This window comes from Eupeodes corollae, chromosome 2 (genome assembly GCF_945859685.1).
Source record: "Eupeodes corollae chromosome 2, idEupCoro1.1, whole genome shotgun sequence".
Taxonomy (NCBI): Eukaryota; Metazoa; Arthropoda; class Insecta; order Diptera; family Syrphidae; genus Eupeodes; species Eupeodes corollae.
Window position 1 is genome coordinate 95,029,630 of NC_079148.1, and position 72,089 is coordinate 95,101,718.

At 35.8% G+C, this 72,089-nt stretch overlaps 4 protein-coding genes across 6 annotated transcripts; 1 reads left to right on the plus strand and 3 right to left on the minus strand.

Annotated features, from left to right (window-relative positions):
* The first annotated feature begins 9,293 nt into the window (after nt 1-9,293).
* Nucleotides 9,294-11,465, plus strand: LOC129946755 (probable asparagine synthetase [glutamine-hydrolyzing]). The gene is made up of 2 exons (XM_056057070.1): nt 9,294-10,449; nt 10,506-11,465. Exons 1-2 carry the CDS (start codon nt 9,522-9,524, stop codon nt 11,261-11,263), a joined length of 1,686 nt encoding a protein of 561 aa, XP_055913045.1. The 5' UTR covers nt 9,294-9,521; the 3' UTR covers nt 11,264-11,465.
* An 8,052-nt stretch (nt 11,466-19,517) lies between these two features.
* Nucleotides 19,518-29,140, minus strand: LOC129947637 (hsp90 co-chaperone Cdc37). Of its 2 annotated transcripts, none has more exons than XM_056058272.1 (5): nt 29,078-29,140; nt 28,938-29,019; nt 20,820-21,020; nt 20,100-20,759; nt 19,518-20,041 (listed from the first exon to the last, which is right to left on the minus strand). In XM_056058272.1, exons 2-5 carry the CDS (start codon nt 28,968-28,970, stop codon nt 19,790-19,792), a joined length of 1,146 nt encoding a protein of 381 aa, XP_055914247.1. In that variant the 5' UTR covers nt 28,971-29,019; nt 29,078-29,140; the 3' UTR covers nt 19,518-19,789. The 2 variants fall into 2 exon arrangements, with proteins under 2 accessions (XP_055914247.1, XP_055914248.1); XM_056058273.1 differs by having other exon boundaries at nt 28,938-29,013; nt 29,077-29,120.
* A 6,085-nt stretch (nt 29,141-35,225) lies between these two features.
* LOC129946577 (uncharacterized) lies at nt 35,226-42,297 on the minus strand. Of its 2 annotated transcripts, XM_056056818.1 has the most exons (7): nt 41,978-42,297; nt 41,785-41,912; nt 40,688-40,811; nt 35,943-36,028; nt 35,698-35,856; nt 35,578-35,637; nt 35,226-35,524 (listed from the first exon to the last, which is right to left on the minus strand). In XM_056056818.1, exons 2-7 carry the CDS (start codon nt 41,857-41,859, stop codon nt 35,348-35,350), a joined length of 681 nt encoding a protein of 226 aa, XP_055912793.1. In that variant the 5' UTR covers nt 41,860-41,912; nt 41,978-42,297; the 3' UTR covers nt 35,226-35,347. The 2 variants fall into 2 exon arrangements, with proteins under 2 accessions (XP_055912793.1, XP_055912792.1); XM_056056817.1 differs by having other exon boundaries at nt 41,785-42,297.
* Nucleotides 42,298-46,292: 3,995 nt separating this feature from the next.
* Nucleotides 46,293-67,996, minus strand: LOC129945815 (N-acetylgalactosamine kinase). Its single transcript, XM_056055746.1, has 5 exons — nt 67,016-67,996; nt 66,784-66,954; nt 46,997-47,733; nt 46,715-46,910; nt 46,293-46,635 (listed from the first exon to the last, which is right to left on the minus strand). Exons 1-5 carry the CDS (start codon nt 67,156-67,158, stop codon nt 46,434-46,436), a joined length of 1,449 nt encoding a protein of 482 aa, XP_055911721.1. The 5' UTR covers nt 67,159-67,996; the 3' UTR covers nt 46,293-46,433.
* Nucleotides 67,997-72,089: the final 4,093 nt, after the last annotated feature.

The window sequence follows — 72,089 nt, forward strand, 5'->3', positions numbered from 1 at the left end:
CGCTATATTTCAAAAGCAAACATTTCAAAACGCTAGAACTATGCGAATGCATACGTTTCGAAACCAGACGATTTTTTAAAGAATGTGTTATTCCTTGACGAGAGCAAGTTTAATGTCTTTGGGTCGGACGGTCGCAGATTTGTGTGGAGAAAACCAAACACAGCATTAGATGTGAAGATCAACGGTGAAACATGGAGGCGGAAATGTTATGGTCTGAGGAGCTATGGGGTCCAATGGTGTGGGAAATTTATTTTTTATAGAAACAACAATGGGAAAACAAATATTTACAAATTTTAAAAGAAAAAAAGCGCTTTTAAAATTGGCCTTAAAGACGACTTTTTAATTGTGCAAGACAACGATCCTAAACATTCATCGGGGATAGTAAAGGAGTAGCTTCTCTATAATGTTAATGTTAATGTTGCAATAGCCTCATCCTCCCCAATCCTCAGACCTTAATCCCATTAAGCATCTTTGGGATTAATTAGGAAGAAAGTTCCAAGAATCAAAAATATTTTATAAAAAACAGCTAAAAGTCGTTACATTGGAAGAATGGAACAGCATTTCGCCGGAAATCACTTCAAAACTAGTTCTCTCTATAAAGAACCGCCTTCAGGATGTTATAAATGCGAAAGGTTATCACACCCGCTGCTAAAACTATCATATATATAATTAAGTTTTTTATCACTGTACGTGCAATTTTTTGACCTTTGATGTCCTACTTTGCCTAGTTTGTTGCATTTTTTTTTCTCCATGAAGTTTGTACTAATTTATTTTGTTCTGTTTTTAATTCTCATATAATAAACAATACCAAAATTGAAAAAAGAATGGTTGAAAATGAGTTTTTTTTTTTAAATACCTTAGCTATTATTTTGAAGAATCACCTGTACGAAAAATAGTTTGATATAGTGTATGAGAACTTAATAAGTATTATTGAACCAGTATCTCTGATTGTTCCCAATTTATATTATTTGGAACATTCCCTCTTAGATTGATTAAAAGTTAATATGCCCGTTTGTTTATAAACTAACTAACATACATATATTTAGGCCTTTTGGGTAATAATCCAACCCTTCTTCTTTAAAATAGTTTCATAAAAAAATTGATAAAGTATTTATTATCATTGAAATACAACTTGGCTTTCATTAAAATCGAAATCAAATTTGAGAATAGTTTAAAACTTGACAACTCTTGTTAACATATGTATGTATATTGCTGCTTCCCCCTCCTGCTAATATGATTTCGAGTAGGTGCGAGGTTGGTTCTATGGGTGGGCTGAAACTGTTGGAAATTAGTCTTATTTAACTTTTGTAAAGCTTTAATCGTCCAAACTCAATGGTAGATTGATATTTTTTAGTTGCACCAAAGTGACATTATTAAAAGAAAATCGATTTTTTGGTGGTCCAAGGAATTAAAAAAAAAAAAAAAACTTGAAGTTCAACTTCATCTATTTCATTATTCTTTACTACAGATGCCAGCAACTCCTTTTTATAATGGGATTCAGTTCATGGACAGAAGAAGAAATAAAGTTTAACTTAGTAAGTGACGTGTTCTTGGCTACAAACTGTCAAAATAAGGAAAGCGACATTTATAATACTCAATTAATAAAGCAAGTTGGCTCCTGTTAAACAAGGGTATCCTGGATAGATGAATGCTTAAATACCTAATTGAACGAGTTGGAAAGCTAAATAGAGATAGCTGACAAAAAACAAAAAGCAGTCAAACATTTGATTTTGAAGTCCAAAATTATTGTAAAATAAAATATTCAATGGAAAATTTTAAAAATTTACCGAATTTTCACAAAAAAAAACAATGCAAATTTAAAATCAATTTTTGGGTTCCTTAAAATTCAACCTTATGTTGAATCAGCTGTTCTATTTCTTTAGATTTTTTTTTTGAAACAATCCATATACATATCTGAGATGGAACTTAACGAATCTTTTAGTGACATACTAATGTATTTCTTTGCTTTAAAATTAATATGAACTTAAATACTACACTATGAATTTTTTTTTAAATTAATTTTGTCTACATGTCCACATTCTTGTTTTGTTTTGAGTATTGATTCATATTTAAATTCACGAACAAGAAGGTAAACTTTTATTTTTTAATTATTTGGCATTCTTGAATTAAGCTTCAGATTTGACAGGTTATTAAACGGTTTTGTTTTTTATCACAATTTGCATTTGAACAGTTGCTTTTAAACATTACCTTATTGTAAATAGAATAAAAATGTTCAAAGGGATATTGAGAGCCATATAGTCAAAAAGAGTATGAGGGCCAATAAAAACGACAATCCCTTTTACATAATTTTAGATTATTATCGACCACATAAGGGTACACTTATTTGTTACAAAAACTGTATGCATAATATTTTGTCACAAAAACAAAAATAACCCTAAACAACTTTTAGGACATAGCTTCTATTCTACTATTCATATAGGGATGACCCTTTCGAATCGCGACCCATAATCTAAGTCAAAGACGGTCTCACCAACATGACCGCCCGTCCGAAAAACAATTGAAACTCAATTGAGGATGAAACCGAAATTGCTCTTGCCTTGACCGCATCTTATCTTTATGGCATCAACATTCAAACGACCAAAAGCATTTAGAAGCTCATTCATATTGATCCACATATTATAAGGACTAACCTAAAGCGACCCAACCGACCGACCGGGCGAATTGCGATTATAGAAAAATTATGCGAGAATATCCTGTCTTATTAAATCCTTGAGAGTCATTTCAAACTCTATTCATGGAGTATGGGACACAAATTCTTAAATGGTTGGTTACTGTCGCCTCCACCCACCGCTTTGCGGCGGAGATGTAAACGAGATGTTGTTTTGTTTATAAAAAAGGGTGTCTTCTTCATCAGGACCAGGACCAGGGCCAGATGAAATTTGTTCCGGTTGAAATTCGATCAGGACTATTTGATTTTATGACTTTGGTTTATTATTGGAAGCCTGGTGGTGGTTAAGAGCCTCATGAAACGAGAAACTATAGTCTTTATCGTAATGAATGCAGATTGGTATTTTATTTTGACGACTGCTTTGAAGGTGTCGCTGGGGATTTACGCGAATGGAGGCGTCTTATGTGTTTTATTTTAATTGAGAATATATTTAGAGATGCTCAATAAGATTGAGATGAGGAAGATAAACTTTGCTATGAGTCTCTTATTCTAAGATGTCTCAATATGTACATATGTACGCACTAACCACCATGCCACGGGTATGAAAATTAAATTGTTTAAATATTACTAAACCTTATAATTAACAACTAATGTTGAAAAAGGTGATACTGGCACATTTCAGAAATTTCTTAAAATAATTCAAATGAAGGCCAAAATTTTGTTTTTTTTAGAAGTGAAACCATATTTTAATTTAGGGCAAACACTTTTGAATAGAAAGTTATTATAATAGGTCCGATCTGTCGAATTGCAAATTTTGACATTTCTCGGAGTTTTAAAGTTCATAGAATCTAAATCCAAGATTTTAAAGAAGAGTTCTGTGAGTTTGTGTGTACGATACGAGTACGTTTGAAATACCATGTTTCGTCCTGCGTATCTTAAGAACCAGCAAATATATCGACTTCAAATAAATTGTGTTTTGCAGATAAGATTAGATTAGAATAGACTTTATTAATATAATAAGTCAGGTTTTCAATTATAATATTTACAATTCTTTTAAGACCTGATTTTAAAACCGTGGACAGTGGGGCAAGATTGGTAGTTTTGTGATATTATTTCTATTATTATTATTTTCACTAGTAAATTGATGATTGCTTTATAAGTTTTTATGGTTTTATAATTGAAACGATATGTTATCTTCAGTTTGGGTGAATATGGTAAAGAAAAACGAACACGAAAAAGTGAGAATTTTCAAAAAAGTTTATAAAGTTTGGAAAATATACTGTAAAATTGTTGTTCTATATAGCTTGAAAATAAAAAATTGTTTTGGAGGAGTGGTCTAGCTCACTTCGTTTAGTTGAGGGGGTGTTTTTTCGAAAAACTTACTTACTATTAAAAAAAAATAACAATAAAAATTAACGAAACGTAATTCAATTTAATCGGAATCATAACAAACAATATTTTCTATTTCAAACATTTGAATTGCTTCATTATGAAAACTTTTTTTGTTTACATTTATTTTTTGACTTCTTAAACTCGATAGCTCAGGATCCGAAGAAATCATCATTCTATTGAAAATATCAGTCACAGTATCTTTTCTGGAACATTCTCGGCTGTAGGGCTCTCTAAAAACCTTAAAATCTTTGTTTCGAGATTCTAAAGCTTCCTCGCTAAGTTGACCAATAGGAAGTATACAGTTGGTGGCAATATGATGGCCATGAATAAAAAATTTTATGCACTGTAGTGCTCATATAATTACAAGGGTATAATGATACAAAATATCTTGCAGGTTCCTCACAAAACAGTTGAAATTTGTGTGAGCTGATCCTAAAACCACTTGACAGACATTGTAAAATGATATAAAACTTTACAATTAAAGCTTCATTGATACCCGTTATCGAAGCAGATACGCTGCTATTTTCGAAAAACCTTCTTGCCACATTGCCTGTATTTGTGTTACCGTAACCAGGCTTAAGTTTATCGACTAAAAAGCCTGTTCTCTCTTTGAATTCTCTCTGAATTCGTAGTTTATTCTGTTGTACTATAAATTCGGTTTTCTCATTGGTTCGCCATTCTTTAACCGTAAGCTTATATGCAACGTGCAGAAGGCATTCAAATAAACGAATCCACGCGTGCAAAGTTGACAATCCAAATGATAAATTTTACTCGTTTATTGATAATTGAATCATTTTGTCGATGTCATTGAACTCCTTCGAAGTTGCATGGCATAAGTAGCACCTCATCGATGATTTGGTGTCAGTCAAACTATTGCAAATTTTGCTATCTATCATTGACAAGATCATCTTTTGATGTACGGTGTAATCAATATTTTTAATCCTGATATTCGAACGATGAAAATTTAGAATTTGTGATTCTGTTACTTGTTTTTCTCTTTTTACAAGTTCGTCAGATTCTTTTTCGAAAATTATTTTCACAGGACGACAAAAACACGCTGACGAAGGACAAAGATTTTGCCAAATAACTTTTTTGTCTGTCTGTGCTATTAATTGCAAAGGAACGAGACATTTTATAAACACGAATTTATCGGTTGCAACATGGCTTTCCAAAAATGTTTGATGGTACTGGCTGTGCCCCGAACTGCCATCAAAGCCCCATTTTGATATGAGGGTGAATTCATTTTTTCTGAGCTGATGGATTCCAGTACATTTGCTTTATTATTCAATTTTTTTTCACTCGTGTGATCAAGAAGGATTTGCAAAGGAATCTCTGCAAAAGTTTCTTGAACTTGAACATTTTGTGGATAACAAATCTTTTTTTGCATAGCTTCTAATAATGTTGTACTTATGCCGTGATAATTTTGTTTCCATCATCATTGATAATGCATTTCGAGATGAAATCATTTGATTGCTGTCTGTATTTGTCGAGTTTTGAAGAAAATTTGGGGAAGATGTAACAGCTTTTATCAAATCAGCTTCCTGTTTCTTACCCGTTTCTCGTAAGCTCATTTGGGCTGCAAAAACAAGCTCACTAAAAGAGACTGTGCTTCTAAGGCTTGCAGTACGTTTCCGTTTTGTTTGCTCACTGCTTTCTTAAAAATTTACCAAAGGATGTCCAACAGACTGACGATACATTTTAAAAGAAATATTTTCATCGATCCATTTTGCTTCGGTTGCTAAAAACCACTTTTTAGTTCGGTTTGACCGTTGCCATTTAACTTTGAACTGGTGTTTAAAATCTTTAAGCTTTAGTTTTAAGTGGCTTGTTTGTTAAGAGCATAAAGTTTTAGTTTTTAAGAAATTTTCGACGACCTCAAATTTTTTTTTCTTACTATCAAAATACAGTTCAACAAGTTTTCGTCTCGAACACTGAAATCCTTGACCACCTATTAATTTCCATATTTGAATTAACACGATTTATTGATTTATATATTGAAAAACTGTTTTTTTTTAACATCTGATGTCACAAATAAAAAACAAACCAAGAAAAAAGAATTTTAGTTACCATAAAAATCAGTATTTTCAACTTAAAAAATTCGCAAACAATATTTTTGGCATTTTTCAAGAGGTTTCCGTTTTTGACTTATATTTACCAAATTTGTTTATCTGGCCACATTTACACATCTGCTTGAAAAATGCCGAAACAGAAGATATTGCCCTATTATTGATATAAAATCATGAAAAAAGTATTTTTTTTTTAAATTTAATTTATTTAAATCAAAACCAGTTTTTCAATTTTTTCATCTTAAAACATAAACTTCGACCGTCGTCGGAAAGATTGACAGGTAATTGAAAAAAATTGTATTTAATTTAAGCCCAACATGCCATTTAAAATCTCTATTAGGTACTTCTTCAACATCCAATCGATTTCTGCCAAAAACGTCGCGTCGAATTTTTTGGAAAATTGGACATGATCCTAGAAAATGAGCAATATTTTCTCTTTCGTGGGTGTTGCAAAGACCATATTCAAGAGGTAAGTCTGGCCTATGAGGAATAAAGTTCAGAGTCAGGATTTCCCCTCTCTCGTAAAATCGTAGATATCATATCCGTGGAGTGCTTGTCGTGAAAATAATTTGATTCACCTAGGACTAAGTTAAGTCTTCTGCAGTATTCTCTATAATGTGAATCCTTGGCCTGGTTAGTGAAGTTATCCCAATATTTTGTGTCGAGTTTCGATAAAAGACAGTAAAACTGTCGTTTTAAACGTGTTATATCTCGCAAATCAAAATCAAGCACAGAATCCGACAAGCTTATCCATGATTGTACGAAATTCAGCTTATTTGGAACTAAATACATCAAAACTTTGTTTACTAGCCTTGACGCATCCAGTTGAAGTATTTTTACAACATAATCAAAATGGGTCCTAACGTCCTAAGTGTGCCGATAAACATCGGTGAAATTCCAGTTTCAATATGTAGCATGTAGTTCGGCGTAGTTGAAGGAAGAGCAAAAATTCGTTTTAAAAAGAACCGTAATAGTTTTTCGACATCCTCATACTCTTTATGGCCCCACATTTGCCCGCAGTACATCATAATAGACTTTGATACGGCTTGAAATAATTTATATTTGTCAGAGTGGTGAATATGGCTGCCTTTGGCTCCTGGAGTTTTGCTTTCACTTGTTTTTTATACACAGGTTACTCGATATTATCATCCCTAAATACTTGATTTCCTTCACGACACTAACTTCTTTTCCTTTGTATTTCCACTCCTCGTTACTATCTCCCCCTACCTTTTCTAAAAATCATAATTTTTGATCTGCTAAGTTCCAAGTATTACAGTATTCTTCCAATCTAGAGATTATTTCTTGTAGTTGATCAGAAGACTCGGATAATATGAAGATTTCATCCGCATACAGTAAAACTGGAATGCTTTCCTCAGCAAATTTAACGCCTCGGGAGTTCACAATATCATCTATAAAAAGTGTGAATAGAAGGGTACTCAACGAACATCCTTGCTTTAGACCCATTGAAAACCTGAATTCTTCAGATAGGGTTTCACTGTTAAACACAGAAATAGCATCTTTTTTCATACAACGCCTTCAAAATAAAAATAATTTTGGAAGAGAAACCATAATTGGCAAGTTTTAGACACAAAGCTTCTCTGTCGATGCTGTCGAAGGCTGCTTAAGTCCACGAAAATATCTCAAGAACCAATAGCACACGCAATTTCAATTAAATTTTATATTGTATAATGTGATTTAATACCAAACAAGTTTATTTTCAATAAAAATATTCAACGAACAGAAAAATATTTTACCTCCAACAAAGAATGAACATGTGTGACATCTGGAATATTTCTGAGAGAAAATGAATACAAATTTTAACTTAAAAAAATACGTTAGAAAAAATGATTTTCGACTCCGAAATCCTGGCAAAAATTAAGTATATTGGCTTTAACCTAATTTCATCTCATAATTCAACATTCAGTATAGAATTTTTATAGAAATTCAACTGTCATTTTTTTCATATAAATTCAAATCTACAAGAAATACTACTCAAAATGTATGTTAGATTCCTAATATCTCATAAATTGGAAAATCCAATGTGTGTTTTTTTATATAACAAATAAAAACTTTTAAAAAATGTTTAACTAAAATTGGTAGGTTAAAATTGATTTTAGACTAAAGATCTCGTTAACAAAAACAGATATCGAAATAAAACTTAATTTTTTAGAAAATGTCATTCCACAACTTTTTTGTACAAAACAAGAAAACAACGATAAACTGATAAGAAATGGTAGTTAAGGATATCCCTGAAGGGGAATCCAAAAAAAAAACGCGAACGCCGGCCCATCGGGACTGGCCCACTGTTCGACTTACAAATACGACGATAACTATGATTATAATAATTCTTTATACGCATAGATTGAGAAGATATAACGACGAACTATACGCGCTGTACAGCGACACTGACCTAGTTAGCAGAATTAAAGTCCAACGGCTTGATGGCTAGGTCATGTAGAGCGGATGGACATCAACGCTCCAGCCCGGAAGGTCTTCGAATCCAATCCCGAGGGACGGCGCAGTTGAGGAAGACCGCTACTCAGGTGGCGCACCCAGGTGGGAGAGGACCTCAACCAGCTTGGCGTGAGAAACTGGAGACAGCTAGATAGGGACCGAGCTGGCTGGAGACGCATGTTGGTTGAGGCCCAGGTCCGCCCGGACTGTAGCGCCACCTTAAGTAAGTAAGTAAGAAAGAAAACTATTGGAATCTTGGAATGCTTACATAGGTATTTAGGGAGTTATCCCAATTAAAAAGTTAGACTATACCTTGCTAGACAACAGTGTTCTAAAATAAAAAGTTAGACTATACCTTGCTAGACAACAGTGTTCTAAAATCTATAACTAAAGTTAAGTGTGTGACTATTGATTAAAATTGTGGATCCCTCCAGTCAGACACGTCTACGGTTGCAAATTATACTAAATCATTTTTAAAATATAATGCCCTTCTCTTTCAAATAACGTTAAAAATTATATGCGTTTTATTTCTTCTTTTGTAAATCCCTCGTCTAAAACCCCTTTATTTTTAGTTATTTATTTTTCCTACATCTCCCCTGCGGTAATTGCTGACTACGTGCGCGTATCAAAAACGGATTGCCTTACTTCAAGACCGCAGAAGTCTAAACACGCCTAATAAAAATACATCCATCTGTCATCACTTCTTTCCATATATATCATTGAGCTTTGTGAAATGGCAATAGTAAACAAACGAAAAACAATGACGACAAAATTAAGAACTTTGCTGAATACTGAACTGATACTGATGTAATTAGTGCAAATTATTTCCAATTGCAGCGTGGCACCGCGTATAAAGTACTTGTCAATAGTAAAATAACGTTTATTCACGTATAGCGTACGTCGCGAGCGGACCAAAACCGGAAAACAACTCAAAAGTTTTGATCGAATTCTGAAAACACAGACTAACGAATAATTGAACCATGTGTGGAATATTTGCTATTTTCTCAAAAGACGGTCAGCCTATTTTGCCGAGAAAATTCAACACTCGTCCTGAAAGCCTGCGGCAGGTTGCCACTCGGCAGAGCCAAAAACAACGCCATCGTGGACCCGATTTCACGGGAGTAGAAATCATTGAAAACCATGGCGTGGCTATGGTGCACGAGAGAGTTTGCATAGTCGGTGTGCATACCGGCCATCAGCCCTTCAAGTCGCAGGATGGAACCATCTTCATGATTGCCAATGGTGAAATCTACAACTATCTGGAGCAGTCGGCAGAAATCGCCAAGAAAAGAGGCGCCTATCAGCCGAAGAGTGACTGCAATGTGATCATCGAGTTGTACGAGGAATACGGGGAGAATCTCTTCGAGTATATCACTGGGATGTTTGCCATTGCTCTGTATGACACGAAGACAAAAACCATCCTCCTGGCTCGCGATCCATTCGGAATTATCTCGATGTACTATGGCGAGGATGAGTATGGCAACATTTGGGTGTCGAGTGAGATGAAGTGTTTGGTGGGCGTGTGTCGCAAGGTAGAAAACTTTCCCCCTGGTGTTATGCGAATAGGCAAGGCTGGTGCTCTGAAGGAGAAAAGGTTCTTCCAACAAAATTGGCAGAGCAGAATTCCCCGGGATCCCACTGATTTGTCAGTTCTACGGCAGACATTCATCTCAGCGGTAAGGAGCCATCTTCATTGTGATTGTCTTTACGGGGCTCTTCTGTCCGGAGGTGTTGATTCAAGCCTCGTGGCATCCATTGCAACAAAGATCATCCGCGAAACTGATCCCAGTTTTCGATTGAAGACATTCTCTGTGGGTCTGGAGGGCGCTCCTGATTTCAAGTACAGCAAAATGGTGGCAGACTACATTGACAGTGATCACACTGAAGTTTACTTCACAGTAGAACAAGGTAACCACTTAAATCGATTAAAGACTCAGATTAATGTAATTTTTAACTCCTCCCAGGTATTGATTGCATCCGAGACATTATCCACCATCTAGAAACCTACGATGTGACCACAGTGCGGTGCAGTATTCCAATGCTTCTGCTGACGCGCTACATCAAGAGTACTGGCATCAAGATGATCCTCTCGGGTGAAGGAGCAGACGAGATTTTCGGTGGATACTTGTATTTCTTCAATGCCCCCGATCCAGAGCAGTTCCATGAAGAACTCGTCACCCGAGTGGGCAACCTCTACCTGTCGGATTGTTTGAGGGCCAACAAAGTGTCCCTTGCCAAAGGTGTTGAGCTGCGAGTTCCATTTTTGGACACAGCCTTCGTCAACTACGCCATGTCCATTAGGCCCGAGGACAAGATCCCTGGGAAGCTGAACTGTTTCGAAGGCATCCAGACGCACCGAATCGAAAAGCACATTCTTCGGAAAGCCTTCGGCGAAGGCTACTTGCCTGATGAGGTGCTTTGGCGCCAGAAAGAGCAATTTTCCGATGGAGTTGGCTACAACTGGATCGACACCATTCGTGAACACGCCTCTTCCCAAATAAACGATGAAGAATTTGCCAGGGCAGCTGAAATCTATCCCATCAACACGCCCACAACCAAAGAGGCGTTTTACTATCGTGAAATATTCGCGGAGCTATTTCCCGGTGATGATGCTGCTCGCACCGTGAAGCGGTGGGTGCCACGTCAGGACTGGGGATGCCCTGAAGATCCCTCTGGCAGAGCTCAGAAAATGCACGAAAACAAGACTGAAGGCAAGAAATAGAATCTGAAATCCTGTTCCTTATTTATTCTCTCATACTAAAGTACAAATACTTTTTAAAAATCTTGTTTTCCCTAAAACGCTTTATTTTTCGATTGAAAAAATAAATAAATATTTATAAGTCTCAAAAAGATAAAAGTAAAACTCAAGCATAGCTTCCACTGCGTAGAAAATAAAATAAAGAAACATAAATATTAAAAACAAACATACATTTGTTTAATTTCTGACTCGAATTGAATTTGTTTGTTTATCAACATCAGTCGTTGGCTTGGCACATGTTTCGGTTTATCAATTAAAAAGATAGGCCGATGGCAAAAGACAACTTTTAAAAGCTAAAACATGGAAACTGTTTGCATCTCTTAATTTATTTTATCATTTGTCTAGTCTAGTCACTTCACTTTGCGTTGACCTTGATAAAGAAAAAGCTTCAAGTGTTTTATTTTATGAAAAGTAGCTTTTCGTCGAAAGACGATTCATTGAACTTAAGTGAATAATTATAAATTGTAATCACCACCTTGGCAATGATAATGAATTAAGCAGACTTTGACGTGAACTTACTCTGATTATGCATTTAGAAGTGTTCCGTAGCGATTTTGAAGTTGTTAAATTTAAACGTCTTGTCTAAAAATATTTGTAGCTTTAATAGCAAAAGTTATTTTAGTCATAGGCTGCCACAGAAGATTGTATACGATAGGGTTATCATGAACGTCTAATTCAGATCACAAAATGGTTAATGAATATTCTATTTGTGGTCTGAAAGAAGTCAAGGCATTATAAAAGACGCTAAATTAGGTTTAAGGAGCTTATTACTTTTCAAATTTGTAAGGCAATTAAAAGAACTAAAGTGCGGTAAATAATAAATTAGATCCTATTCTGGCCTTAGAACGCTTATTGATTAATGTTAATTTTTAGATAACGAGCAAGCTCATTGCGTTTAAGATTGAAATTGATGTCAAATTAACTATGGATCTTTTTAAATTTATACTTTAAATAAAATCTACATATTTTGGCTTGGTAGTTGTTCATCTATCTAGCTTCTCGATAATGATTTTTTAGGCTTCTAAGTTTTCATTTCAGGTAAATATAGCCCAACAAGTTGAGAAGGTTGAGAGCCTGCAATTTTAAGTAGATATTCTTCTTACCGAAAGTGAATTGAACAAGACATGTCCAGTCGTATCGAGAAAGCAAAGACAAGGTTTGGCAGTAGCTTAAACAAAAACCATTGCAGAAATTTTCGACTAGTGTTTTTTTACGGAAGTAGCAAGTTTTCGCAGAAAACTATAAAACTTCATTAATAAATGTCTACGAAACATTTGAAGTCTTTTTTAGACCAAACACAGAACTTTACAGAAAAATGGGCTGTTATTGCCCAAGAATTTCTTATCTTTCCAAAGAAGAGTTCAAGACAATCCTCGTTGAGGCGTCTAGTTAAAATTGATTTGAAGTCTAATTGTTTTAGATGCTGCCATAAGGGAGAAAATGAAAATATATTTAATAGCCAGCTGTAAATCAAACTGAACTTATTTGTCATGTCTATACCTTTTTTAGCTTTTAATTTGGATTGTTTAAAAAAAAAAGTTACGTTTTCAAAAAGAACTCTTCTTACTACTGCCTTTGTTGAAACCCTTTCTTCATATTTTGAGGCTGTCTTACTTCCGATGTGTTGATTAAGTCAAAACAATTTATCAAACATTAAGACGAACTCGGCTGTAGTGGTTACTGTTTTGCATTCAGTTCCAGATTTGGAATCAGAAGCTGTTTTCGACTTTTCAAAATTCGAGCCTTCATTATTAACAAAGTGAACTATAACCAGACAACTTTCTCGCAGCGCATATATATATTGAATGCCACTTTTGCAAGAAGACTTTCCAAAGTAATATGCGGTCTCATGAGTCCAAAGAACTGCAACTTCTTGAACATTGATTCCGACTACGTTTGTTGGGGAGTATTGAGAACGAAGTTCCAATTCACCGTAATTTTCAAGACCAATTATTGTATCGTTTGGTCTATTATAGTGTAGATGGGCTTTAAATGCCACTTCATCAATGGCAATTGAGCAAAATTTATACATTTTAGGATATTGGCTAACTTTGAGCTAAAGGCTTTTAACGTTGAATTAAACGTTACTTACAGCCTTCAGCCAATGAGGAATGAATTTGTTTAGAGTGGAAATGTAAGAAAGAGATAAGATCGGGCAAAAAAAATACAAAATATATAGAAAGAGCAGCTTTGTCATACAAAGCAAAAGTACCTTCTTTCTTTAAATTTTATAAACTTATTCAAACAATTCTTTGGACTTGATTATTTGGCATTGTAGGATTTCGATCTAACTTTTTAGCAGTTTTGAAGTCGTTTTATTTCAGCTCTCAACTCTAAAATTTCGGACACGAATTGCTTTTTCGTGTTCTTTTTGCATTAGTTTAATTTTATCCTCAAAAGCGTTTAAATGTCTATAAGTTTAATTTTGTTTGGGGTTTTATTCCTTAGATACTCACATGCTTGAGTTTGAGTGCTGCTGAACGAAATTTGATTTTCTTCAATTAGACTTGAATTTTCAAAGTTTTTTCTCCACAAAAAGCTTCAGACGGTTAAACTGAGGCTTCTGTTGAATAGACTACTAAGAAATCATCGAACTCATGTCTTACAAAGGAATCGATTTCTTCAACGCTCAGGTTAGGCCTAAAACATATTTTTATCCTATTTCTATGCGTCATGCCTGAAAGTGTGTTTCGTAAACTTTCGTTTTTAAGTAGTTTTTGGAGGCCTAAATTCAATCACCAAATTTCTCTACTGATGATTAAAAAAATAATGTTAATACCTAATAACCAGAAAAAAAACCTTGAAGCAGCACCTTCAATTTTTCAATATCCTTTTTTAAACATGAACAGTGTTATTTTATCCTTGTTTTTAAAGGTTCTTAAACAAATTTAATAGAAACTATTGAAAATTTGCACGATTTGTTTCTTGATTCTTTAAAGAAAATTTGTGCTGCGTTGTTGTAAAAATATTAGCAGACTAACGAATCACAGGATTGAATCAATTATTTGCTATAAAATAGATTATTTATTATAAAATAGATTATAATGTAGAGTTATTGTTTTTTTTTTCAATCCTAATATACCAATCCTAATATGCCTCAGCGCCATAAATGAGAACCGGGATGATGAGTGTCTTATAGATGGTAATTTTACATGCTCGAGAGAGAACTTTACTTCTCAATTGCCTTCTAAGTCCAAAGAAGCAGCGATTTGCAAGAGTTATTCTTCGTTTGATTTCAGGGCTGGTGTCGTTGTCTGTATTAATAGCGGTGCCTAGGTAGACAAAGGCCTTAACTACCTCAAAATTATAGCTGTCCATGGTGACGTTTTGTCCAAGACGTCGTCGTTCAGTGCCCTCATTGACCACTAAACCCATCTTCTTCGCTTCCATCGCAATGCTCAAAAACGCTCCACTGACATCACGCTTTGATCTTCCAATTATGTCAATATTATCTGCGTATCCGAGTAATTGTATGGACCTTTGGAAGATTGTGCCTCTAGTGTTGACGGTTGAGTTTTGCACAATTCTTTCCAGAACGATGTTGAAGAAGTCCCATGACAGTGCATCGCCTTGTCTAAAACAAACCTTTTTTGACATCAAATGCATCGGTGAGATCTTTTCCGACCTTGATAGAGCAGCGTGCATTCTCCATCGTCATTCTGCACAAACGGATAAGTTTGACAGGGATGCCAAAACTAGACATTGCTCGGTAGAGCTCTTCCCTATAGATGATGTCATACGCGGCTTTAAAATCGATAAAGAGATGGTGGGTATCGATTTGAAGCTCCAAGATCTGTCGTAGTGTGAATATTTGGTCGATAGTGGACTTTCCTGGTCTGAAGCCACACTGATAAGGACCAATCAGGTTGTTGACGAATGGCTTCAGACGTTCACATAATACGGCAGAGAGGATCTTATACGCAATTTTAAGGAGACTGATGCCTCTGTAGTTGGCGCAGTTTAGAGGGTTTTTTTTACCTTTTGGTAAAATTTACGAACCTCATTCCTGTTGTGACATCCCTCTATCTCCTCGATCGCGCGCTTCTCATGCTCTCTTTTTTTCCGTCTAAGAAGCCGGTGTTCCTTTCTCCTCTTCTGCTCGTAGAGCTTGCGAGCAGCTCTAGTCTTTTTGTGCAGCGCCGTTTTGTATGCCTCTTGTTTCGCTGCGTGCGCTTGCCGGCATTCGTCGTCAAACCAGGGGTTTGACGACGAATGCTGCAAGGCAATGTTGCCACTGGTTTTCAATGCTTAATGCAGGAAGCATAGGACTCCTTAAGAGGTTATTAGAGACTCGATCGGAAAAGGACATGGCAGTCTCTGGCGATTGTAGCCGTCTAACGTCGAATCTTCTCACAGTACTTCCTTGTTTTGGCTTGGATCGGAATATCCGTAGCCGTACCTTGGCTACAACGAGGTAGTGGTCCGAGTCAATGATCGCCTCTCGGAATGTTCGGATATCCTGGATACTGGAGAAGTGTCGTGCGTCGATCGCAATGTAGTCAATCTGGTTGACGGTTGATTGATCAGGAGATTTCCATGTCCCCTTGTGGATATTAAGATGCGTGAACTGCGTACTAGCTACCAGAACGTCTCGCCCCGCAGCGAAATCGACCAGCCTGAATCCGTTGTCGGAGGTGGTGTCGTGCAGTCTGTATCTCCCGATTATGCCACCAAAGATGTCTTCTCTTCCTAGCTTGGCATTAAAATCTCCTAAGACAATTTTAATGTCATAGCCAGGGCACTGCTCATATGTCTTGTCCAAGAGCTCGAAGAACATATCTTTGGTGTCTTCATCTTTCTCCTCTGTTGGGGCATGCGCGGATATTAAGCTTATGTTGGCGAATTTAGCCTTGATGCGGATTGTCGTGATGCGCTCGCTCACACTGTTGAAACTCAAGACTTTTGGCCTGAGCCTGGATCCAACAACAAATCCACACCCAAATAGACGCTGTCTTTGTTCTCGGTAGCAGTCGCCGTAGTAGATATCGCAGTCTTTTAGTTTACGTTTGCCCGGTCCATCCCATCGCACTTCTTGGATGGCTGTAATATCTGCCTTGCAGCAGTTTAGGGCTTCCGCTAATTGTTCGGCTGCACGTGGTCTGTTAAGGGACCTAACATTCCACGTATATATCCGAAGTTCGTTGTCCTTATTTCGTTTGCGTGGGTTGTCAACAGTGAATCCGTCCGTATCCGAGGCTTGTTGGTGCTTCGAAACTATGATGTTTTTATGTGGCCAGGAAGTCACCCGACGGCACAACCCCCAACCTGGAGGGCCAGATCCTTAGTATAACTCCAAGGAAGGGGAGCCGGATAAACCGCTCCTTACAGGCCTGGGCTCCAAATATGTCGAAGAAGCCCTATAAGGTCTTCACTAAGTAGTTCAACCTTACTGGAACTGTAGACGCCACCGTTGATTCTATCTCGAGAATTCGTCCGCTGCCGCCTGGATAAGGAGAGGTGCCTTAGTGGAATCACCTCTCCCCCCTCTCTCGTTTGCTGCCCCCAACAACTTTCCACTGGGGTTGGAACCCAATCTCCAGTTGAGGTACTAGGCACCCGATGTTCACCGCGGCGAGGTGAGAGTAAGAGTTGATAGACAGAGGTGGGTTTTGAGAAAAACCTGTGGACGCTTGTGTCCTCTTGAATGCACATGTCTACCATTTGAACATCGACAGTTTTCTTACAAGAAATTAAAAAAAAAAAACCTACAAAAAAAAAATCGAAAATCAATTTTGAACCTACTTTTGTTAATTATTTTTATAGGGTTTTTTTTTTAGTTTTCTTACAAGAAATTGAAAACCTAAAAAATAATTAACAAAAGTAGGTAAAAATTGATTTTCGACTTAAATATCTCTTCCAAACTTTGAGATTTTGGCTTGAATATAATTTTATCTTATGATAAATATTGTTTTGAACATTCGATAAAATTTTTTTAAAAATCGAATTGAAAGTTTCGTAACAAAGAATAAAAACCATAGGCGTTTTTAAAAGTTCGCAAACATTGATTTTCGACTCAAATGTCTTTTCAAAAATAAAAAATATTGGTTTCAAAGTTATTTTATCTTCCTTAAATCCAAAAGTTCGTTTTTTCATAAAACATAAAATCTACAAAAAACAGTACGAACATTTGGTAAAAATGATGTTCGGTTCTCGATATCTCAAATATATACCAATGAAGGCATTGACTTCAAATTAATATCATTCATCCAATTTCTATTTGTTTATATTAGAAATAAAAACTTTTAAGATATGCTACTAAAATTGGTTAATCACTAAAAAATCTCGTTGACAAAAATAGATTTTGAAATCAAACTATTTCATCGTATACAAAATATTGTTATTAGTTTTAATTTTTTTTAGAATAACACAATTCACAAATTTTTTAACAAAACACGAAAACCTAGAAAGCTTTTAAGCAAGACAAATTGACGGACAGGATCGGAAGTTATGTGTACTTAATCTAAATGTACTAAATATTCTTCTACTTGAACGTCTTACTTGTCCAGTTGTAGAATCTCGAAAATTTTCTCCAGATTAGTCCTGAAACTAAAGGACGTTCTTATCCCTCAACCTATCCAAAATCCCACATAAACAAGGCACACAAGCCAACGCTTATGTCCCTAACTACTCCCACCCCACCTCCCACGTTGTAATGGCGAAAAAGCTAGACAGTGTTTCTCTCTCCGGTGCTCCTTCCCACCTTAGGTAACCTAACTTATTTGATGTTTACCGATCCTAATCATTTCCTTCATATCAGAAGGATGTTCTTAACATCAACTGACTCTTTACCCTATCTCTTCCTTTCCAACCACCTCTTATTATTGGGCTGGATCTAAGGTGTTAAACGACCCGTGCTGATGATCAGACTGGCTATGGGCCCAATTCAAAAATAGCTCAGTCTCTAACGGAGTATCCGGATACCTGGCGACCTCCAGATTAACTAGCCTTATCTGCATAATGCGAATCTCTGAAATACGAACAACAAAAAAAGAAAAAATAATGAGACCGGTGTCTCTTCAAGTCCGGGTTGTAATTTGGCGTGAAAGCCTGTTGCCGTATCTCCTGCTGCCAGCACAGAGAAGGGAGTAATAGCAATGCCTGGACCCTCTTCTGCTGTTGGTAGCAACGAGAGTAGGAAGGCAGCGATACCTCATTCTAGTAGTGGGAGAGTTGTGAATAATGGTCCTACCACTACTACTGAGAGTACATCCAGAAATGGAAAGGAAAACTCTCGAAAAGCCTATACAAACAAAGGCGGCAAGCTGCAAGAATCCTAAAGGGCTCTGGTGAATCATTGGAGGCTGGAAGAACACCGCAGCAAACCGCTCGTGTTGAATGGGAAAACAGTGTTCTTGCTGCAGGACCGGGAAAGACTTTACGTCTAAAAGAGAAAGGTCTTTTGAGGGGGCCGTACCGAAAAACGTCCTCGTGTGCACAACACCAGCACTCCCCATAAAAAAACAAGCCAGTTTCAGTGAAGTCACGAAGCGCAGAGTTATTGTTGCGGTCATTGACAGGATCGATGATGATGGCACAATATCGGCTGATCGTTGGCAGCTGGTCAAGGTTAAGCTCTGGGTGGCTTTTTAAGAATTTTAAAAGGGCTTCCAAGACACTAGAGTTAAAGCGATCAAGGTGCTTTCTATCTTTAAGCAGATCGCATATAAACTCGATAATAGGTATCATAACCGGACACTGTCTAATAGCAAAGCACGCCATGCGGCTAGGCGTATTCTCAAATGACTTTTGCAGAAGCTGTATAGAAGAGGAGGAAACAGTCTTGCACCTTCTCTGTACATGCCCTGCTCATATTGGCATAATACGCCTCTCACGTTTCGTAAGGGACTCAAATGGTTCAATTGAGCTTAGGAGGAAACCTCAAGATTCATGTGGTATCACAATGGGCTAATAAACTGGCCTAAGTGTCCGATCCATTACGGAAAGCCACTCAAACCTAACCTGCTTAATATTGAAAAAAATATGAAATTCTATTTAAAAATTAATATAAATATTAAATATGTTAGAAGTCGTCTATTTAACAAAATACCTTGACATAAAAACAAGGTGCCCTGGCTCTCAGGGTAGGAAAAGTGCGCTCCAAATATGAGTAGGGTTCTGTGGTTAACAAGTTTGTTGCTTTGATAATCTGTTTCAATAAATTCAATTTGGAAACAAAAAATGACATCACCAAAAAGAGAAAACGAAACAAAAACTACTCTTTTCTTTTTGAAAATATTGCCAAGCGAATGGACAATAAGGATTTTTATTTTTCTTGTTTTGAATCCTTTCAAGAGAAGCTTTTCTTATTACTATTTACATTCAAAAGAAAAAAAAATAAATTGAAGAACATTCCAAAATAATTTTAGTGAAAGGTTTTTGCATGATTTTTTGTTTGTTTTGTTTGAGTAGCTGTAGCTGGGATGGATGAACAGGAGTTGTTCTTAAAATATGGAGAAAGTGTTTTTCGTTTTATGAAGAGCGTGCAGTTCATCAGTCCAAGTCGTCAGTACTTACTCCTGCATATGTCGGTTCTTCTGCGGCGGCGGATTCTTTCTTATCTTTGGCATCTGCGAATTTTGCCTCTGTCTCTTCGGTTTCGCCATCTTTTGCGCCACCCTCTGGCAGCCACAGGCCCGAATCGACACATCTCTTTATGTGATGTCGGGCTTCATCTTCGGGCATTTTCGCAATTGTTGCCTGTAGTAAGGCGATATCTCGTGATTCAAAGCAAACTTTCAGTTCCTAAAATGAGAATTTCATGAAAAACTAGAATCATGAAAAGTTGATCATATAAACTTACATCAGGTAGCGATTCAAAAACTTCAACCGGATCCAATCCACCTGGGCCAAGACGAGCCTTTCGATCTTCTTCCTCCTGTTCGGCTACCGCTTCAGCAATTTTCTCCAGTGCCCGCTTGCGAACACGCTCCTTGAATCCCTCGATCTCACTCTCAAATTGCTGACGATACTCGGGTATGCAGTCCTGGATTTTCGAGAAGAACGAGCCAACGCATGCGCGAGGATCAACGTCCAGCTGTTTGGACAACTCCAGAATGTATTGCATGCAAATGCATTGATGTGCCACATGTGACATCAACTCATGCTTCTCTTCCATTTCCAAATTAATCGACCAAATGACCAAATAATTTCCGGTTTCTTCGCAAACCAGTTGATGGTGTTCCTGGAGGAATCTCTTGGAATCATCGTATTTGCGAAGCATTCCAAATTGTTTTAAGAGTTTCTCATTTTCTTTGACGAAATTCTTCATTCTGTTTTCGCGTTCTTCTTCTGAGAGACCATCTAATTCGGCTTTAGTTGGTTTCTTATTGATGACGGTTTTTTGGAAGCCCGGTTTGCTAATGGTGTCCACATTCCACGGTGTTTTTTTCTCCTTCTTTCTTAAGTCGTCTTCTATTCTCGCGATTTCTCTTCCTTCTTCTTCGATTTTTTCAAGTTCTTTCTGAAAGTTTTAAATATTTAAATTGTATATTTTTGTAAATATCAATTGGTTGTTGTTTACCTTAAGATCATCCAATTCACCTTTTTCTTTGATTTTTTGTTTAACTTCTAACAACCGTGATTTTTGAGAGTTTTTACGCTTTTCGAATTCACTCTTTTCGCGATCCATTTCTTCCATACGTTCTATGCGGGCCTGATGACGCCATCTGAATAGCGATGGTGTGTCGATGTTTGGATGTGTTTCATCTTCATCATCGGAAATCTAGAAAATTAAAATGAAAAACCATTGAATTAGCACTTTTTTCTGAGATGAGTTCCGCCCGACGATGCAAGGCAAACCCTTTGGTTGTCCCTTGTACCCACAACTTAGAATTCAGCAGAATTATGTGTTAATGCTTGAGAAGCAGAAATGACGTAATACGAGCTAGTAGGGATGTGTTTTGCAACACATTTACTTTAGTAGATTATGCGTATCCTTAGAGACGCCGCACTGTACAGTGCGCATAGAAGACACTGTTATTGTTGGAAAGCAAAATCCCGAAAAAGTCACGAATAAATCCATCCGCCGGATCTTGCTTTGTGGGATTACAAAATCGAATGATCCATTTTTAGAAGAAAATTTTTGTTAAGGGATGATGTTTGATTTTTCGTATTTGGAGTAAGTGTTTTATGAGAAAATGGAATCATTGGTACATAGTTCTTTTGAAATGAACATCCCAATATTATTACAGTCAATCGGGAAAGCTACAGTGCCGTGCATTCAATTAGAAACGCTTTTCAGGTCAAACTTCAACTTCCGATTATTATTGTGTTATTTAAATAAATGCGGCCATCTTTTTTTTCTTTTACTTTGAAATCTAGCCAACTTCACTATAAAATCATAATAGTAACATAGGGCACCGTTATTTTTTCATTTAAGAAAGCAAAAAGCACAAAACCACAAAATCGATCGTGCACATAATTAGAAACGAACATTATTTTGAGACTTTCAAGATTAAAAACTTATATTTGGGCATTGTAAGTTTCACGTTTGTATCTAGTTTTTTTGGAAAATTGAATTTTAATTGTTTATTTAGGTCATCAAAATGGGGACTCGACGTCAAATTTTGAGCCATCATAAAGAAGGAAAACCTTATAGGAAGGTGGTATTTAATGCTGTTCAATATTTCAAAGAAAAATTCCACGAAAGCCGAGACTAAAGTCAACTTCTCATAGAGAAGATGCAATAATTGTTCGTGAAAGCAAAAAAAAAAAATACTTTTGCAACTGCAAGGGAAATTAGGAGGGCAGTGTTTGGTGAAGCAGATAGTGGACCGTCTGTAGACACTGTCAAAAGAAGGTTGCACCAAGCTGGACTCTTGGGGCGCATAGCAAGGAAAAGCCATTACCGACTGAACGTCACAGAAAGGCCCGCTTGGCTTTTGCTAAAAAATATAAGCACTGGACGGTCGATCAGTGGAAACATGTGCTTTTTTTGGATGAAACAAAAATTAATAGGATTAATTCTGATGGAAAATCTTGTGTTCGCCGTCCGAGATCCCAAAGTACACTCGCCCCATTGTCAAGCATGGTAATGGCAGTATTATAATCTGGGGAGCAATGACAATCAAAAAAATTGAGGGTCATATGGACAGGATTCAATATTGCAGAACTCTTGAGATTGTTATGGAGCCGTACGCGGAAGGAAACCTACCGATAGTATGGAAACTTCAACAAGACAACGAAGCACACGGCCAGTTTTTGGACTGGGAAAGCTCTACGCCCAGAAGATTGCAGTGCATAGTTTTTTAAACGTGGTTATTTGAAGAAATATTAAACAATATTTAGTAAAAAATAGTAAAATTCAGGAAAGAGTTAAAAAAAGCTACAGCGGCTCTTTTCCTTTGCAAGAAAGCCATAGGAAGCAAATGAGGTTTTCAACCTAGCATAACCTACTGGCTATACACATCGGTCATCCGACCAATACTTATGTACTGGGTTGCAGTATGGAGGACTGCACTAGAGAAAGTTACATACTACGACAAACTCAGCAGAGTCCAACGCACTGCATTTCCCTGTATAAGCAGGGCATTGAGAACCACACCCCCAGCAGCGTTAGACACTCTCCTCATCTGACACCCCTCGACATCTTCAGCAAACAAGTGGCGTGATGTCAATGGGGCTTTGGTGAGTATTGAGGCAAAACGAAGAATAACTCTTGCTAACTGCTGTTTCTTTGGAATAAGAAAGCAATTGAGTAGCAAAGCCCGCTCTCGAGGGTCCAGTGTCGCTATATAAGACCCTTATTATCCCTATCCTACTATATGGTGCAGAAAAGTGGATGAAAGCACCTTGGGTCGTTTCGAGAGAAAAGTTCTTCGTGTGATCTACGGTCCCTTATGCATAAAAGGGGAGTTGAGAAGAAGGGCTGTACAGCGACGTAGACTTAGCCAGAAGGGTAAAGGTCCAACGACTAATATGGCTGAGTCACGTAGAGCGTAATGCTTCGCCTCGAAAAGTCTTCAAATCCACACCCACAGGACAGCGCAATAGAGGAAGACCGGAAAGTGACCTCACCTCACTTGGAGCGCGAAACTGTAGACATCTAGCCTGGGACCGAGCTAAATGGTGAAATTTGTTGGTGAGGCCCAAGTTCACATAGATTGTAGCGCCACCTTTATTAAGTAAGTAAGTAACTACGCCATTAAGAATTTGCTGCATGCTAGTTTTTTTTTATAATTCACAAGCACTCAAGGGGTTATTAGTACCCTTTATATGTTTATATTTAAACACAGTGCGAGCGTTAGGAAAATAGGGAAGGATTTAAAAGGAGATAACGGTGCACATCTACCTTAAAGTTGAGAACATCAAAATGAGGGAAAAAACAGAGTTGGCCAAAGCATTTCACATTCTCGAAGAATCTCTATACTATACTAGACAGTACGCCCGAAATTGAGCTCAAGGGTAAACTGATGAGCATTCCGAGAAGTGCGAGTATTACGGCTGAATAGTTTAAGGGTGGAGGATGCAACTGGCTAATTCGACAGAACATTGTTTGTAAAAATATCGATAAAACAACGAAAGCGATGTAAATGTTTCCATTATAGTTCTGTCGCCTATCATTTTTAAAGCCATTTTTTGAATTCCATCCAAGAGATTTAAACTTGTTTTAAGGGCACCTGCCTAGATATGCGAATTATATTTAAGCTTTGGACGGATGAAAGCTTTGAAGATTATAGCCAGATCAGAAGGGCTGACAAGTTTCTTGCATCGTCGGAGAAATCCTATCGAATATGTGATCATTCCATAAGAGGTGATCTGTAATACACATCGAGTACTGATAGTTGATTGGTTTCCTGGATGCAAGTGCCACTCATAGATAGTGGCATCGGAGGTGCGTTACTCTTTATAGACAGGTGACAGCATTGAGTTTTCGAAGCATTAAATTCTACACGGTTTTTGATTCCCCATTGGACAATGCAGTCAAGATCAGAACTTAATGAGCTTATCATACGCTGCCGTTGAAGTTCGACATCCGAAGGACAAGGATGTGAATCTAGAAACGAATATGAAAAGATGAGTTCACTGTCGTCGGCGAAACAGTTTAATGGATTAGAATTGACAGACAAAAGATCGTTTATGAATATAAGAGGGAATCAATACGGAGTCGTGGGGGACACCAGCATTTATTTTATGAATTTTAGACTTGAAACCATCTAATACAACTTATATTGAACGGTTAGAAAGGTAATTTCTAATCCAACGAAGAACAGATTCATCAATACCAAAAGCACGCATTTTCGATAAGAGAGCTTGGTGCCAAAATCTATCAAATGCTTTTGAAATATCAAGTGTAATAATCTTATCTTCTCTAAAACGATGTAAAGATTTGTACCACTATTCGGTGAGATGAACCATGAGATCACCAGTGGACCTATTGCTACGAAAGCCATACTGTCGGTCATTAAGAAGCTTTCGATCTTCCAGATATTTCTTGAGCTGATAATTAATCAGCGTTTCCATGACCTTGGAAAGAAGGGACGTAAGTGAATTTGGACAATAGTTTGGAGAGGAGGAGGATTCGTCTTTTTTAGGGACAGGATGGACAAATGCAGTTTTCCATCTACTCGGGAAGAGATCTGTAGAATAGGCCAGATGAAAAGGCTTACGCAGTTGTTTTGCCAGCGTTGAACAACACCTCTTCAGAACGAAAGATAGGATATACCATCTGGACCAGAGTATTTGTGTATGTCAAGGTCTTTCAGTATTCTTGCAACTGTGCTGCAAGAAAATTGGCTTAATCTATCGAGCTTACATAGGGAATGTCATTGTGGACAAGCGATAGAACCGAGGATGACGTGGTGTTTCGTACGTCTTTACAAATGACCAGCAATTTTTACTACCTTTGGGATATTGTAGTATTTTTTGCCTTAATTTCTGATCATTCAAAAATTTGGTTCGTCGAATATGACCATTACAGGTCTTTCTAGCTTGTTTCAACTTATTTCGATTTTCCTCAGTCGGGTTGGCTTTATAACAACGGAAACTTACATTTCTGAACCTAATAAGATAAAATTTCTCATTCCACAAAGAATTAAATTTGTTACCATATCTGCGCTGGAATCCACGTCACTATCGAGGAAGCATAGCGACCAGTTAAAGTTCATGAAGAATTCATTAAGACCGCCCCAGTTGGTTTCCTCATATTGCCAAACGATTCTCATAGTAGTTTTTTCTTTAAATGAGAATTTTGCAGATATACAGCCTGATGTGCCTAGAGGCGGTAATTCACTGATTGTGTATTTATTAGGGTCAGAAGTAAGAAACAAGTCTAGGTGTTAGCGGATTGACCTGCAACGTCAGGGATTCTAGTTGGATCATCGCAGCAAAGATCTCAACCTTCCGGTGTTGAGTGGCAAGAATGGTGTACATTGAAATCGCCCGCAATGACGATTTCAATGTGAGGATAATGGGCAATAATTCTTTGAATGGAGTCAGACAGAGCATCAAATTCGTTAAAAGTTGAATTTCTGTCCAGATTTAAACTTTTATATAAAAAAACATGCGTGGATGATGTGCTTATTTACCGTACATTTTAACCACATGAAATTAAAGTTTGTGTTAGAGCACAAACCATATTGTGGATGAAATTGGTACGCAACATCATTTCTTATATACATGGCTAATTCATGATGACACTAAGTTATACCTATTTGGATTAACTTCAGAACGATCGGAATCTTCACTTATTTGAGTGTCACGTCACTCAATGGTAAAACAGCTGGCCTGTTTGATGCAGTGTGGACATATGTACAAAATGCCATGATCCTGGCTATATTAATGCTTGGCCTACATGAGATTGCCTTCTTAGATATAGAAGGTACATTTAACAATGTCGACACATCTGCAATTCAACGTGTATTGACATCTCTGAAGGTAGATAAGTCGATCAGCGAATTGATTAATCAGATGCTGATAAGCAGGATTATCAATTCAAAACTGGGCGATTTTACTGCACAAAGAGGTGTCAGCAGAGGAACGCCACAAGGTGGTTTCCTATCCCCTCTCCTTTGGAACTTGATAAATGAATTACTAATTACTCTAGAAAGAGAGGGATACAGAGTGTTTGCTTATGCGGACGATGTTGCTATTGCAGTAACGGGTAAACATCCCAATATACTAAAAGAACTCTTACAAAACGCTTTAACTAAGCTCATCAGATCGGCAAATCGGTGTTAATCCACAAAAAACCGACCTTGTCCTCTTCACAAGGAAATACAAAGTCCCACTCATTGAATCTCCCCTTATAAACGGCGTACCACTTAAATTCTCTGAACAAGCAAAATACTTGGGTCTCATTTTGGACAAGAAACTAAGTTGGAAACCTAATATTCAAGAGAGAATAAACAAGGCCACAGTAACCCTGTTCTCCTGTGACTATACCTCACAGGTCTTCTTGGGAGATTACATCATTTTTGAACGATGATCCTATAAACTTTTATACAGACGGATCAAAAACGGAGGATGGGGTTGGTGGAGGCGTATACTCAGATAGACTAAACTTAAGTCTCTCCTTTCGTCTACCCGATCATTGTAGCGTCTTCCAAGCTGAAATCCTGGCTCTAAAAGAAGTCCTATCATGGCTTAGAGAAAACGTTATATCAACTAATGATATAGGCATCTACTCGGATAGCCAAGCTGCGTTAAAGTCCCTAGACTCTGTCTCCATTAACTCACTAACAGCCCTAAATTGTCGATTATCTCTTACGGAGATGGCTACGCAGTTCAACATTCTTCTTTTCTGGGTGCCGGGCCATAGAGACATTCCAGGAAATTGCAAAGCTGACAAACTTGCAAAAAGCGGAACAACTTTACCTCTACTTAGCTACATGTAAACTCATGCTAGAGCAAGATACCATAGAGAAAACAAACTGCAGGTGGAATAACACCAATACCTGTTTAGCGACTAAACTAATTTGGCCTAATCTTAGAGCCAGGCGCTCAAAACAATCAATCTCTTTGAGTAGATTGCACATTAGTTATTGGTGTCCTGACTTGACACTGCTGGAGCCCCTGCAAATGATTTTTGTAGGAGTTGCATAGACGAGGAGGACACAATCTCTCATCTTCTGTGCACATGCCCTGCCTTATCACAAAGACGTAGAATCCACCTTAGAGACTACTACTTCAACGATACCAGCGATCTAAAAAATTCTGACATTATTTGTCTCCTACGCTTCATTCGGAGCTCCAATTTGTTCGACGAGTTAAGCTGATCAACTGATCCCTGTGGTATCACAACGGACCATACTTTGGTCTAAGTGGGTTGGACTTCCCAACCAACAGCCACTTTAACCTAACCTACATAAATAGTGAGAAAGATACAACTTTCTTTTTAAAAATGCATGCAAATTAATATACAATTTAAATTAAAGTCGTTTAATTGGCTGCCGAGGCTCTGTTTGCGCCATTCTGTCATCTAAAACTTCGAAACCTTTTTGGTGGTTTGGACTGCAGCTCAAGCTTGTCTTGGATTACATTGGCCTTAATTGCTTGAATTTTACCTAAAAACGATCGCATGTTAGTGAAGGACTATTGAAATTACCAAGTCGGCTCTGGTAGAGTGCCCCATCTTGCACGCACCAAATGGCGTCTACGTGTTTAATTTTTAAAATTGGTAAACATGTTTCTGATGCTCACTGTTATTTCTATCCTCATTTTCGAGGAAAAATGGCTTAAAAAAAGTCAACTCAACTAATCCAAGCTATCACTCTCTGTGGTTCTCAACAATAAGGTTTTGATTTGTGGCCCTCAACAACTTTATTTGAATACAATACAGCATCTTTAAAACCTAAAATACAAGGCGATAGCTAAACGGCTAGACCTTGTTTACGAATAAGACGAGTAATCTGACATCTATGTGCAGATCTCTCCCCATACTATTGCGAGATATGTTGAGCACTCTCGGCTCTGGTAGCCATATTCTCGTTTGTGTTTTCCTTACGCCAATAAGGAACATAACAGTCTCACGAATTTTTAACGCACGTGGTCGGTACTTCACTTCAAGCAAAACGTATTGTTTTGGGCCACACAGCGTTAAGAGATTCATAACAAAAGTGTGCCCCTTGTCATGATTTCGATCTGGGAAAGAACTGATCACTTAAAAACAAACCAATCGATATCCTAACCTGCTTAAGTTTATTAGAATAGGTTTATTTTAGTCAGTAAGACTATTCTAGCTTAGGTTGGATTCAATAAGAAACATCAACACTTTCTGGAGTAAGCCCTGAGGGACTAATGTTTGTGAGGCAATTTATCAGCCTTGTTCTTTTTTGTTTGGATTGACCAAGCTATTCTCTGATTTCGGATTTGAAGAAATTAAGGTTGCTTCTAACCTGACCTACATGCATACGTGACCCATTAACAAAATCTTTTTATATATAGAATGTTTTAATTATGAATATTAATGTCAAACGCAGGACTCTTGTATTTTCTTTTAATCGACATTTTGATTTTGCATTTGCCGGAAAATTGTTTTGGGTCTTGGTTGGTGACGCACTACAAATCATTCAAAGGCTTTAACCATCAAGCTTATGTTTTTTTTTATTTCAATAGAAATTATTACTTTCAAGTTAATACAAGAAATGTAATTCAAGTATCCTGAAAAATTTAATAAATACAATTAAAAATACCAACTTACTTCAATATCCTTCCATTTGCTGTAGTCTACCATTGTTTTAAATGTTGACTATTGTTTGCTTCTGGCCTCGAAAAATCTACAACTAGTTAGATTTTATTAGATTGATTTTTTTTTATAAAATATATTTTTGTAAAATTACTTTTTTTCACAGGAATTTTTAACTTTGTTCAGTCTGGAATTTTCTTTCTCGAATTTTTCGTTTCTTTTTTTTTAGGGATAAACCTAAACGAAACGTCAAACGTCAAAATGTGAGTTAATGAGCTATATTTTACATTTGATCTATAGGTGGCGCTACTAATTTCACACTGAACTTAATAGAAATGAATGTATTCAGACGATAACTTAAGTGTGGGACTGTGAATTCTGTCCGCCTGGATACGCATCGTTATCTTAGCTTTATAAATATGTATAAGAAATTATTCGAAAACAGCTGGTCAGATAGCCAAATGAATTTTGTTGGGAAACCTCCTTGTTTAAAGGCTCTTACAACGTCATTTGTTGTTGGGATAAACCCATGAATTAACGTAGCCGCGAAGAAAATAGTCCAAAAGGCGTTTAGTCGCACAAACGTGGCTGGCAATAGATTGCACTTTTTATCAAACTTACTCTTCAATAAATCGATTGTTAGGTGTGGCGCCCTGTGGCATCACCCTTCCCATTCGGTTATTCCAATTCATTTTTTTTATAGGAAGATGATTCTTTTTTGTTATTGAAGATGATTTTATTAAAAGCTTCAATTCTTGATCTTGCATTTGTGTAAACAAAAGCAAAAGTGAGAATTACCTCTGAAAATTGGAGTTAGCGCTCTCGAAGAAGCGATCACCGATTGCGAATATTGGTAGACATTTTTTATAATATGAAGGCGTGGATTATGATTGTTTGTGTTTTTTACCATGGTGAAAATGTTGAGTTTACTGAATAAATTGATAATGATATTTCGATGATTATTGAAAAGGTGTGCTACAAATTAAGTTCCACGATTTCAAGTTCGTAGTACCCATTGCGTGGTGGTTAGTGTGTAGGGCTGTCACACGAGATGTCTTGAGTTCAATCTCTTTCTGTGCTATCTTAAATAAAAAAAGTTTTCACGGGTATTGCCTCTTGCTGGGAATTGACAAATCCTCCAAGAGTAATGTTTGTCTCAAATTAGCCATTCGGGTTTGGCTTAAAACTGTAGGTCCCCTCGATTGAGAGTTGTAAGTCACTAGGCCCTAATTCTCAATGGACTGTGCGCCTAATTTATTTATTTTTGATTTCAAGTTCCTATTGGAAAACCCGATATATGAATATTCCATTGATTGCCTAAAAACATTTATTGCTCATTTATTTACTTGAAATATAATAGTACCAAGGGTCGATCGAATTGAATTTGTTTTTAAGATGATTTTCTATAAAATATTTTATAATGGTTGAAAAAAAACAGACAGCTTTTTAAGTGAAACCAATGGATGTTTATTTCATTGTAATGTGAAAAATATGACTTTAGCAATGGAAAAAGCCAAATGGCAAGAAAGACTACGGTTGCAACATCATATCCTTTTTATGAAATTTTCCCTAACCAATTCGGACATTTGTGGCATCATGTCCTTATTAGTTTTGTGGATTTCATATTTACCTTATTTTTCACGTGGCCCCAAATATAAAAGTCATTAGACTTGTGAGTTCAACATTTGTTTTTGAATTATACTAATTTTAAAGTTAACGCGTGTTTGGTTTCATTTTGTATAATGGTGTAATTTGTACTTTTCAAATGCACAAGACTTTTATTTGCAATAACACACTTATTTTTATGCACACCTAATACCGAAAATGAAAGTTTTTTTTTATATTTGTCATATATGGTGCTTAAATGTTTGCTTAAAGTACATTTTTCTGTTTTATGCATTCGTTCCAATTTTAGAAAAACGTAGGGTACATTTCACAAGTAAGTTGCGTATAGCCACTTCAAGTTAGACAATGGAATCAAAAAAATGTTTATATATGTAAATGAAGCTGGGATTCAACCCATGCAGAAAACTTCAGCTAAAAATTTTCAAATGGTATTTTTGTCTCAATTGGATATAGCTTTTAAAATCATAATAATTTTTTATTTTTTCAAGATATGTACTTAAGTCGAAAATCATTTTTTAATAGTTGTTAGTGTTTTTTTGCAACTTTTCGTTTTTTTGTAAAACAATGCCAATTAAATTTTTGCCAAAAATTGAATAAATGTCAACAAATGTCAATTGGATTTTATAAAATTTATTACATAATATTAAAAACAATATTTTTGTATAAAATGAAAAAAATTTCAAGGTAATAAAATTATTTATTCCTAAGATACTTGAGTGGAAAACCAATTTTTGCGATAATTAATTTTTTTAAGTTTATATTTTTTAGTAGTACCCGTGGCATGATGATTAGTGCCTTGGACTGTCATGCCAGAGGTCTTGGGTTCTATCCCTGCCTATGCCATCTAAAGCCTTTTTACGGGTACTGCCTCTTGCTAGGAATTGAAAGATTCTCCAAGAGTAACTCTTGTCATGAAAAAGTGGTTTCTCAAATTAGCCGTTCGGATTCGGCATATAAACTGTAGATCCCCTCCATCCCTGCAATTACTAGCATACAGGAATGGTTGAGAGTTGTAAGTCACTAGGCCCTAGTTCTCAACGGACTGTGGCGCCACTCAATTTATTTATTTTAAGTATATATTTTTTGATAAAACTGCCAATTGCATTTTTCGAAAAAATTAACCAAAAGTCTAAAACGTTATTTTTCGTTACATAAAATTAATTTCGAATTGTTATCACTTCTTGTTCGAAAACATTCGAGGTGAGCAGTTTCTTTTTTCATTTATAAAATTGGTTGGTGAGATATTTGGGGTCAACCTAAATGTTCACTCACTGAGTTTTTTGAAAGTGATTTCTTCATCTTTCTGCTTTATTATCTGTACCTATAAACACATTTTATTTGAAGGTGATACACACACAGAAATATCTCTAAAATTCTTTGATTCTAGGGACACCGAAACGTCGAGAAGTGTCGAAATAATTTACTTAGTACTTATGAAAATTTGTACATGAAGCGTGAAGCAAAATCTTTTCTGTGTTTGTTGTATAAATAAAACACAACAAAACAAGTGGTAAGCTTCCAAAGCTGTGAAACACTGTTTTTTCAAAGGGTATAAAGCAAACTTGGTATTTACGACTAAGCAAAATGGCTCCAGGTAATAAAATTCATCGAAGATTAAAAAACAATTTTTAGTCGATTTCATTAAGACCTTTTTATATTAACAAAAACACTGTCTTCAAAATGAAGTGCGGTTCCGCCTCATTGTTTTCGAAACTTTAAATGTATTCCTCGTCTAGCCCTTATAGCGAATGGACTATTTAACCCAAGGTTAAATTATGGTTCGATTCGAGCTGCAAAGAGGTTATCAAGGAGAAAAAGGTGAGCTTCCAGTGTTTTAAAGCCAACCGATCTGAGGAAAACCGGAAAATGTTTAAGGAAGCCAGGAAGGCCTGCAACGAATATATTCGAAGGACCAAATTTTTACATGACCAAAAATTACGGCGAAAAATACTGCAATGTTTCAAAAGCAGTAAGAATTTTTGGTCATTTGTAAAAAAACATGAGGAATTCTTCCTCTTCCTCGGTTCCTACGCTTGTTGTCAATGACACTCCTTTAGTTAGCTCTATTAATAAAGCCATCTTATTTGCAAGGCAGTTCGCGAAAATTCCACCTTACCAGATAGTGTCATGACTCCCCCAGTTCTTGAACGCGTCAATGATTCTATGGGACCAATCTTTTTTCGTACTCGAACTGTGGCGAGAGTTCTTAAAGATCTCAACATTCATAAATCCGCTGGCCCAGATGGTATCCCCGCTATTATTCTGAAGAGGTGTTCTTCCACGCTAGCAAAACCACTGCGTAAGCTTTTCCATCTATCCTATTCCTCTGGGCTCGTTCCGAGTAGTTGGAAAACTGCATTTGTTCAGCCAATCCCAAAAAAAGGCGAATCTTCTTCTCCCACAAATTACCGACGTCCCTTCTTTCTAAGGTCATGGAAACGCTGATTATTTATCAGCTTAAGAAATATCTTTAGGAACTGAAGCTTCTTAATGACCGGCAATACGGCTTTCGTAGCAATAGGTCCAATGGTGTTCTCATAGTTCATCTCACCGAACAGTGGAACAAATCCTAACATCATTTTGGAGAAAGTAAGATTATTGCACTTGATATTTCAAAGGCATTTGATAAAGTCTGGCATCTTGTTCTCTTATCGAAAATGCGTGCTTTCTGTATCGACGAATCTCTTCTTCGTTGGATTTGAAATTTTCTTCCGAACCATTCAATACAAGTTGTTTTAGACGGATTCAAGTCTGAAACTCATAAAATAAACTGTGGTGTGCCCCAGGGCTCCGTTTTGTCTCCGACCCTCTTGCAAGAAATTTATTTAAGCCTCTTGGACAGTATTCAGAAAAGAGCTTTTAAAATGATTGGTGACATTAACATCATCAACTCGTTTAAGACTCGAATATCGACGCAAGGTTTCTTTCCTCACCCTTTTTTACCGTTATTTTAACGGACTATGGTCTGGTAAAATAGCCAGTTGCATTCCTCCCCTAAAACAATTTAACCATAATACCCGCGCTTCTATGAATGCCCATCAGTTTACCCTTTAGCCCAACTTCGGCCGTACTATGAAGTACAGAGATTCTTTTTTTTAGCCGTACTACGCGAATGTAGAATGCCACGCTCTATCTTTCCCTGTCATTGCAATGTTCAGAAATTTAAAACCAATGTGCACCGACAGCTCCTATCTAACCCTTCCCTCTTTTTCTAATGCTCACACTGTGTCTTTGGCATATTAAAGGTATAAAAAATCTTTTTACTGTTTGCTAATTATTAAAATAAAAAATAATTCGAAAATTTATGTCTTAGCATTTGACGGTAGAGTTAATCATTAAATGAAAAACTGACAGGTGAAAAAGAAAACGGGCGCATTCACAAAGCTAGTGGCTACGTAGTCAAAGTCCAAATAGCTTTGTGAATTCAAAACTACACAACAAGTCTAGTCAATCTGGAACTGTCACATTGTTGAAAAATGCAAATATATAAAAAAAGAAACATTTTTGATTTGAAAACTTTAACTTATCTTTCGTGTTTTTAAATTACATAAAATTAAATTTAAGACACAATTTGAATGATTTATATTTGTATTTAAATACTGAACTATTTATTTTATTTTGAATTCGTGTGTTTTTACCGAGCAGCTGATTGTGAAACGTCAAAATCATTCTCCACTAACTTTGTAGCCGAATTTTTTACACTATTTCGGGGAAATTTTCTACCACTTTTGTAGTTAGATCAGAATCCCTTCACTACGTAGCCACTAGATTTATGAAATACTTAAAAAGTTGCGTTTAATGAAAACGATTACATTATTGAAAATTCAAATATAACATAAAAGAAGATTTCAGAGTTAAATAATGTATTTTTGGCAAAGTCATTCCAAGGTATTTGACCGTATTAAAAATAAGAACATTATTTATGTTTTTATTTGTAAAATTTATATGCGTCAGTTTTCTTCCATTAAGTTTCATACATTATTTTTTTGGTCTAAACACTTACTTATTGGACTTCAATTCACAGCTTTTGTGTAGCCAGATCTATGTGGCACGGATATTACAGTATTGTTGGTAAAGTTGGCCATAATAGCGTTAATGTTCAATGGAATATCCCTTGTATATTAAAGATACAAGGTTTGTTCTAAAACACTTCTTGCCTGGAAAGGTCCTTTGTCAAAGTCTTGAGCAATATCTAAGAATAAGGCAGAAATCTTGTTTTTCTTTCAGTGCCTTTTGCACCACATTCATATTTCGATCTACTTGGCTTATCGTAGAATGTTTATTCCTAAATCCAAATTGATGTTTTGGAAATAGTCTTCTGTCTTCTATTATTTTGCTGAGAGTTTTTCTTAAAACTTCTCCCTTGATTTTTATAAGCGGTATAGGCCTCGTTTGTTTTATGAATTATATTTTTGAATATAGTTCTTTGGGAGAAAATGGTAACTGAGACTACGAATTTTAATCTACAAAAACCAATTTGCTGAAAGTGTACCGAAAATTTAGGACTTGGAAAAAAAAGAGATCAGTATTCGTTCGGTAGAATTCGGCAGACAACCAACCAAGATGTTAGGGAGCGGCTTTTGTTTCCTACAAAGACGAATCAAATTTTTAAAATAAATGTTTAATTTTTCTAAAACTAGAATCTACAAATTAAATTATTTATACAACTAAGTAATTTCAAAACTAATGTCCACCTAAAATTTTACATAAACTACGTACGGTGGGTGTTTTAGGTTTTGTTAATTTATCTTATAGGGGAATACTTATAACATAAACAGTAAAATTAACAATTAATCAACTTAAAATCCTCCTTCACGAAGACTTGGATTTGATTCGGATTCCTCTGGAATAACAGAGAAGTTCGTTTGTTGGTAAGGATATGGACTGACTGCTAATTGAAACTGCTGAATTACATTGCGGCTGCTATTGCTTACAGAACCGATTTCACTTGGTCTAATGCAGCAAATCACGTCAGACTGAAATTGAATAGTTGAAATCACAAATTTAAATATTTATTTTTTCACCTTACATTTAACCTTCCACTTTTGAATTCCTGGTATTGCGATATTACGCAAAGTAAACAATAAACCTGAAAAAAATATAGTTAAATGATAAAAAATTAAATATAGAAGAAATTACTTTAATTTACATTTAGACACAATATGAAGAAATCAAGAGTTAACACCACACTGACCAGAGGGACAAACATAAGCCTTTTAAGCTTAACCAAGTACACCAAATGGAAGAATTCAATGAATATATCAGCAAACATGAAAAATGTCCAAGGTAAAAGTAGCTGGGGCCTGTCCTAAAAGCATCGAGTATAGAGATATATTTAAAACATTAATTTTTGAACATTATGTTAACAAAAGTATAGAGTTTTCTCAGGCGTACTTTCCAAATTCCCAAGATCACCAATATTGAAGAACATACCAAGCATAAAGAACATACAAGGAAGACTATGTTGAATATCACACTTGCTGGCAAAGAAATTTATTTTTTATTAATAAAAACTAGATTAAAGTTAGGTATGTATTGTATAACATCAAAACGTGATTTAAAGTAAAAACAAAATTTTATTTTATAACCGAAATTGCATTTATTTATTAAGTAAACAAATGCAATACAAAGACTCGTAAGTAAAACTAAGAGTTTTCTAAAAAACCGAAACATTAATAAATAGAACTGGACTTTGTTCATTTGGACAATGCAGGTAGCGGTTGGACCCAATTTTCGATGACTCGGCCAACTGGGCGCTGGGCCAAAAACAATTGGTAATTATGGAGCAATAATGCTGGTCATTGACAGTAACGTGACGATCATTATCGTCGACGAAAAAGGCCCAATAACACCGCCGGCATGCAAACTGCACTGAACAGTATTTTTGTGGAAGTTTAATAGCGATAAAACTCATCATCTTGGCGCATCTTCTCCAGATGCCAATCGGAGAGTTAACGTTCTTAAAGTCACCAACCCCAAATTCCAATAGAAAAAGTTGGCTAGGGTCACGAGGGATACGTGTAAGAATTGGCGCAAGATGGTCTTGGTGATCTTCACAGCCAGCGATTAGCGAGCAAAAGTGTAGTGAAGTACCTCGGTATCTGGTTAGATCAGTATTTATATTTCGACAGACATATAAATGCTGCTCTGACCAGGGCCAGAGGAGCTTTCGTTCTGACGAAACGGCTGTTTTTTAGCAGTCGGCTTGGAGAGAAGTTAAAGTTGTCTTTATACCTAAAGCAGGTAAATGCTCCCAAGTTAATCCTAAAGATTTACGACCTATAAGTCTATCATCATTCCTTCTTAAGACCCTGGAAAAATTGATCGATATCCATTTAAGGGCACGTATCGATACAAGACTTCTGTCTTCGTCTCAACATGCCTACTGTAAGGGTAAATCGGTGGAAACAGCGTTACACACTTTAGTACGCACCATCGAATATTCCCTCCATCATAAAGAGTTCACTATGGTTGCTTTCCTTGACATCGAAGGTGCCTTTAACAACGTGGACACATCTGCAATCACTTCTGCACTGACATCTCTAAATGTAGAGAGTTCGCTTCGGGAGTTAATTCATTTAATGCTTACTAGCAGAATAATTAATTCAAAACTGGGCAACTCTTCTAGCAGACGATTCGTTAGTAGAGGGACACCGCAAGGTGGTGTTCTATCCCCTCTCCTCTGGAACCTAGTGGTGAATGAAATCCTAACTAGTCTGGATGCGGAGGGTTTCAGAGTGATAGCCTATGCGGACGACGTTGCTATAGCAGTTTCAGGAAAACATCTTAATATCCTAAAAGAACTCTTACAAAATGCCTTGGACAGACTAATACTCTGGGCTGATCGGTGTGGACTGGGTGTTAACCCACACAAAACCGATCTGGTCTTATTTTCGAGGAGATACAAAATTCCATTTGTCAACCCTCCTTACATTAAAGGAATCCAATTAAAATTCTCAGACGAGGCCAAATACCTAGGTCTTGTCTTAGACAAAAAACTAAATTGGAAACGCAACGTACAGGAAAGAGTCAAAAAAGCTACTGTAGCTCTCTTTTCTTGCAAAAAAGCTATTGGTAATAAATGGGGTTTACAACCCAGAATCACGAATTGGCTATACACATCGCTAATCAGACCGATTTTAACGTACGGTGTGGCAGTATGGTGGACTGCTTTAGAGAAAGGTATAAACAGGGATAAGTTGAATAAAGTTCAACGTTCAGCCTGCCTATGTATAAGCGGATCGCTTCGCTCGACCCCGTCTGCGGCACTAGACACCTTGCTCTACCTTACATCTCTTGACATATTTAGTAAACAAATAGCTGCAAGCTCTGCTACTCGCCTCAGTGCTTCGTCGCAGTGGACTAACAACAACATTGGCCACTCCGTAATTCTAAGGTACTTAGAATCAATTCCAAAGCACACAGACTACACCATCCCCCAACTACAATTCGACAGGAATTTCCACATTTCTATACCTACCAGATCTTTTTGGGAGGATAGGACATTCTTGGAGGATGAGTCAATCCACTTTTACACAGATGGCTCAAAGACCAAAGAAGGGGTTGGTGGTGGTGTGTACTCTGAACGACTGAAATTAAGTCTCTCATTCCGCCTTCAAAATCATTGTAGCGTGTTCAAGGCGGAACTTTTGGCGATTAAGGAAGTCTTGTCTTGGCTCAAAGAAAACGTGATATCAACATCTGATATCCGTATTTTCTCCGACAGCCAGGCCGCTATCAAATCTCTGGACTCAGTCTCTACAAACTCTATAACAGTCCATAACTGTCGATCATCTCTAATGGAGATGGCGCAACAGTTTAATATTCACCTTTGCTGGGTGCCGGGCCATAGAGACATTCCAGGTAACTGTAAGGCAGATGAACTCGCCAGGAACAGTACAGTACAACCCATCCTACCACGTCTGGCAAGTACTGGCATACCAATCGCTACTTGTAAACTGCTACTAATGCAAGACGCTGTGAGGAGGGCAGGCACCAGGTGGACCAACATCACCACGTGTCAAGCCACAAAAAACATCTGGCCAACACTGGATTTAAAACGTTCAAGGTGCTTGCTCTCTCTAAGCAGATCGCATATAAGCTCGATAATAGGTGTCATAACCGGACACTGTCTAATAGGAAAGCACGCCATGAGACTAGGCGTATTTTCAAATGACTTTTGCAGAAGCTGTATGGACGAGGAAGAGGAAGAAACGGTTCTTCATCTTCTCTGCACATGCCCTGCTCTAGCTCGAAAACGCAAGAATTACCTAGGAGAATTCTTCTTTAACGATCTAAACGATCTAAATCATATCGGGATAATCAGCCTCTCACGTTTCGTAAGAGACTCTAACTGGTTCCATTGAGCTTAGGAGGAAGCCTCAAGATTCATGTGGTATCACAATGGGCCATTAAACTGGCCTAAGTGTGTCCGTTCCATCTTGGACAGCCACTATAACCTAACCTAACCTAACCTAACCTAACCTAGCAGTCGGCTTGACCCCAGAGTGAAGGTAATTTACTACATGGCTCTCATACCGCCAATGATCGTTTATGGTTGTCCTGTGTGGTTCAGCGTTGCCCCTTCCCAGATGGAGAAGTTTCGGGTGTTCGAGCGGTAGAGTGTACGGCGCTGGCGCTGTAGCGGCATATATCATAACAGCCAAATCTTCTTTCTTCCAGTACTATCCCAACGAGGTCCTCTGCAATAGGGCTCGAATCAACAGAATTGACAATTTTGTGATAAAACTCGTTCGGGTCACATTGCAAGAGCTATGTCTTCGACCAACAATTTAATTTTCGGGGCGTTCTATCCGAACGACAAGTGTTTTGAAAGTGCACGCTTGAGCGGCTTCATTCCACCACAGGTATACCTCTTTTTAGACATATTCGGCCTAATAAACGATAGATTTGTAGTTCGCTAATCTACCACGTCAGACGAAGAACCGTGAATAGGCGACTCCTGTAAAATCGGGACGTCTGGCAGAAGACGGAGCAGAGCTCCTTCGGTTCAATAGAACTGTGTCCGAACGGGAGCAAACTGATAGGGTGAAGTAGGAGAACCACCTTTGGTGGCTTCAATCGGGATGGGGGTTTGGCAGGCTTACATAATTATTTTATAAACAAAAACGAAAACAAAAAATTAAAAATTAAAAACAAAAAATGCTCTGGTTGTTCTAGTTGTAAGTAGTTTATAGGTAGAATAGGTATAGTTTAAGTTAGTTCTAAGTCTTGAGTAAAAATTAGTATTAGTTTTTTATTTTTAATTTTCTAATGAATAAAAAAATAAAAAAGAGGCTCGGATGCGACCCACACTGATAACCTCCCATCCCGTCTGTCGATTTGTCTTGCTTAAAAGTTTGTAGGCTTCAATACTTGAACTAACTTTATATACCAAGATACTTACGATTACACGATTTAATGTAGTTTTAGCGATGTCTAATTTTTGAAAACGCCTTGGAATTGACTGATTGGGACCGTTTGCTACGTATACCTGAACGTCAGCGATATTTTCGACACTTCGACCATCCCTTTGTCTCACTTGCACAAAAAACATCACAAGGAATATGTAGACTTAAATTTGTGCACTAATTATTATTGTCTGTCTTCTAGGGCGAGAATTACGACCAAAAATTAGAGTTAACGCTCCAATTATAATTAAAATATGTTGATCGTTCGTGTTTCTTACCATAATGAAAATGTTGAGTTTTGTCGTTTCTGCAGAATGATTTTTTTTAAGGCTTTTTGGCAACAGAACTTGTCCATACTGAATTCATAATATGTATACATAAATACTCGTAATTTTCCCCAAAATTTAGTTTCAGCTAAAATTAAATTTTGACTATGAAGGAAAGCTTTTTACAAAATTTGCAACATTTTGCTCCTTATTGCCTCAGGATGACCTAAGATTCCATATCATTAATTTCATATAATCAAGCTTTTACTAGCAAATTAATTGTTTCCAAAGATGAATTCTAATTGTTTAATATTAGACTTACAATTCAAAAAAGCAATGAAATTGTTATGGAAATACAAATTGTAATAAATTGCAAAAGAGCGTAAAACAGCTGACAAAAAGAAATTGGATTTATGTTTTGATTCTTTATTATGCATTTAAATTTATCAAGTTTTTAACTTACTTGGAGAAACATCACCTTGTTCTAGAATACTCTCTCCAATTGGCTTTTTAATTTTTCCTGTTAAATACTCTTGTTCCTCTTGAATGTATTGCAAAAGCATAAAACTCGAGCCTCCAAAATATATCTAAAATGCACAAAATTATAAGTCATAGGTTTAGTAACAAAAAATGAAAATAAATAACACAAACAAGTTTAGTAACTCCAATAACCAATAAAAGAATTTAAGACAATGCATCTGTTGTAGATAATATTTACAACACAAATTACCAATTACTCATACGCCACAGTATTTTAATTTTTTTTCTAAAGTCTAAAGTAAATAAAATATTAACGTTTAAAACATGAAGCAGAATAATTAAAAGTGTCTGTCTAGTGATCATAAGTCAACCTTTATTTACATAATTAATTCAAATTTGCAATTCCAAAGTGTCAAGAGAATTCACTCCCCTTTAAAAAAAAGACTGCAGAAAGAAACTGTTCGTAATCCCGAGAAATGCTAAATACACTAAGGATATTTTTAGCTTTTTCCAACTATTTCCCTGATGCAAAGTTTATAAATCCTCTAACAGACACACATTTTAAGTTTAAAACACTTAAATAGTTTAGCACTTTGATTAATTAAAATAAACATAACCAATTCAGTTAATTTCCAGCTACATTCGCGGTTATTTATAATAAAAACAACGCTCATAAAAGAACACGCTTAAATGTACTCAAGTGTAAAATTCACCCTAATTGTGTATCACCAGAAATCAATTCTACGAACATAAATATACTCAAAATATATGCATGATTTGTTCAAAACCAAAACTAACTTGTATGTCCTAAAGATAGAGGAAGGATGAGTCTAAATCGGTGTTGTATACCGCGTAAACTTATCCTAATATGCACAAAAAATAGTCACAGTCCCAAAAACCCTTCAACTACTATAATCAAGTCGTTTGTACAAAAGTACAATTTAAAGCAGGGCAACATCAAAATTAACTCATTCATCCCATTTAAGTTAACATTCCTTCTGTCGTCTCTAATATTATCCTTATCCCCTTGATATTTCCATTAGGACACTTACTATACTACATACATACGCCATAGCTTACCAAAGTATAAATTGCACTCGCATAACTTCCCTTACGAACCGTCTTCCAAAAGCAGCAGGAGTGCAAAATGGCCATATCAATGCAATTACGTGTCCAATGCAATAAAATATATGGAATGCAATCCAAGACTGAAAAGACACAGGTGCAGCAAATAAGCTGTGGAACAAGTTAACTTAAAGGACACGATTATTACAACATAGCACTCGACTCGAATAATATAGTTGTCAACGTAGTATAATTGTTTCATGAATTCGGAAATATAGTTCCTTGTAATGGGTTTGCGAAATGGAAATAACATTAAACGGATGGTTTTATGGCACCAACTTGGCAAAGTTCATTCACAACTTATTATGTACTTATAGTCAGAAAACCATTTCTTTGAAATTCTTTATGAGCTTAAAATGTATTTAAAATTACTTAAGTTTCGTAAAGTTAACTGCTTTTAAACATACAAATAGAAATTAACGTTGCACCAAATAATTTTACGCGCGATCAACAAAAGGACTCGCATTATCAAACTTTCACTAACAACTGAATAATTCTTATAATGTACTTCATCTAGGTACCTACGTTTTGTAGGACTGGCCTGGCACTCAACATTGTGTCTAAGACAATCACAGATATGAACGCTTTTTTGCGCATGGCCACAAAAATTACTATAGAGTGAAATTGAGAGTTTTCTTTAGAATCCTAAAAATGCTTATAGAAAATACATCGTCATGTGTTTAAATGTTGCTATCAGCAAAGTTTTAAACTTTCACTTTTCTAACGGTTTTCTTGGTTTACAGGAACTTACTTGAATCAAAATGTTTGGACTTATTTACCTACATTAATTTCTCCGATACATTTTAAAGTTTCTTGTCTGTCCCACAAACAAAACAATATTTATTTTAAAGGATTAATTTGTCCTGAATTCGAATCTCACTTTATAATTTATTTTATCGCATCAGGTTTTTCAATTAAGCCTCTTTAAAAATGTTATAAAGAACACGATTAACATGATAATATTTTGCGTTCAAACCAATTTACTTTTTTTCTTGTGACGTTGGAGATAAATATAGCATTTATCTCAATTAATTAATATTAATAGGTACCTACTAAGGCAAAATATAATAATGCAGCTTACTTACTTACTTAAGGTGGTGCTACAGTCCTATGTGAACTAGGGCCTCACCCAACAAACTTCTTCATCTAGCTCGGTCCCTAGCTAGATGTCTCCAGTTTCGCGCTCCAAGTTGGGTGAGGTCACTTTCCACTTGTGCGCGCCACCTGATACGCGGTCTTCCTCTACTTTGTTTTGCCCTCATTAACTGTTTAACCCATTTTTGCCGCCTCTGCCTCAATACTCACAAAAGCCTCATTGACATCACGCTGAGTTCTTCCGATTATGTCAATGTCATCAGACTTTTGAAAGATAGTGCCTCTAGTGTTGACGTGTGAGCTCTGCACTATTCTTTCAAGCACAATGTTAAAAAAATCACATGACAGCGTATCACCTTTTTTGACATCGAAAGGTTCTGTTAAGTTGTTTCCAACTTTTAACGAGCAGCGTGAATTCTACATGGTCATCCTGCACAAATTGACAAGTTTGGCAGGGATGCCAAAACTAGACATGGCTCTATACAGCTCATCCCTGTAGATGCTGTCATACGCGGCCTTGAAATCGATGAAAAGATGGTGAGTGTCGATTTGGTGTTCTTGGGTTTTTTAAAGGATCTGCCGTAATGTGAATACTTGATCAACTGTGGACTTTCCTGGTCTAAAATCACACTGATTAGGACCTATCAGGTTGTTGACGATGGGCTTTAGACGTTCACATATTACGGCAGAGAAGATTTTATAGGCGATGTTAAGTAGACTGATTCCTCTACAGTTGGTGCAGTTTAGAAGGTCTCCTTTTTTCAGGATCGGGCAAACAATACTGAGGTTCCATTCCTTGGGGATGCTTTCTTCCGACCATATCTTACAGATAAGTTGGTGCATGCTCTTAACCAACTTATCTCCAGCTGCTTTAAAGAGCTCGGCATTTAAGCCATCCGCTCCAGCGGCTTTATTAGACTTCAGCTTAGATATGGCAGTCTTTACTTCGTCTAAGTCGGGAGGACGGGATTGTTGGCTTTCGTCGTCTATGTTGAATGGATCATCCTGCCTGACAGCGGAATTCAGTTCGGCGTCGCCGTTATACAGTCTGCAGAAGTGGTCCTTCCATATCCTCAGCATTGACTGCGGATCCATTATGATGTTTCCACTTTCGTCTTTGCAGCCTTCGGTTCTAGGTTTATGTACCTGTGAATTTCCTTTCACCTGTTCATAAAACTTTCGAACTTCATTCCTGCTTTTAAACCTCTCAACATGCTTCTCATGCTCTCTCTTTTTCCTTCTGAGAAGTCAGCGTTCCTCTCGCCTCTTCTGCTCATAGAGCTCATGAGCAGCTCTCGTCCTTTTATGCATCGCCGCTTTGCGTGCCTGTTGTTTGGCTGCATTTGCCTTCCGACATTCCTCATCAAACCAGGGGTTCCTTGTTTGTGGCTGTTTGAAACCCAGCACATCAGAGGCGGCTTCTCTGATTGCATCTTGGCAATGTTGCCACTGGTTTTCGATACCTTGTGTTGGCGGCAGAGAACTTCAAGGCAGGTTACTTGTAACTCGTTCGGAAAAGGATTTGGCGATCTCTGGCGATTGTAGCCGTTCGACGTTGTTCCTTTGTGGATGTTGAGGTGTGGAAAACGCTTACTGGCTAGTCTGACGTTTCGCCCCGCAGCAAAATCTATGAGCCTGAATCCGCTGCCGGAAGTGTTGTAGTGCAGGCTGTTCTTCCGGATTAATCCCCCAAAGATGTCTTCTCTTCCTAGCTTGGCATTACTATTTTAATATCGTAGCTAGGACACTGCTCATATGTTTTGTCTAAGAGCTCGAAGGACACATCTTAGTGTTGTCGTCTTTCTCTTTTGTGGGGGCGTGCGCGCATATCAGGCTAATATTGCCGAATTTAGCCTTGATGCGTATGGTCATGAGGTGCGTTGATTGATGCACCTATAGCTTAAGACTTCTTGCCTAAGTCTGGCTCCAATGATGAAGCCGCATCCAAATAAGCGGTGTTGGTTTTTGTGGTAGCAGTCACCATAGTAAATATCATCCGCTTTTTGCCCGGCCCATTCCATCGTATTTCCTGGATGGCGGTGATGTCTGCTTTATAGCGGTCTAGGGCCTCCTAAGGGACCTAACATTCCACGTGCATATCCTAAGTTCGTTGTTCTTAATTCGTTTGCGTTGGTTGTCAACAGTGAATCCGTCCGTATCCGAGACTTGTTGGTGCTTCGCTACTAAAGGTATTGTTTACGTGGCCAGGAAGTGATCCCGACGGCACAACCCCCAACCTGGTGGGCCAGATCCTTAGTATAACTCCAAGGACGGGGAGCCGGATAAACCGTGAAATATTTTAAGTTAAGCAAAATGTTCACTTTTTTTAAATTGCTTTGGTAAAAAAACACCCACTCAATTTTTTGAGAGTCCTTTCTGCGTTATTATCTGTACAACATTTATTTTCAGTTTTATAACCACTGGTTCTTGATATATGGACGATGAAAAACGTGTCTACCACGATCTCGAAAATCTCGAAAACAAAAATCTAGAATGGAAAAAATCTCGAAAACAAAAATGTAGAAAATAAAATCTCGAAATGCCAAAATCTAGAAAAAAAAATCTCGAATGCAATTCAATCATACATTCTGGCTAACTTACTTCTCCCTAACAAACTTAAAGTTGAGAAGTAAAGTTATCAATCATACAATTGCACCTTTCTTATTGTTTGCAACTATTTTTCTTGCTCAGAAAATAAAATATTGGGTAAACTGATGTATTTGTGTTTTATTTTCATTTCCCACAATACCACTATGGCCCAGAACCAGATCAGGGTGGCACCGAGGTTAATATTCAGGCTCGCAAACTCATCGCGACATTCCTGGACCAACTTAGTTGAGGATGTGGCCGAGTTAATGGCTTTGACAGCTGCCTGACTGTCTGTAAGAGTCTCTTAGTAAATTGTTAAATATTTAGCAAATTGCTTACTAGTCAATTGTTAAACCCCTTAAATAAGTTGTTTAAAATGTTGTGCCAATATCTTTAATTTTGTTATGTTTTTTATTTGATGCATTTGAAGGTTATACCATTTTTTTTTGTTTGTTGTGGATCACCACCCACCTAATCTTATTCAAAGTTTTTTGTCTTAAAAATGAAAAAAACACCTAACTGTAATCGGCTAAAAACCTCAATTTCCAAGTTTCAACTCAATCAACCCAATGGCAGGGGCAAGGACAGACGGACGGCATTGGGAGACGTGTTTTTTAAAATCTCAATCGAAAGTAAAAATATTGTTCACAAACGGATAGAAGGAGTTCTCTTTTTCTTTTCTAGCTTCAAATCTATTCACTTGTATTTTGATTCTAATACTTTCTTATAAAATACCACTTAATACTGAAACAAAACAAATTTAAATAAAAATGCGAAAAATTTCTTAAGTTTCGTATAATTCAATTAAACTATTAAAAAAAATATCTGATATACAGTACACATATTTAGTTGATAACTTTTTTGAAAAATTTAATACCATTTATAATATCCTCATTGTTCTATAAATTCATCTAAATATTCTATATTTTCGAGGGAATATCTCTGGCACATGCCATTACTAATATCTCAGCACCATTTTGTGGAAAAGTTGCGAAAACTACATTTTCCAAATTGCTTTCATCAACTTTCGATAACTTCGAATAATATTTCATCTTGAGTAGTTCAATGTATTTCTTGGATGACTCAATAGACTCACACAAAGCCACAATGCATCCACCCCAACTGGATAAAAAAATATAAAAAATGTTAAGGACAATTCGATGGAATGTAATATAAATAACTGTAATTCAGTTGAACCTACCCTGCACCTGTTAAACGTGCTCCCACACCAGCTTCCTCTGATATTTCAATCAATCTGTCCAAACTCGGGTGCGAGCATTCATAGAGGTGTTTTAAACTTTGATGTGACTCTTGCATGAGTTTGGAAAGAGTGTCGACTTTTCCCCACGTCATTGTTGCCTCACAAGTTGAACGGAATATCTGCACTCTAAGTGATTCTGGAAACAAAGTTGCAGAGCATAAGGAATACAAAATAAATGTGAGTCTTTTAATAGAACAATTGTGTACATTAGAATATCCTTACCTTGGATAACGTGAAGGGCTCTTTGCCGTAATTTGAAGTGGCTCATTTTACGTGTGTTTGGTGTAAGGCAGTCATTTTCGAATTCTTTCTCAGAAACTTGCAGTTCCTGTAGAATATCTTCTCGGGTATAAATATCTTTGGATAATATCTTCGACGCCATAGCTTCGAGTTCATCTAGATGGCAGTTTAGTGCATTTTGTAGTTCAGCAAATCTTAGTATATTCTTCCAGTTTTCGAAATTCATTCGTTTGGCAAGGATCCGGCATCCCAAACGGCATTCTACAACCCTCTCGTTAAAGTCCGACGAAGCAGCTTTATTTTTTTCGGCAAGACTATTGGCAACGACGAAGCATGCATTCGGCGGCAATTGTATGGATGTGGTTTTGAGCTCAGGATAAAATTCAATAAATTGTGCACAACCTGCCTCGGCTAGGTATGCAATAGCTTGATCCATTCCACCTCCTTGGGTTCCGATATAACGTTCACAACTTGCCGATACAGATGCAAGCATTTTACGATTGAGTGAGGTTTTGTATACGAAAGAAGTTGCGAGGGTTGCAGAGCTAACTAATGCGCTTGAGCTAGAGAGTCCTGAACCATGGGGAATGTTGCCACTTAATGCAACATACATTCCGATTGAGCCCGAGTCGTTTATGTTCATATTTTCGAAAATGCCTTTTACTCCACATAAGTAGTATTTGTACCATTCTGGACCACCCTTTTCAGGGATGTCAATCCTAAAATGAAATGTTAATTATAAAAGCAAATAAGTTTATTTTCAAGTCGTTAAGGCTGTGATTTAAATGATTAGGTGGCCTTCTGTAAATAATGTTCCAAAATTATCACAATTTTTATGTGAAGTCTTAGAAAAAATTACATTAGAATATATTCTTCCAGGAATCCAAAATAATTGTCATTTATTTCTGCCATAAGGTCTAAATTTAAAAATATAGGGTTTTCAATGGGCAGGTTCAGAAAACATAGGATACTTCATTTGCAGTCAACTGCATTCCTTAAAAGTACATTTTCATCAAGCAACTAATTAGATTTTAAAGACTCATAAACTTCAAATTTGGAACTTAGCTTCAGTAACCTCTTCCTTCAGTACATCATACAAAAATTACCAAAAACATTATTGTCTACAAAACACTTCTTGCTCAAGCTACAAGTCCATTACGATTTGTATATTGTATTGTAACTGAATGTAACTTATTTGTGTTCAAATTAACAAGGAAACTCTTTACAAAAGCATTGAATGAAAGTGTGCTGAAAATAAATAAATCATAGAGTAATAAAGTTCAGCTTTGAGTTGAATGAAAACACATGATCAACTGTCATTTTGACAGAAGTAGACTTGACTTGATAGTTAGGGAGATTTTTCTTGAAGTTGCTTTAGTAAGAAGGTACGTTTTTGGCAGCTGGCCAATCAGATACTAGAAACTTGCCTAGCTTTCGAGTCACTTATGACGTTTGTACCTGCCTAATAAGAACATCCTCTATTTGGATTGCTGTCACTTTGTCTTCTTTCGATAAGTAAAAACTGCGCCGTTACTGAGATTGTTTATGGCCGTGATTGGTTGATATTGATGTGGACGGTATGTTTATTTTCAACGAAAAGGTGCGCAATCAACAAAAGAATCCCAATTTTGTTAGAAAAGTTTTAACTGTGTTAATTCTCGAAGAGGTGTTCAAAAATGTGATTTAATAGCTTTAGTATACGTGAAAAATAAGGTCATACTATAAGGATACAATTTTTATTAGTCTTTAATGTTAAAATTGGTCATGAAAATGATAGAAACATTCATAGACTTAAAAAAGATCAATTTAAATATTAAAACCCCTTATTGGAGAACGATTTTTGATTTAATCCGAAAACACAATACCTAGTAATAAAATTAATTTATATTTTTGATGTACATTTGAAATGTCAGCCGTTAATCCGAGTCAATTTAATTGAGGAATTTAATACAAAATTTCGATTAAAAACTAATTTAAATAAAATATACGAATGGGTTCCATGAACTTGCTTCTACATCTAAAGAGTTTGTTTAAAAATAGTTCTTATAATTTTAGATTTAAAAATATACCTGCAAAATAAGTTTGTCTATTAAAAATGTATATACCATCACTTTTTTCACAAAAAATCCTCATTTTTTGAAAATCATTAATGCGTTATTTTTCTTAAATTGATTTCTTAAATATTAAATGTTAAATTTTTCAATTTTGATTTAAAAATATTTATAGTGTGCAGTTATTTAAAACGTACTATTTTATGTACATTTTATATTTGATTTTCGTAAACAAAAATTAGCAAAATTAACGGTTCTTTGAGGGCTACCCTACCAATACAATCAAACGCCGTGACAAGCGTAACTACATCAATGCATTAAAACACTTTTCCTCGGTTTTAAAACAACGTGCAGCCGATGCCTTCTGAAGCGCCCGAACAAATTAATCCCCGAATCCGTACCGCACCTAGAAGAAAAGATGAGATCGTTGTCGCAATTAAAGCACTTAAGAACAACAAAGTGGTAGGACTTGATAGAATTCCCGCAGAGCTTTACAAGCAGCGCCAACGTCATCAAGCGAACTGCTTCAGCCGCTCATAAAAGAAGCCTGGACCACCGAAAGCTTCCCCGATGAGTGGAAGAAGGGAATTATCGTAAAGCTCCCAATATAAGGAGATCTAACAAAGTGCGAATGCGAAAACTGGAGAGGAATTTGCGTTCTACCTGTCGTCGTTGCCGAAAAAGTAGCAAAAGTCATACGGGATCGCATCAGAGAACACCTTGAGGCTACACTCGGTGCCGAACAAGCAGGATTTCGCGCTGGATTCTCCTGTATTGATCACACCCTGAAACATATGATGGATACAAGTGTCACGTTTTGCACCATGGTATGTTGTCAGATGATTTTGAAATCCGTAGCGGAGTCAAACAGGGCTGTATTCTGTCGCCAATATTGTTTTTGTGAGTGATAAGCGATGTACTTTGTCAGGTAGTGGAGGGATCCAATGGACTTTGAAATCCTATTTATAAAGCACTTGGATTACGCGGACGATGTTTGCTTACTCTCTCATTGGATCAAGGATCTCCATCAAATGACAACAAGTGTGGAGAGAGAAGCAGAAGTTGTGGGGTTGAAAATTTATTCCGGTGAAATAAAAATGATCAGCTCCGGAACCCAACCATCCTCTCAAATAAATATTTCCTATTATAACCGAACCGTTGGAAAATGTGAATAGCTTACAATACCTTGATAGTATCGTCCCCATCTAAGGTGGAACCGAACAAGACTTCATCTGCCGCATCAACAAAGAAAAAGCGGTGTTTGACATATGTTAAAGATGTATATTTATATTATTTTAAAGAAACATTTAAAACAAAATAAATCAAATATGCATAACATTTTAAATAAGATTTAACTACTATTGTGAATTACATAATATGATATTAGCCCAATATGACATTTCTTGTCAAACTAATCATTAATGTTATAATTATAAAAGTTAGCTTTTTAACCTTCTTGAGTAAAAGGAAGGTCAATTATTATTCTGATTATTATATTCGATTCAACCCGACATCATTTTTGTAAAATATATATTTTTTTTGAGAATTAAAGTAATTATAACGAAGTTTGAAAGAAATTGAGTTTTATTTTGTATCAATTGGAAATAAAGATAGAAATTTTAACTGGCGACAAGAAACATTGGTCCTTCGAGCCTTAAATTAGATTAAATTAATTAAAACAAAAAGAAAAGTGTGTAAATTTGTCTTTTATATAAAGTGAAATATACATATATATATACATATATATATATAGACATTTTTAAACTTTAATTTTTAAAATTAATAAGTTGTGCAAGAAAATTGCGTAAAACAAAAAACAATAAATTACAATTGACTATAAATTTAAATTATTTAAAAAGAACACAATTGTGCTGTGCAAATCGGGGCTCCCGCGACGCGTAATTAATTCCAAACTCAACTCTACAACATCCATCGAAGGCACACAAAGTAAGTCCTCATTTTTAAAGTATTTTTTTTTGCTCTTTTTTTTATTACATTTTTTAAATAACAAAAGTCCATTATGTCGTTTGGGGAGCTTCAAAAAGAAGTTTTGGCGCAATTAGAGCGCGACTTTTCTAATTTTAAGAAGACAGGCCAGGCTCGTCGAACGAGTAACTATTTGAAAACTCGCATGGAGCTACTTGAACAAAATTTAGAAAATGCCAAAAGATATCACGAGGAAATCGTTAGCGGGGGGAAGCTCGAAGAGAATTTTAAAAAAGAAGACATGATAGCGGTGTTCGATCAAATTCGCGCCATTTATCTCGAATATAGGACTGAAATGATGGATGGTTTAGACAAATTAAGTCCGTCCGCTCCACTTACGCCTACAGTGGGAGCACCTCCATCAACAGGCCTTCCATCAGCAACACACCAGTCACAGCCAAATGTCCTCAAGCTTCCTCCAATCAAACCTCCCACGTTCTCGGGGTCTTATACATCGTGGCGTTCCTATCACGATATTTTTACGTCACTTGTTCATAACAATCCTGGCTTGAACGAGATCCAAAAAATGCATTTTTTGAAAGAAAGTTTGACAGGCGATGCCGAACGTCTTCTGCATCATTTAGATCTTAGTTCTGGGAATTATGCAAAGGCATGGGATTTATTGAAAGAAAGGTATGATCATAAAAGAGTTTTGGTCAATTCTTATCTCAAGGTATTTTTTGGCCAACCTGTACAAAGTAAGGAATCTGCCGAAACCCTTAAAAGCTTACTTGACACAACAATCGAAGTTGTTCATGCTTTGGAAAATTTAGGATTACCAGTGAAGGACTGGGACACAATATTAATTTATATCCTCTTTCAAAAACTATCCGCCAAAACCCAACAGCTATGGGAAGAAAAGCTCGGCAATAACAAAGAACTCCCAACCTTCGCCGATTTTACTGATTTTCTTAAATCACGTTTTCGGACTTTGGAAGCTATTGTGCAGCAAGCCAGTTGCACTACACAGCCAAAGCCAGTCACGAAATCGCCTGTCACAGCTAAAACATTTCATGCTAAAACCCAAAAACAACAATTTAAAACGCAATATCAATGTCAAATTTGAAAAAAAGGACAACACTCGTTGATGAAATGTTATCGGTTTTTAAACATGGATGCGGTACAAAAGCAACAGGCTGTACAGCAAGCTGGAGTGTGTGAAAACTGTCTTGCTTACAGCCACAAAACTCGTTTTTGTTTAAGTAACCGGTCCTGTTATTTTTGTAACCAAAAACATCACTCTTTTTTGCACAACAATTTACACACACAAAACACGATTTCTAATCCTAGTAACTCAATTTCACAAAATTCAAGTTCTAATGCGAACAACTCAACACATTTTCAACAACGAAGTTCGCAACTTCAGAACCAACAGGTAGCCGTGAATCCAAATGCTCCTGCTTTCCAACCAACAGGCGAAAGTGTTCCTGGTTGCAATACCCGACACAATTTTTATGCGTCTCAAGTCCACGGTACTCAAATTTTATTAGCCACTGCGATCGTTAGAGTTAAATGTGAATATGGAAGATTTTCAGATCTCAGAGCACTAATTGACCCAGGCTCAGATGCCACCTTTATCTCTGAGTCAGCAGCAAGGCTTTTAAATCTCACCCAACACCAAACAAATGTTAATGTATCAGGGCTAGGGAAGGTCAGCAGCGGCATCAGTCAAAGTTACGTTAACATAATGTTTAAATCTAAACATTCGACGTTTGAAGGCGCAACCAAAGCGTACATTTTTAAATCGTTGACTGGCCTTCTTCCGACCCACAAAATGATACCACACAATTATGATCATCTGGCTAATTTGCAGTTAGCAGATCCTGAATTTTATGTTCCCGCTCCAATCGACATACTTTTCGGCTCAGATGTTTATCCGGACATTATATTACCGGAAATTATTCGCAGCGAGCACGTAGTCGCTCCCATTGCACAAAACACCCAATTGGGGTGGATTATATTGGGTAAGAATCCTGAAGTTACTCCAAAGTCGATCCGAAGTTTCTTCCAACACATTGATCTCGATACACAAATCCGAAAATTTTGGGAGATTGAAGAACTTCCTTTCGTGATTCGAGCTTCAGAAGAGGATATTGCCTGCGAAAAGTATTTTAATGAAACAACCAAGCGATTATGTGATGGGCGGTACGAAGTGAATCTTCCATTTAAAGTAGGATTTCATCCTGAACTAGGATCCAGCAAAGAAATGGCAACTCGACGTTTTTTATCTTTGGAACGACGATTTGAAAGGGACCCAAAATTGCAAGAAAGTTACAGCCAATGTATCATGGAATACCTCAGTTTGAAACAAATGGAAGAAGTAGACGTAAACGACCCAATTTTGAAAACCCCTTTTCACTATTTTCTTCCTCATCATGCTGTATTTAAAGAATCGAGTTCTACCACAAAATTAAGAGTCGTTTTTGATGCAGCCTCAAAAACCTATGATGGTACATCCTTAAATCAACACCTGATGACAGGTCCTAAACTTCAAAAGAACATTGTTGACATAATTTTAAAATGGCGAGCATTCAAATTTACAATAACAGCTGATATAGAGAAGATGTATCGCCAAATTTTTGTGCAAGAACTGGATAGATACTATCAACTCATTATTTGGCGTGAAAATCCAAAGCAACCCATCAAGGTCTTTAAACTGAAGACGGTCACTTTTGGCACGGCTTGTGCGCCTTATTTGGCCATTCGTGTCCTACACAAAGCCGCTGATGATGAGTCTGAAAGGTATCCAAAGGGAGCTCTTGCGGTTAAAAGTGAGATGTACGTAGACGATTTCATCAGTTGAGGAGATTCTATAGACGAAACTCGTATAAAACGCGAAGAAACACGAAATCTTTTGGCGTCTGCAGGCCTCAAACTTCGGAAGTGGACGTCCAACTGCAAAGATCTTCTGCAAGACTTACCCAAAGAAGATTGTGAGATAACTTTTGAAGTGCCTTTTCAATCAAAAGATCATGTCAAAACATTAGGCATAAGATGGAATCCACAAGAAGACTCATTTTCGTTCAAAAACTTTCAACAGGAAACCGATGAAGTGACAAAAAGGACAATGCTATCAGCAATTGCAAAACTTTTTGATCCGCTTGGCTGGATTGCGCCATGTGTGATCAAAGCCAAGATCATAATGCAAAAATTATGGTGCAGAGGAACCGATTGGGATGAACCCATTTCATCAGATCTTAAAGAAGAATGGCAAGTTTTTCAGAAGGAATTGCCTTTAATACAACACGTTAAAATCCCACGGTGGATAAATACACACAATACACAGAAATCGGTGGAATTTCACGGTTTTAGTGACGCGTCGGAGAAGGCTTATGGAGCAGTTGTCTTCATACGTGTCCTTGATAATGCCGAGAATATTCTATTAAATTACACAAAAGAAGTTCTGGATGTCTCGAACGCAAAGGTATATGCATGGTCAGACTCAATGATTACGTTGGCTTGGATTAAAGCACAACCTTCCAAATGGACAACGTTTGTCAGTAACAGGGTTGCTGAAATCCAACGATTAACAAACTGCGATATTTGGAAACACATTCCAACAGACCATAACCCAGCTGATTTAGCATCTAGGGGCGTTTCACCTTCAGCGTTGGGAACACAAGACCTTTGGTGGATAGGGCCCTCATTTTTGCGAGAAAAGTGGCAATTTGAAATACCCGTACAACCATCTACTCTCGAAACCGAAATTGAAAGGCGAACGGAAAAGAAACAATGCTTAGTAGCCAACTCTGATGAAGCAGATGATGACATTAACAGATGTATACTAAGGTGTTCGCGACTATCAAAGATCATCAGAGCAATTGCATTCTGTTATCGCTTTAAATGGAATTGCCTTGCAAAAAGACGAAAAACATTAAGGATTTCAGGAGAATTGAATGTTCATGTTCACTGCAGAACTGAGTGAATTAGAGAATAAAAATACAATTCCCAAATCCTTGTTATCTCTTAATGCGTTCATCGATGGTAATGGGTTACTTCGTGTGGGTGGCCGACTCGAGAACACACTACTTTCATATAACCAGCAACATCCGATCATTCTAAAACCCAATTACCACTTCTCTGAACTAGTAATGCGAGATGCACACAATAAGACCCTACACGGAGGAAATCAGCAAACTGCGGCCTTCATTCGTATGACTTACTGGATCACAAGACTTAAGCAACACGTAAAAAAACATATACATAATTGCCCAATATGTTTCAGATACAAAAAAAGGAGTCTACAACAACTCATGGGAAGCCTGCCAGCACCACGAGTACGAATATCCAGACCATTCACCCATACAGGAGTTGATTACGCCGGTCCTATAGAAATTAAAACATGGAAAGGAATAGGAGCTAAAACTTTCAAAGGATATTTTGCCATTTTTATTTGCCTGTCTACCAAGGCAATCCACCTCGAAACAGTGTCAGACTTGACAACACAGGCATTCCTAGCAGCTCTTCGTCGCTTCACCTCACGCCGAGGCATTTGTGCCCAAATTTATAGCGACTGCGGCACGAACTTTGTGGGAGCTAATCGCGAATTAGCCCGTATGCTAGAAGAAGCTAAACACGATTGGAAAGAAATCGCAGGGACTCTAGCTAATTCAGGAACAAACTGGAATTTTATTCCTCCAGCTTCCCCTCACTTTGGTGGTCTTTGGGAAGCTGGTGTGAAATCAGTTAAACACCATCTAAAACGAACCACAAGAGATGAGAGGTTAACTTTCGAGGAACTCTACACACTTCTCACGCAGATCGAAGGCTGTTTGAATTCCCGACCTCTATGCCCTCTATCGGATAATATCGATGATCTAGACTATTTAACACCAGGACACTTCCTAATTGGCGAACCCTTGCTCACAATTCCTCAAAAGGACAAAAACGTAGCAAAAATGGAACGGAGAATACCTTTCACGATTGCAACAACGACCAAAATGGACGAAAAGGGAAGCTGAACCTAAAGTTGGAAGTCTTGTTTTGGTCAAGGATGAAAGACTTCCGCCATCCCAATGGGCATTAGCAAGAATAACCGACACACATCCGGGAGCTGACGGACTAGTCCGAGTGGTAACGCTAAAAACAAAATCTGGAATTATGAAACGGCCTATCACGAAAATCTGTTACCTACCGTGTAACACCTCGACCGATGAAAACACCCTAATTTAAATCAATAATAATAATAAAAAAAAAAAAATTCTTACGAAAAATAGTTGATTTCAAATATATTAAAATCATCAAAATGATCAAATACTCCACACAACACAACACAACACCACATTTAAATCATTTACAGTCCACTCAATAAATCTCAAAAAAGAAAACATTCAACCAGTTCAAAGAATCCATAAAATTAGAATTCGAAATAGAATTATTTGAAATAAAATGTAACAAAATCAAAATCTCAAAAAAAAAATTAAAAAAAAAAAATAAAAAAAACTCATTATAATATTTTTTTTTTAAATTTATTAAATATAATAATTTTAATACACAACACAATAAATTCAAATAAATAAATTAAAAAAAAAAAAATAATTAAATTTAACTACACCACACCACCAGCAAATTCATCGATGAAATCCCTTCGGCAAATCCATCAAACCCCGTCGGCAAAAACACAATCCAATCGCCGTCGGCTTTTCAGTTTTTTTATATTTTATATAAATATTTACACAACACAACAAGATTACAATTTTATACTAATTTTCACAAAATTTTAAATCAACAACACAACACAATGGAAAATTATTTAAAACATTTTTTTTTTACCGCTAAAAATTATCACACAACACTAAAAATTAATTAATTATTTTATATTTTTAAATCAAATTGAATTCAAAACGAATTCAGACCAAAATCCGATATGACGTCATCAACGTTGGATAACATCGGCAGCCATTTGCAATTATTTGCATTGTAAAATGACACACATTCATCACCCGAAATCGAAATCGTAAAAAAATACGCTACCGAAACACGTAAGCACACGCACACACGCACACACAAAATTTTAATAATTAAAAACAAAAAAAAAAGAGTCCAAATAAATAAAATTTATAAAATTTATAAATAAAATTAAATTATAATAAATATAAATATAAATTAAATAAAAATGAAAAACATAATAAAAAACACCAAACCACATCCAACCCGCGCTTTATGCGGATACGACAGCAGCAGCAACGACAGCAGCAGCAGCGACAGCAGCAGCAGCAGCGACAGCAGCAGCAGCAGCGACAGCAGCAGCAGCAGCGACAGCAGCAGCAGCAGCGACAGCAGCAGCAAACACTTTACACAACACTCAATCACTTTGATGTTTTTCATAATTTATTATTATCAATATAAAAATAATAATCATTGGCAACCGCACTACCAATTTATAATAATAATAAATTTGATAATAATATAATATAATTTAATAATAAAAAAAAAAAAAAAAACATTTTTTTTCTTACACACGCCCGGCACGAGAAATACTAATAAATTAATACAAAAAAATATAATTTAAAACACTGCGCACAATAAACATAACGATCGACCGCGACCCGACATCAATGAAAATCGATTTACGTTTAAAGACGATCGTCAATAGACCACGGCGAATTCAATAATGTGCATTGGTACAGAGAAAACAACAACAAAAACAACAAGAACATCGTACAGTAACCTTGAATGGGCAACGGTTGTAAAAGCTCATTGAATGAAATCAATAAGGAAAACTATGAGTGCAGGTGTTATGCACTAACATAAACTGTTATTTTTTGTTGTTAACCTTGAACTTGTTTGTCTTGTTTTATGTTACTCTAATAATTTTTTCTCTTTGCATGTTCTTATCAAAGAAAGTTAGCAACAATTTGGGGGTACTTACGCATCGAATAAAAATATGCCAGGGCCGGATTGGACACTTACATCAAGGCGCCAATTTGCGAACATCGTTCACCGGGGCGGAGAATGTTTGACATATGTTAAAGATGTATATTTATATTATTTTAAAGAAACATTTAAAACAAAATAAATCAAATATGCATAACATTTTAAATAAGATTTAACTACTATTGTGAATTACATAATATGATATTAGCCCAATATGATATTTCTTGTCAAACTAATCATTAATGTTATAATTATAAAAGTTAGCTTTTTAACCTTCTTGAGTAAAAGGAAGGTCAATTATTATTCTGATTATTATATTCGATTCAACCCGACACCATTTTTGTAAAATATATATTTTTTTTGAGAATTAAAGTAATTATAACGAAGTTTGAAAGAAATTGAGTTTTATTTTGTATCAATTGGAAATAAAGATAGAAATTTTAACTGGCGACAAGAAACATTGTGGTCCTTCGAGCCGGAAGCCGGAGCCAATGTTTCTTGTCGCCAGTTAAAATTTCTATCTTTATTTCCAATTGATACAAAATAAAACTCAATTTCTTTCAAACTTCGTTATAATTACTTTAATTCTCAAAAAAAATATATATTTTACAAAAATGGTGTCGGGTTGAATCGAATATAATAATCAGAATAAAATAATATAAATATACATCTTTAACATATGTCAAACAAGCGGCGTTCGGTACGTTGTGGAAAATTTTGAGAAATACATATGTAACTCTATCAGCTTAAGTAAAGCTACGACTGTTTTGCTCAAATGTCGAATCTGTGCTTCTTTGTGGGTGCAGAACTTGGAAGGTTCCTTCACCCATTACAAGAAAGCTGCAAACATTCGTGAATAGAAGTCTTCGTAACATCCTAAGGATTTTCTGCCAAACCGTATATCAAATAAGTTCCTTCACAGGAACAGGCCAGGAACCTATAGACTATATTACGAAGGCGTAAATGGCAATTGATTGGACGCCTCTAAAAGGTAACGACTGCATTGCAGGTCAAGCAATGCAGTAAGATCCGCTCACACAAGAAGGAAGAAGTGCTGGACGACCGAGAAGGGGGGGGGGGCATTTGTAAGTAATTTAACGATATTCAACAAAAAAACCGTTGTCTGTCACAACAACAAAAATGTTTGTATTCTCAAATTTTTAAATTTGAAAAAACTTTAAGTTATGCTTCAAATTATTTTAATATACATACATACATACTTATATTCTGACAGAAAAAGCAAATATTCAGATTTTGAAAAAAAAAATCCTTGAAGAAGAGATCACTAATTTTATATATTCTGAGAAAACAGGAAACTCGTAATCAATTCCATCTTATTTTATTGACGTATGTACATATACATATAGTGTAAAGCTTTCTTAAGGTGTTTTTTTTTTATTTCAAAATGTATAATCTATTCAATACAAAAACATTTATGATCTTAAAATATTAAAAAATCTCAACTTTTCGAGGTGAATTTGCATTGAATGATCTAGAACTGAGATTTACACATGAATTTAAGAATATATTTTTAATTTTGAATATCTCGTAAATTGAAGTAAGAAAACATTTGTTCCTTACTTAGTTTGTTTGTTTTTACAAAATTTTGTACTTACTTACTTTGTTTGTTTTTACTTTTTAGAGAAATTATGTAGGTACCTAAAGGCACCTATTTCTTGAAATTTAAGAAACAAACAATAAATAGTATTGATAGTCCAAGAGCCCACGGCCGCCAGACGTTACTAATTTTCTGAGTAACAAAATGTATCGTACAGAATAGTGTTAGTGTATACTTTGAAGGTATACATACTTGTTAGGTTGGGACGGCGGCCAATTTACCTGTACCAGGTACTAAAGGTACAAAAAAAAACTCTTACTTTTCTTAAACCCTGAGTGATAATTTTTGTATATATTTTACACAATTTCATACAAAATTTAAAATCAATATTGAAAGACAGTTTTCGTCGGCGGTAATTTCCGCCAGACACTTTAAAGTTTGCGAAGAAAATGAGGTAAGTTTTCTTAGAGTCTGAGTCTTTATTTTTATACATGATAAACTATTTCAACACACTTTGCAAACAGCCAGACAAATTGTAGGAGCCAAATATCCCCCAGACTAGCATTTAATTCTATAAAAAAATATTTATTCAAGTTCTTCTACAAGATATCAAGAAGTTTGTAAAGAAAATATTATAAACGAATTAATTCAAGATTAGTTAGTTTGCTAATTAATAAGTGTATTGTAATTTTCAATTTTCGTCACCGTTGATATTTGATAACTCGTCATCCAGCCAATCTTTGTATTGAATGTCTAAGTCATCATCATCGTCATCAAGATCAGCATTACTTGTCTCTGTAAAAACATGTAACGTAATAAAGAATGGAATAGCTATACATTTATAAAAGACATTTTTTTAGAGAAATACCTGAGTTTTTGTCAAGCGATTCACTGACGAAAGCTGATAATTGATCTCCATCGAACCAATTGAATTGATACTGGTTGTCTTCTAACTTCCATCCATCTCTCAGGCCTGAATATACCAAGCGTCTTCATGTGAGCATTATTCCAGAGACTAGCGATGTAATTTGCTCTCCGAAACTGCTGTCGAAGTTCCGTCTTACACGGTGGTAAGTTGCTCGCATCAAAGTTTTTAATATTTTTCCGGACAAACTCTTCATTTACGTCGGAAGCAGTGTAAGTCTTGATAAACAATTGAAGCCTTGTAGCATCTATATCAATGACTCCGGCTACGTTGTAAACATCAGAAATAAATTTCTGAATGGTATTGAAGGTTTTTTTTTCAAGTTTAATATTACTCAACAATTCCAACTCGCCGAATCTGGCGAATGCTTCTTGGTACTCTTCGTTTTTTTCTAAGAATATTAAATGGCCTTTGTTTACCTTTCTTGAAAAAAGCTGGGTTATAATCACAGCCAGTAATCGAATGAAAGCCTGGTAAACTTCGAGATAAACACGGTCCTAAATTCTCGTAAATTTTTTAAACATCAATTGTTCAATATCGAGAAGGAATTTTTCAACTGGCTCTGAGGCTGCTTCACCAGACGAAATATTTATTAAAAAATCTTTAGGTACTTCCACGCCAAATGGATTGATAAACTGATCAAAGGTATCAATAAAGTTTTGTAATTGCTTGGTATTTTTTTTCAAATTATGATTTGCTAGCTCTGCTGTGACATCTTGTTTCCTATGCAAACCCAAATCCTAATAAACATAACTGATTATAGTTGATCTTAGATCATGGCTGAGAGCCCATCGTTGACGTGCTGAGATTGATTTAGTGAACTGTATTATACCTGTGAGACTCCTCGCTGCATCTGCGTTGATTGTTTGTTTTAGAACTTATTAAATGTTTTGGAGCTAATAGTTTTTTATTTTGTATAATAAAAAATTTTATCTCTTTATCAAATATTTGTATAAGCTTAAGTTCTAAATTGCGCGGTGTAAAATTATTGTTGCTATTTTCTTTATCAATTTCCTCTAATAATTCCACATAATATCTATTGAGGTAAGTCAGAAAAAAGCAGCATCCTTTTTTAATTACATTTTCTTCAACAAAATTACATATTTCTTTAAAAGCTCCTTGATGATATTCACGAAGAGTTTTAGTTGTTTTTTTATTTGAAGATGCCTTGTATGAAAAGTTTAATTAACAATTATTATGATAGTAGACTTTTAGTCCTGGATAATTTGTTACTTTATTAACTTACTCTGTAAAATTTTCATACTCTAGACCTATTCTAGACAGAAAATCTTTTTTATTAGATGAAAATAAAGGCAATCTTTTGATCGAAGTTTTTTTTGTTTTTTGATCACAAAATATACAAGTAGCATAGTTTGGAGCAATACTTACATCACTTTCAGTCGACGTATTAATTTCAGAAGAGGAAGTAACATTTTCCAGCACTACATTATTTGCTTGTGAATATAGGACGGGTCAATTAACTCAGGTATAATATTTGGCTCAGGTATTGTTTCGGAATCCGGTATAAAAGAAGTTTCTGGACTTAGAGATTGTGAAATGGAAGATTGTGGCTCAGTACACTGTGTATCAAACTCAGATCTTGATAAACACGCTGCTGATTGATTCCTGTAATATTTGATGAATTTTCCTCTGGAGTAGTCTTTTCTGTACGTCTAGATTTTAGCAAATAATATTTTTTCATTAATCCTGTAAATGATTTGTAACACTGTCTATGATAACAACTTTCAAACAAATCACCCGGCAAAACAACATCCTTAAATTTGAGGTTATGTTCTTTCCTTTGTTTTGAAATTGTTCGAAACTTTTGCAATGTCTCTTTTGTAAATAATGTTAAATTCACATCAGAACTATTACAAAAAACACAGTTTAATGACTTTGCCATGATATTCTTTATTTTTATTTACATTATATTTGTAGCCGAAAAGTTGCACTGAACGAAGTAAATACAACTGAATATTATACAGAGTATACCGACAAAGGAGGAAATAGGCGCACGTATACATATATCTCTCTCGCTTGAGCGTACGAATATTTATCTTACACTCATAATCTAAGCGAGATTTTAAAAATGTCTGGGGGATATTTGGCTCCTACAATTTGTCTGGCTGTTTGCAAAGTGTGTTGAAATAGTTTCCAAAATATCATGTATAAAAATAAAGACTCAGACTCTAAGAAAACTTACCCCATTTTTTCACAAACTTTAAAGTGTCTGGCAGAAATTACCGCCGACGAAATCTGTCTGGCAATATTGATTTTAAATTTTGTATGAAATTGTGTAAAATATATACAAACATTTTGTTTGTACCTTTAGTACCTGTATGTATAGTATGTAAGTATGTATACCTTCATAGTATACACTAACACTATTCTGTACGAAACATTTTGTTACTCAGAAAATAAGTAACGTCGGGCGTGCCTGGGCTCTTACTCTATGATTACTTTTTGATCAAAATATTTTCAAAATGCCATGCAAAACAGTCATTTTTTAAGAATATTTCCTTTAATATCAGCTCAAATCTATGATTTAGCCTTAGCAGACTGAAAATGGTAGTAATACTCTAGACTGCAGGAAATTGCACAAGAAGAAAAAGCATATAAGATTAGATTAGATTAGATTAGATTGGTTTAATTATTTTTTCAATGAATAAATTCATAATTTACAATAACAAAAAAGCATGGCATTTTGCCGTCTGCCTAGTTGACAAAACATGAAAATTTTACATAATATGAAAATTTGATTGAGCAATAATTCGTATGTATTTTTGCAATATATTTATAAAAAAAAAAAGATTAGTCTATCTTAAAAGCTTTCATTTATGATTTTGTTTCTAATCATGTTCGAATGAACAACGGCGAGATTCCTGTTTCTAACATGATAACGTAGTTAGGTGTGCTACGCGGAAGCTGGAAGATTCTTTTGCAGTAGTATCGTAGAAGTTTTTCCACCGTATCGTACTGCCTTGTACCCCATGTCTGAGCTGCGTAGAAAAAGATTGACGCTGATATCGCTTCAAATAGTTTGAATTTACTGCTGTTTGATATACTTTTGTTATGAAAGCATTTATTCCATGTAGCACTGATTGGGCATTTTGCTTTTATTAATTTTTCCTTCAGATGTTTTTCCATACTCAGATTTTGCGTGAAAGTAACTCCTAGATATTTGAATTCCGTTACAACCTCTATATTTTCTCCATTATAATGCCATTTTTCGTTTGCACATTTGCGGCCTCTTCCACTTTTGAATATTAAAATCTTGGATTTGTCAAGGTTAACTATCAGATTCCAAACTCGACAGTATTCGAATAATCGGTTAATCATCAACTGCAATGATTCAGAAGAGGCTGCCAACAGTACAATATCGTCTGCAAACATCAATAGTTTTATTATCATCCCCGCGTACTCTACTCCACATGGCAGAATGTCAACCAGATCATCAATGAACATGGTGAACATGCTTGGGCTCAATGTACAACCTTGCCTGACTCCCGATTGTGTTTTGAATTCTTCCGAAAGCGCTTCACCATTCCATACTGTACTTGTTGTGTCGTCGTAGAGATTCTGTATGACTCTTCCAAACTTCCATGACATACCTTTACTATATAGCTTATAAAATAGAGCCTTTCTATCGATCATATCGAAAGCAGCTCTAAAATCCACGAAGAAGGCATATGCGAAGGAATGTTTCAGCTATACATCTAAGGGTAAAAATTTGATCGATCGTTGAATATCCACTTCTAAATCCTGCCTGGTACTCCTTCAGTAGTTTGTCGCTATCAATCCATTTGTTGAATCGTTTGTGTAGTATTAGTGTAAATATCTTGTATGAAGCATTTAGGAACGATATACCTCTGTAACTAGCTGGTTCGGCACATGTTTCCTTTCTTGTGAATCGGAAAAATAATCGATTCCTTGAATTCATGTGGTATAGTCCCGGTTTCCATGATATTGTTAAATATGAAAGTTAGCCTTGTGAGTAGTTCTGGTGTCCCATACTTATAAAATTCAGCTGATATGCCATTCGAACCTGCAGCTTTTCCATCTTTAAGCTTCGTTACAGCTGATATTACTTCTTGGCTACTAATTGTAGCATCAAGAACACCACATTCATAGGCTGGTATAGCGTATTCCACCAAAGGTGTCTCATGTACTGGATTCAACAGTTTCTCAAAATGAGCTGCCAGAAGGCTTGGACTCAAGTTCGTTTGGATTGAAAACCGTTTGCCATTCAGCTGTCTTGCCAAGTTCCAAAAATCTTTTGAGTTTTTGCATAGCGCTAATCGTGTTGATTCAGCTTCATAGAAAACAGCCTTTTTTTGTTTACATATTGCTTTGTACGCCTTATTAGCCATCAAATACTGGTGTCTGAAATAGTCCTCATTTGAGGTCCTATACGCTCTTAACCATCGTATCCGATAAGCTAGTTCCATTTTGAATTCTTAAACCGTATGTATCGCATAGTTCAATAAGCTTCAGTCCTCTTGCATTAACAATAATGTCCTTCGAATTTTGTTCAATTCCCAGGATCTCATTTTCATTTCCCGCTTGTCTTCCTGTCCTCGCATTCATATCACCCACCACCAGCAAGTTAGATGTTTTACCTCGAGTTATTACACCTTCTAGTTTTTTAAAATCGTTATTCCATTGATTGCAGTTGATATAAGTCGGCAGGATTCGGAAACATTTTTCTTTGTAAAACAGTTCAACAAAAATAACGCCTTCATATACATACTTTAAATTCGCAACACATATTTTAAAGATTTTTTTTTTAATCCGAAGAAGCAACCTCCACTAGCTCTTCCCCTTGATTGTGCTCTAACAGCTGGTACTAATTTAAATTCAAAATTCCTAAATTTATTTTCAAAATTCGTATAATTATTTCCATAATAAATGTCTCATATAAAAAAACAAAATCAAATTGATTAATATAAAAATCTACAAACAAAGTCTTATTGGTTAATCTTGCAACATTATAAGAAAGAATTGTATAATTAAAAGATTCTAAAGCATTTTCATTTTTTCTAATTTTAATTAAACTATTTTTATGGCAGACGGCATTACAATCAAACATGTCTCGTGTGAACACCGCTTGAAGTTTGAGAAGCTTCTGTTGACTTGTCATTAGCCTATAAGATTCTGTTTTATTTTTGCAGAAAAAAGATGAAATTTTTTTCATTTTCTGGATTTTTGCATCTATATTTTTCGGGAAAAAGCAACACAATTTCCAATTTCTGTTCAAAATGCTCCCAAACCCGCTCAAAACTATTGCATTTTAGCTCTTAAGTAGGGAATATTAAGAAAACTATTACAAAAGTTATTAATGTACGTTTTAAATTTAATTTTTGATATTGACGCGTATTTAAGAAATCGAACTTGAAATAAAAAAAAATCATTTTTTTTTAAATCCAAAAAATAAAATTTGACATTTTTGATAATCACGTCATATTGGACAATATAAGAGCTTGTGCAGAAAAAATTCATTGAAATCGGTTTGTTAGTTCTGGAGAAAACCTAAAGTCCGTTTTTTTTAGAATGCAATACTTGCCATTTATTTTATATATGTACATCGGATCTAAAAATACGAGCTAACAAGACTATAGACATATAAATTTAAAATATTGATACTTGTTTTTAAATTATTTAATCGATATTTTTATAAACAATTCTCTAGCCACTTGCATTCCTTCCCTTAAATAATTCAAACATTGTACCCGTTCTGCTAGAAATGCCCATAAGTTTACCCTTGATCTCAATTTCGGTCGTACTGTTAAGTACAGATATTCTTGCTTTCTCACTACACGAATGTGGAATGCTTTACCAGGCTCAATATTTCCCACTCATTACAATGTGCACACATTCAAAACCAATGTGCATCGGTTTCTTCTTTCTAATCCTTTCCTCATTCATAACCTATTTAGTTCGCGCACAATATAAAAATAAAATCATTCAATTTTAATTCTGGATAAATTGTTTGTACCATGAAACTAATATTTACACATCCTACGAGGAGTGCCATAAATTTTTGTTTAAAGCCTTATCTCGTCAAACAAATTGCAACACCCAAGTGTGCTATTTTGAAATTCATAAAATATTTATTACGATTTAACAAATTTTCTTTGTCGCAAACTAGTAATGTTTATGTTAAAGACTTTTATCATTGATAGAAGATATTTGGGTTTATAACTTAATAAAATAAGTAAACTAACTCAACCGCACATACATAACTCACACACACTAATGATACAAAAATTATAAATTCAAGTGTAACAGCTTTTTGATCTTCTATTTTGTGTAAAATTCGTATAAAATTCCCATAATCGACCCATTTACATCATTTAAATTTTAAATAACCCACCTGAATGATTTAAGGTCGCATTTGTAATTATCGAAAATTACATCAATATTTCGCAAGTACAAGAAGTTATTCGCCTTGGTGAAGCCCACTGCTAGAAGAATAGATTGCTCAATTGCCATCGGTAGAACCGGATATCCGCAATAATCTACATGTTCTCCAATTATATTAACTCTGCGAATGATGAAATAATTAATTTTCTAATATTTTCAAATTTGTTTCCACTTTAATTCACCTCCCTGGAACTCGAACATAGAATTTGGGTTCTTCGTCGAACTCTTTAACATAGAACTTTCGAAGTTCTTGCAGTCGAGAATAGCACCCATGTGATTCATTTAATTCTTTCACTGTCACACAGGTGGCAGTATTTTCACTCATAATTGACGTTTATTATTTATCTGTCAAGCCTCAGGCAATTCAATTGAAAATTAATGCACTACGATTTATACACTCAATAATGAACTTTAAAACAGGTTTGAAATATCACTCTTCAGACCAACAACACACCGACAGATCAGAAGGCTTTAAGCACAGCTCAAGAGAATAAACAAAATGCAAATAATCAATTGAAATCAAAACATAATATCAAGTAAAATAACTGCACAAACTATCTTCTGCCAGGCTAGCACGCTAGGAACTTAATCGTCGTCGTTCTGTGGAGCAGTTTAGATGTATGACTGGTCGGCGGCAGGCAAATTGCCACTTTGGCAGATGAGCTAGAAAAAACACTCTACGAATGCGAAGCGGCTGCGGCGCGTTGGGTGTTTTGGTACTTCACTGAATGACTGATAAGACGGGTTCGATTGTCTCTGCTCTACTTTGGCTTGATATGGCTTGAGATCTTAAGATGATATCAAATTTATCAGACAAACAACACATATAATAATAAGACGGGCACGGCCCTACTTTATTCGCGAACAGAGACGTCAATTGCTTGTCGCTTCCTCACGACCCGAACCCGATACCGACTCGAGTTGCACAAAGTACTGATAAACATTTTTCTCAAAACAAACAATTTCGTTTCATCATCTCCTCGGCTGCTCTTTAAAGAGTTTCTATTTCTTATCTTCGAGACGTTGTTCCTGCTGCCTTCGTCGTCGTTGCCTGTGTTTACATTTTTCTTCTTCTAATTTTAAGAATATTAAGATGAAAATGGAGAACGAAGATTAAGGAAGGAAAAAACAAAAACACACCACTCCAACAACGTAGTGGAAATCATCGGAAATGGCTGGCGGAGGAGAGGTGATTTTGCGCAATGGATTTTTTATGAATGAAAGAATTCGATTTCGATACTTTTATGTCATGAGTGCGTTCTGGCACTGATTGTGTTCGGCCTTTGTATATGAAGGTTCGGCGGATATGGAAGCAACGCATTTTTCGTCAAGGTCAAAACAAAATGCACCTGATTCTGGAATTGAATGTTCGAAATAAAGTTGCATCACATTTCCGTACAGATGGCAGTATTGCAATGGGTTTGGGTCTTAAATTTAATGAAGAGCTTCACAAGCTTAACGAAAGATGGCCTTAATGTGGAAAAATTGCACAGTGGTTCGCTTATGCTTTAAAAATGAAAAAAAAAGAGGCTAAAATGTGACCCACTTGATGATAACTTCCCATCCCGTTCAAATAAATCTAATGGAGATATAAATCCTTCGTACGTAACACCCTTCAAACCTCATTTGTTTACATTGTCATTGGAAATGTCATAATTTAAAGGAGAAATGTAGATAGATTAGATAGATAGATTTATTGATTTATCAAGAAAAATTTAACAAAATCATTATGTTTAATTGACTTAAATCTTATAAGGCATGGCCAGAGGGGCCGTCAACCAGATGATAGCTTTGCTTACTGTTTTTATTTGAATTTTGTAAAATAAATGATTTTTAATTTTAAATTTAAAAGCTTTCACTTATTATTTTTCTTATATAGGTTACTGCTATTTTAATAAATTGTGCCAGTTTTTCCCATTTAAAATCGCCGGAAGATCAACTTCTTCTAAAATATTTGGACATCTTGCGATGAAACGAACTATTGCACATGAAGCAAATCAGAGCTAAGCCGTTGCGGTGCGGTAAGAAGTTTAAAGATTCTCCTCTTGCTCGGAACGGGAAAGATATTTGTTGACAGCTAAAATTGTCATTGAAATAGTTGTATTGTCCTAAATCATATTGGAGCTATTCAAAGCTCTGTGAAGTGAGCTTCTCGCCTTCTCTATGTTGTCTTCCCTTGCCTTGTAATGGAGGCTTTCCATTAAATTACAGAGAAAAGGTTTCCACTCTGTAACATTTTCCAAAGTCAAGCTGAAAGGTATTTCGCGCGAGTCTGCTAAATTTGTCCATTCTTCAAACCATGAACTTTGGGACCTTATGGCTGATACTGCAATCTTCCTAGCTATTTTATCGGTGTGGCTGTTCATCAGTTTAACAATGTAATTGAAATATAATCTAGGTGATTTTAGATACAGTGGTGATAACCCAGTTTCGATAAGAAGCATACCTATAGTTTGGTGTTGTGTCCGGTAGACAAAACTTTGGTTTAAAAAGAATAGGAGGAGTTTTTCAGATGTCTCCGAAGGGCGCCAACCGATAGCTTTTTCTCAAGGTGCTTTTCGGAATTCAGATTGCTCGTTACAGTAAAACCAAGGTACATTTTCGATTAAATCTTCACCATAGTACCATTTTTCATTTGGAGCCAAAGGTACAGTTCCTTTCTGAAAGACCATCGTTCTGGATTTGTTGAGATTTACAGTAAGGTTCCACTTAAAGCAGTAATCCCTTAATTTATTGATCTTTAGCTGAAGCGACTCCTGTGATTCCGATAGCAGAACTAGGTCGTCTGCATGCATAAGTATTTTAATATAGGGAACCCATCGATTGTTATGCCACATGGCAATTCATTATTCAAATCTTGAATGTAAAGGCAAAATAGTGAGGGGCTGAAATTACAACCTTGTTTCAATCCAAAACCACTCTGACAAATTTTGTCCATCCCATACTGTATAGCTTGTTTCTTTGTAGAAGTTTTCAATCAACCTTCCAAAAGACATATCCCGGACAGAAAATGTCACGAAAACTTAAATTAGTTTATGATTCTCTTTTCCGGTTAAGCTTGTAGGCAAACCAAGAAGGATTTATATTTTTATTAGAGTGTTTTTGATCCCGTTTGTCGATTTGTTTTGCTTTAACAAAATATTCATTACAATATTTTCTGTGAGATATGAGTCAATATCTTTCTTTATTCTCCTAATACTTGAGTCGGAAACCATCTCTTATCAGATTTTTGTTGTTTTTGTAGGTTTTCGTGTTTTTTTTAAAGTTGTCAGTTGAATTTTTCTAAAAGATTAACTAAAACAACCAAAAATATTTTGTTTATGACGAAATATATAGTTTGATTTCAAAATCTATTATCGTTAGCGAGATCGATAAACGGAAATGTCGAAATCAATATTTTCTATAAGAAGAAAATAGTTTTAAGATGATTTTTAATTTTTGAAAAGATATTTAAATTGAAATCAAGTTTTACCAGGTTAAAGTAATGTCTATGTTTTGTAAAAAAACGGTTCAACAACAACAATTCGATTCTTCTCAAAATTTACTCAAAAACGTTATTTTTTGTTGCACATAATTATTTTGTTTGTATTCGAAGTGACAATTATTTTTGCTCAATTTGTTTGATTTATCAAAAATCGATATTTCTTTTTTTAAAAATTGTATTAGGTTGGTATCACGTCACAAAATTAAAAAAGAGGCTGGGATGCGACCCACACTGGTAACTTCCCATCCCCTCTGTCAATTTGTCTTGTTGAAAAGTTTAAAGGTTTTCGTGTTGTGTTAAAAAAGTTGTCAGTTGAATTATTATTCTTAAAAAATTTAAAACTACCAACAATATTTTGCATATGATGAAATAGTTTCATTTCAAAATGTATTTTTATAAACGGGATTTTTAGTAGAAAACCAATTTTTAAAAATTTTAGTTTTAGCATATCTTAAAAGTTTTCATTTCAGTTTCATTTAATTTGGGAGATATCGAGAACCGAACATCAATTTTTACCAAATTTGCGTACTATTTTTTGTAGATTTGATTTTTTTTTAAGAAAAAGCAAACTGTTGGATTCTTATAATAAAATTACTGAATATCGAAAACAATATTTTCTGTGAGATAAAATTTGTTTGAAGCCAATATTTTTAATTTTTGAAAAGACATTTGAGTCGAAAATAAATGTTTAAGAACTTCTATATTAAGTATTTTTGGTTTCTTATTTTTTGTTAAAAAAAAACTCTCGATTCGATTTTTCTCAAAATTTGACCGAATGTTGAAAACAATATTTTTTTTGAAAAGGTATTTTAGTTAAAAATCATTTTTACCAACTTTTAATAATGTTTTTTTTTTCAGGTTTTTATTTTCTATAAGAAAACTATCAATTAGATTTTTCTTAAAATTCTACCAGATGTAAAAAAAGTTTTTTTTCTCGTTGCATACAATTATTTTGGAGATAAAATTATTTTTTGTTTATTAAATATTCGAGGTGACAAATATTTTTTTTCAGTTCTATTGATTTATAAAACAAACTGTTAAAAGGATTTTTTCCAACAATATATATGTTTGGTATCACGTTACAATATAAATATAATATACAATTTAATTCAAGATTCTAGCGATATTGGTTCATGAGATATTTAGAGTTAACCAAAATGTTCACCTTTTTTTTTAATTTCTTCATCTTTCTGCATAATCATCTGTATAACAAAATTTATTTGGAGTCGATATTTTTATTGGTTTTTGAACTATGGACGACGAAAAAACTTCACAAAGGTACGGACGTACGAACGTACGTATAGAGGCACGCACAGACATCTCTCTAAAAACTTTTTATTTCGACTTAAGGGACCTTTTATTTCTACTTTTTCATTTTACAATTACAATAACTTTCTATGGGAAGTTCATAATTTACTTATTTTACGAAAGAACTTTACAATTTGAAATCAGTTTTCAGACTCTTTCAAATCAGTTGTTCCGCTCATACCCAAATATTCCAGGAATTTATGAATAACTTTTTGGACATTGCAACTGCTTTCGATCAGCTGTTTTTTCACAACTAAGCCCCTTACCAAAACGTATCAGGATACCGTATCTGTCTGAGATTGAACGCAGCCAATGGATTTGTATTTAAATGTTAAGATTAAGGTTTGCCATTACCAAGCAACTAAATTCTTTTCATGACATTTTTGTCTATGTTTTCTCCCGAATAGCATCTTTAAGGCCTTGAATTACTTGTGGAGCAATTGCGTTGACTTTTTTCAAGTAGG

Coding starts and splice junctions, on each gene's coding strand:
- LOC129946577 (XM_056056818.1), bottom strand. CDS start 41,859: ATGGCCATTTTGCACTCCTGCTGCTTTTGGAAGACGGTTCGTAAGGGA. Junction 40,812..41,784: donor CGAGTGCAATTTATACTTTG/GTAAGCTATGGC, acceptor TGTGCATTTTAG/ATATATTTTGGAGGCTCGAG. Junction 35,638..35,697: donor TCTTCATATTGTGTCTAAAT/GTAAATTAAAGT, acceptor TATTTTTTTCAG/GTTTATTGTTTACTTTGCGT.
- LOC129947637 (XM_056058272.1), bottom strand. CDS start 28,970: ATGGTAGACTACAGCAAATGGAAGGATATTGAA. Junction 21,021..28,937: donor GCAAATGGAAGGATATTGAA/GTAAGTTGGTAT, acceptor TTAATTTTCTAG/ATTTCCGATGATGAAGATGA. Junction 20,042..20,099: donor TTTTTGAATCGCTACCTGAT/GTAAGTTTATAT, acceptor TTCTCATTTTAG/GAACTGAAAGTTTGCTTTGA.
- LOC129946755 (XM_056057070.1), top strand. CDS start 9,522: ATGTGTGGAATATTTGCTATTTTCTCAAAAGACGGTCAGCCTATTTTG. Junction 10,450..10,505: donor TTACTTCACAGTAGAACAAG/GTAACCACTTAA, acceptor AACTCCTCCCAG/GTATTGATTGCATCCGAGAC.
- LOC129945815 (XM_056055746.1), bottom strand. CDS start 67,158: ATGAGTGAAAATACTGCCACCTGTGTGACAGTGAAAGAATTAAATGAA. Junction 46,911..46,996: donor AGCCCTTCACGTTATCCAAG/GTAAGGATATTC, acceptor CTTTGTTTCCAG/AATCACTTAGAGTGCAGATA. Junction 46,636..46,714: donor GCACGTTTAACAGGTGCAGG/GTAGGTTCAACT, acceptor TTTTTTATCCAG/TTGGGGTGGATGCATTGTGG.